General features: G+C 41.2%; 1 long non-coding RNA gene across 1 annotated transcript; it reads right to left on the minus strand.

The window, feature by feature from the left end:
* Positions 1-4937: 4937 nt before the first annotated feature.
* On the minus strand, positions 4938-7483 carry LOC142826925 (uncharacterized). The gene is made up of 2 exons (XR_012901201.2): positions 6358-7483; positions 4938-5567 (listed from the first exon to the last, which is right to left on the minus strand). It is a non-coding gene; the product is annotated as an uncharacterized LOC142826925 (long non-coding RNA).
* Between the last annotated feature and the right edge of the window lie 64606 nt (positions 7484-72089).

Genomic DNA, 72089 nt, shown 5'->3' on the forward strand with positions numbered 1-72089 from the left:
AGATTAGCAAAGGGACTGTGTCAGAGGAAACAACTCTTGGAGAAACAGCAAGGTTGAGGGTTGGACTTGATTCAGTTTTATTGTCCAGAACCCAAGGCAAGATCTTATGAGGGACAGTGGAAGCTTCCTTTGGGTTCCAAGGGATCATGGGCGGCAATACCATTAAGCCCTGGTGAGGCAGCATTTATTGGTTTTGTTGCATAGCTAAATCCACTCACCTGCAAGAGAAACTGAAGCTGAAACAGCATTACCACAATGGGAAGGTAAATACAAAAATGCATCAGTTCAAATATATTTTTTAAAAAGAGATATTTCAGCCATAGCTTCCTCTTTATTCCAGAGCTACCCTCATTCTTTCTTTATCCATTGCATACCCTAAGAGTGGTAGCGATCTTTGTCATATTGTATATTTGTCTCTATTTACCTAGCTTGAATTTATCATACAGATAATATGGGATCAATATAAATTTTAAAATGGGAAGGATTCAAAGAAAAAAAATAACAAGGATAGCCACCATTACATTTCAGGGTATAAGTTGATAGCTCAGGTCACAAGGAAATTCCATCTCAGGAATTTTGTAGATGGATTATTTGGGTTTTTTACCTTCTTCTAAGTCATCCTATATAACAATAGAGGATCCTGTGGCAGACCAATCACTGGCTGTTTCCAATTGACAATCCCTGTGTTCCTTTTGCTAACTATTCTAAAAAGGAAATCTTCTCTATTGCAGTTAACATGCGAAATAATAAGCTGCTCTAATTCTTGTAAAAGATAGAAATCTGGGTCTGTGACAGGGTGGAGCAACCCCGCCACCAGCTGCGGGCAGAAGGACTGTCCGTGGCTGCAGGAGCCACCAAGTTTGCAGCGGCAGCCCCGGGGAACCCACCTCTGGACTGCCCCCAAGACGGGCGGGGGCCGGGGAAGACTGCAACTGGCCGGCCCGAGGGCGGGAAAGACGGCGTGCAGCAGCGCTCAGAGATGATGTCAGCTGACGTCACCGACGTGACGGGCAAAATGGCTGCCGGGAACCCGGAAATGGGGAAAAATGGCCAAGGGGAGGATAAAAGGGGCCGGATGGGCCAGCGAGAGGGAGGAGGGAAGCAGGAGGGGAACGGAGGAGTAGGTACCGGGGCTGGGGAGGAACCAGCAGGCTGGGAGCCCGAGTTGCTTACGCCAGGGTGGAGCAGGGAGAGTTGAGTCTGCCGCCGGCGAGGTCGTGAGGCCCAGGGAGGGTCACGAAGCCCGTGAGCAGGCGAATTTAGGGGCAAGCCCCCACCTGCTTCCACTGGGAGTCAAGCTCCTAGTGTTAGGGCCCTGGGCCAGGATTCGGGAGTGATGGAGGGCCCTGACCCCACCCCACCGGCAGCGGCCGATGCATTACCCCAAAGCCTTCCTTGTTTTGTTTTTGTTCACAATACGGTCGGGACCAGAGGGTGGACCGTGACACGGCCTTTATCCAAATCCTATTCCATTTCTTTGGTATTCCTGTGACCTCTTACTAGATATCCTGTTCACAAGGTCAGTGATGCTGGCAGTATTTGTTTCCTTTTTAAAAAACAGAATTACAATAAAATGTAATAATACTAACATATACTATGGCTATTTCTACATTGCAGAGCTAAATAATGCAATTCAAGATAAATGAAGAACAAGTGCTTAGAATGAAAAAACAAATGCAAAAAAATAAAATATGAAGTAACTGATGAGATGATAATATTGCTGAAAAAGATCTAGGGAATTATAATGGAGCAAAAAATGCATATGAGTCATCAATGTGATACAGCTGCAAAAAAAGACTAATATGATTCCTGGGCATATTAAAATGAGTATTGTATGTAAGAAACAGAAGATAATTGTCCCTCTTTATCTGGCACTAGTGAGGCCCCAGATGGAGTACATGTTCGATTCTGGGCACCCCAAATTGGGAAATGTGGACAAAAAGCTCTGCATGGTAAGTCATGGAATCCTCAACATTAGAATCTTTTAAAAATAAGTTGAACAAATAACTGTCAGGTATAGTCTGGCTTTAGTTGGCCTGCCACGGTACAAGGGGCTGGATGTGGTGACTTCTTAAGGTCCCTTTCATCCCTATATTTTTATGATTCTGTGAAGTTATTCTGTTGTTAGCTGTTTGGAAACAAATAAGAAGTACCAAATCTTCCAAAAACAAGCTGTTTAAAACCATCATAGAAGGTATGTCTACACTGTGAGGGTATGTATAGACTACAGGCTTTTGTCGACAGAAGTTTTGTTGACAGATACTGTCAACAAAGCTTCTATTGACAAAGAACATCTAGACTACATCCAGTTCTGTCAACAAAGCAAAGGACAGTGTAGATGCAATAACACCTTCTGTCTAAAGAACTCTGTTGACAAAAGGCGTTATTCCTCATAGAATGAGGATTACAGCCGTCGACAAAACTGCTGAGTTCTGTCGACGTTATGTCGACAGAACTCAGCGGTAGTGTAGACACAGATATAGTTTTGTTGACAAAAGTCCACTTTTGTCGACAAAACCCTGTAGTTTAGACACACCCTGGCTACGTCTACACTGGCCCCTTTTCCGAAAGGGGCATGCTAATTTTCAACTTCAGAATAGGGAAATCCGCGGGGGATTTAAATATCCCCCACGGGATTTAAATAAAGATGTCCGCCGCTTTTTTCCGGCTTGGGGAAAAGACGGAAAAAAGCGTCTAGACTGGCCCGATCCTCCGGAATAAAGCCCTATTCCAGAGGATCTCTTATTCCTACTTCAAAGGGCTTTATTCCGGAGGATCGGGCCAGTCTAGACGCTTTTTCCGGCTTTTCCCCAAGCCGGAAAAAAGCGGCGGACATCTTTATTTAAATCTCGCGGGGGATATTTAAATCACCCGCGGATTTCGCTATTCTGAAGTTGAAAATTAGCATGCCCCTTTCGGAAAAGGGGCCAGTGTAGACGTAGCCCCTGGGTTAAAATCGAGTTAAGATACACAACTTCAGCTATGTTAATTGTGTAGCTTAAGTCGAAGTAGCTTAACTCGGCTTTTGGTGCTGTCTACACAGCTGGAAGTCGAAGAAAGAACATTCTTCCTACAACGTACCTTACTCCTCATGAAATGAAGGTTACAGAAGCCAGATAAGAAGCCTGTTATTTTGAAAAAATTTCAAAATAATGGGTTAGCTGTGTAGATGTGCACTCTATTATTTCGAAATAACATGAGTTATTTCAAAATAAGTGTGCAGTATAGACACAGCCTGACAGACTCTGATGCTTACTCAGTGAGTGAGACAAGAATGGAACTCAGTGCATTACTACAGAAAAATATGAAGAATTCAGGAGATATGGACTTTCTCACAAACATTCGCTTAATAAACTTTGTCATTCTGTTATTTAGGAATAATAAATGAAGCATCTCCTTGTTTTCTGTTAAAGGCTATAATTTTCAATGGGTACCTGCCACTAGAGAAGGCAGAGACACACATTTAATCAGATGGGTTTCACATCTATTAATCAGAGAGCAAAAAATATTGAGACTCAGGATTTATGGGTTCTGTTCCAGGTTTGAGGAAGGGGCAGAGTGTGTTACTGTCCCCCTCTGTACTTCTCACCTCCACCATCTTCCCTGATATCGGTCCCAGCCTTTCTTGTTTCTCTCCTCCACCCAGCTTCTACTCCTGCTTCTCATTTACCCCACCTGACTCCTGGCTACTATTCTTCCTGCCCACTTATTCTAGATCTCCCCATCATCTTCTGCTTCCCTTCATTCCCTTCCAATTCCTGGTACTAATCCCAGTTCCTCACTGCAGGATCCTATCCCACTACACCCCTCGCATTGCATCTCTTCCCTGCTGCCCCCTTTCCTCATCCCTTTGAATCCAAGTCAGGTGCCTCCACATTCTCCAACTGATATTGGGAGCACCGAGAGCACAGGAGAGGCAGTCTGTCTGCTCTCAGTTCCAGTACCAGAGTGGCCCTCTGGTAGTTTTGAGGAGCAATAGCCGAGAAGATCCTATTCAGTCCATGTAGCCGAAATTTCAAGACCCTGCAACAAAGCATGAACATTCTGTAGCTTCTCAATTAAATTATTGTAAGATATTTTAACGTGGGCATGATGAAGTATTTTTATTCAACTTGTGCTGAAAAATAGCTCAACTGATTTAGCTAAAACTTTCCCCAAACAACTCAACCTGAGATATAAAAATTTCATCCCAATCATCTTTGGCCAAGTTACAAGCAATTTGAAAACATTATCTTATAGTGGAAAGTGTCAGGCAACCTTCATGACAAATATCAATACCCTGCGCTGCTTATAATTCACAAAGAATTAATAATAATGATAATAAGATTCTAAGTATATACCTTTTACTGCCTACTATACAACATCTCCTAGATCTGGCCATTTCCTCTATGACCACACAGGATATTAGGTGTTTTGATACAATGGATTTATTGAAAAGAGCTGACTTTTCTTACCTAGCAACTCTGTAATTTCTATCATGGCCAGGCAGAGCCATTTACAAAGAGGTACTCCCTCAATATGATTAAAACATTAAAATATGTTCTTAAAACATAGTCTGGTCCCAATTGTGTATTAAACATCTTTCATCCTGAATCTTTCAACAGACTTCAAGTCAAGTCCAAACTTAAAACAAAGCGTGATCCCATTTGTACTGCAAGACAGATTATGTGTTTCAACAGTGTCAGGCAACTTTTTTGCTGAAAGAAGATCCTTCAGCATGATAGTTTTGACAAACATACAGTATCTTAGCTACCTGGAAACAAGAAGTAAATTTTGAAAATGTGAATGAAGTTGTACCCAAAAACATTATATAAGTGTGCAAGTGTAATTTATCATATTTTTCATTATTTTAATTCTACTTTTATTTCTGGAGGAATCTATAGCATCGGAGCTTTAAGACAGCTATTTAGGAACAAAAACAGACTTTTAAAAATAAGTAACTTACACAAACCTCATGTTTTCCTTTATTTATAACACAAAATTAGGATTGAAAAAATGGGGATGAAGATATATATCTAACAAAGGCTGATAGTTGTTCTCATGTCTTGTCCTCCCCATGTTCTTTCCATTGTGTGTTGGCTTCCGTCTGCACTGAGCTATATAGACACACTGAGCCAGTAGCTAGAGTTTGATCCCTGAGCTCATATTCTGATGCAAATCTCTGCCAGGGTAGGCAGAAAATCAGTGACATCTGCCAATTCAATGCAGTTTCTCCTCCTTTTTTTAATTGCTCTGACATGTTCAGAATCACTGTGTGCCAAAATATGTATTGCATAAAGTAACAATTCCCAGTTCCATATGCGTTGGCATGTCTCCATCAAGAAATGAACACCTATTATACTACAGCTAGATGGTCCAAATGGACAGGTTTGAACTCAATTTGAAATTGGAACCACTCATGGAAAGTTCAGTGCTTCCAGTCCAGGCAGAAAGCACTTTTCTCTTATGACCTAAGTAACAGTAGTTCATCTTGCTTCACAGCATTTTACCTTACAGAATGAATAGCACAAATTCACTTTCAAAATCTTCTAGATTTCACATCAAATGGCTTCTTTTCACTGGTGTATCTGTCAATAAAAGATTAGATTTATAAAAACTAGAAAAAAAGAAAGTCATTTTTACCATAATAGACCTTCTTTATTCCAAATTTCTTAAGCATTAATTAATAACATAATAATAATAGGTTATAATAATAAATTAGATTTTTGGCTGAGTACTTAAAACCTGATTTAAAAATATATGGGTTCCATGCTGCTGCAGGGAGAGAGAAAGGTATAGCCATGACTTGCTTATATAGCGGACTCAACATCAATTTTTCTCTTGTCACATTCATATGTTGAGTCTGCAATGAATGTTCACATTTGCCTGTGAATATGCAAGTTTGTGCACAAATATCTGTATTTCCACAAATAATAACTCTTCCCCAAACCATGATGTAAGCAAACAAAACCAAACAGAAGCCCAAACCACAAAGCATACCTGCATACATATAGATAAGTGAACCAAAGACAACAGGAACCTATGGGAGGGCATAATGAGTATAATATAGACATCATGCTTGCCAATGAATGCGTTCCTGTTGTGTGCCTAGCTACAATGCCCTCTATATGTCCTTTATCTATGAATTGTCTTGTAAAGGAGTTTATTGGCAGGCGTGTTTGCAAAGAGTAAATTTCAGTTTTGTAACTTTGACCACTCATATGCAAAACCTAGCTTTGAAAAGTTACTTTCCTACAACCAGAGAATAGAAACAATATCATGATCTGGATACTCGATCCTGCTTTGTGGCTATTTTGTATTGCTCTGGTGATGGCAAAGTGTTGGAAAATTAATAGATCTGGTGCTCAGCCATTTTACCTCATAGAGGAAAATCCTTGTCTGACACATGAGCTTAGGTGGCATCTATCTCACTCCCTCCTTCTCCTCACTTTGGCCTAGTGAGCGTGGTCAAAATTTTCTTATATCCCAGCAATCCCTGGGTGCCAGAAGATCCTCTTGTTTGAGCAGTTGAGAGATAATTAGAGAAGCCCTTAGGCTGTGGAAAGTGGTCTAATCCCCATTCAGCTTCATGATGCAGTGGAGAAGGGGGAATTAAAAGGGAAGCTTAGATGCAATTTTGATTTCTTTCTCTCCTCAGTCAAGAAAAATGCAGCTGTACAGGGGAGTCTAGCTCTGATCCCCGCTATGCAATCAGCAGTAGCACTCTTCAGATTGTGAATTTGTGAGCAATTTCCAGCTCAAGAATTATTTGCAGAAAAGATTCAGGAAATTGTCTCAAAGAACAAACTAGAGAAAACAGTTAACTGATTGCAGGTGATTCAAACAGATGAAGAGTCAAAACATGTCAAACTATTCACTCTGTTCTTTAACCCAGTTTAACTGTTTCCTCCTAAAACTACAGCATTAAAGCATTTTAATCATACAGAGGTAGCATCTTTCCTGAGACCTTAGAAGTCATATTTCAGCTAGGAGTGACTTTCCACATCTGAGTTATAAATCCTACTAAATAGGGGATTTAAAAAGGAAATGCTGACAGACTCTTATCTATATGCAGCATGAGCAGTTTCCATGGTAAGATAATGCTTTTCTTTTTTTAGTCATTTCCTGCAGTTATCCCTAATTTTAATCCATTCTCTGTTACTTTTAACTCTTTCCATTTGTGCCAAAGCAGTTCTTATGGCAGTGAGTCTTCTTAGATGGCCATATGTCTCCTGTTCCACAGCTGCAGGAGATACTCATGTGCAGAGCAGTATTTAAAATGCCACCCAGCTCCAGGATATGAAGGAGAGGCATGCAGGTGTCCTCTTTCCCTCCTTTTAGGAACAATTGGGTTAGGGTTTTTTCTTTGCTTTAAGTTGGAAAAAAAAAAGTTGCTTTTTTTCCTTTCACCTTGTTGGAGCTATAAAGAGATTTCTGCCTCTGAAAACCCCAGTATGGGAGGAGAGAGGGTCAGCTTACATATATGGCTGCTTGGGGTGGAGCAGCTCATTTATATCAATTTCCTACCCCTGAGCAGTATCCCAAAGCACAGGATGGTTGCAGCTCTTTTCCTGACTAATCCCTCTTATTCACTGACACAATCTTCCCTAGAATAGGCAACCAGATTTATGTGGCTCTCTTGTTACATGCTCATTCAGCTATGTAAATTGAGAGCAGCATTAGACCCATTCTTTGTATGCCTGATTAGAGAGGTAAGAACCAAAAAGCCACATACAATATAACAAATAAAGGTGTGCATATAAAAATCACATAATAGAAAAATCTCAAGGCCTTTGAACAAAATATTTCAGTATGATTAGCAGAGGTACTTTTTAAAAAATCCTGTGGTTAGCATACTGTATTACTAGAGATGTCTCCAGTAGAGATGGGATGAAGACACCTGAGTTTATTTTAGCAGAACCACTTTAGCTTTGATTAAGGTTTCACAACCCATGTCATGGTGGTCTGATCATAGGTTTCTTTTAACTGAACTGTCAAAGGCTAAGAAGTAGGTGTTAGGATCCAACTCTGGCCCATATTTTGCCCAGTTTGATTTTTTTAAAATTTTTATAAGGAGCTATCTTCAAACCTGCAAGCAGCATGATAACTTCTTAGTTGATTGAGTCAGGCTACATTTATTATCAGTCTCAGTTATCAGTTCACAGCAGGAACATCTCAGTGGATTCTGGCTGAAACATATGCGATGTGAGAAGGGTTTTTTTTTTCTTCCTCTCTCGCTCAAAGGAAATCAAGCTTTAACTCCTCTTTGCATGCTCCTCTTTAAATTAATAGCAGATTTTACTGCATTTTTGTCCACCCACAGTTACAGAAGAAGTTGAAGGTGGCAGCTCTCACAGCAACCATTAAACTAAGGTCCCCTGACCACTTAAGAACAATTAAGATATTGTGTTTTTACTTTTGTTCTCTTGCAAAGATGTGGGTAATGAACCTCTGTCTTGGTTAAACTCTAATTTGGGTAATTTAACCTACATAAATCCCTCCCATAGATTTGAAAATGGATAAAGTACTCCTTTTTACTTCCTGTCCTAAACTATTATGTGTTTCTGCAGATCTCAGTCCAGCAATACACACAAGCATTAGAATGGTCACACTGAATTCAACACAAGCTCAAAAACCTTGCTGAATCAGGACCATAGATAATAAAGGCAAATTCTATTCTCAGGAAGACTTTTGTGTTTAGCCACTACAATCAGCAAATCACCTTCTGTGAGCAGGGCTGCACAACATCAAATGCAATTCCCCTATTTCTCAGCAGTGATGTCAGAGATATCTGTATGCACACTTCAGAAATGCATTATCCACATTTTTAACCAATAGCTAGGCCCGTTTGATCACACAGGCAGGTTTTATTCATTCAAGGTACTGCGTTCTGGTTGTCAAACACAGAAAAAGGTTTCTTTTCTAATTTCTGTGAATGAAATGATTATGGTCAAATAATCTGAAAGGTTATTTTAACATCTTTAGTGTTTCCAAAAATGGCATATATGAATTATTATCTTTGCATGTCTAAGAAACGGTAGTACCTAAAGTACATTTAATCGATGTTTCAAGTACTTCTGTTGAGGTATTCTCTTCTTCTCCCTCATAATCTGAAGTTCTTTATTTATGTGGTTGTAGTTGATTTGTTCCAAGAGTATGTAGCTGCAGCTGCATTGCAAATCAATTCTTTGAGAAATGCCTGTTAAGAAATGAATCTTCTTGCAAGAAGATTGCATGACTTACACAACACCTGATACCAGATGGTAAGCAAATCCCATAGCTAAATTCACTCTCAAGGGGACACCTTGGTGCTGGCCAGTTGAAGCTGAACCTGGGCTGTGTGTTCATCTTCATATTCCTTGGGAAAACATCTACTAGTGAAAGGACAGAGAGAAAGATTTCTTTGAGAGAATTTAATACTAGCTTATTTAGGGATTTGACAAGAAGGATCAGGATTTTGGAACTGTACCTTGGATTGAACTGGTAGTCACTGTGCTGTTGTCAGTTCATTCTGGTTAGAAAACATGGCTGCTATGTGTAGCTCTCTCTAGTCTGTGAGAGGCCTTCTGGGTCAGGCCAAAGTATAGCATGTTGCTGTAGTCCAGCCTCAGGAAGGCACATATCTGGATCATTGTAATTAGATCCACATTTGAGAGGCAGAAGTGTATATTTTTTTGGACAATTTAAGGCAGAAGGCCTCTGACCTGTATTGGTATTTGAGAATCCAAAAATGATGAGTCTATAGTTATGTCTACACTGCAGCAGGGAGCATGACCCTGCTACCTGGAGGATAGATATGTGTGAGCTGGGCTTGAGCTAATGTTCTAAAAATAGAAGTGTGGGGCATGGGCCATGGTATAGGTTAGTCACCTGAGGGCAGAACAAGTAGATGCCCCAAACAGAGGTATCATTTAAGGTCACATAAATGTCCATTTTGGGCATTTAATCCAAATATACTTATTGCTATCAAAAGTTTAGAAGGAAAACTGTAAGAATTGCAGTATTTTGTGGCAAATATTTTACCAAAGTAAAAGCATTTCAGGTGCTTGCTTTTTGGCTGAGGTTTGCCCCCCAATTTGGCCATAGTTCCTAATTGAAAATAAGCTTTTTGATATACTTTTCACTTTAATTGTATGCATGCCACAGGCCATAATATGCTGTAACCCCCTTTGAGACAATGTTCTGAATAAGCACTTACTATTTGTTTTGTTCTGTCACACATGGTTTTTATGATCTGTGTGAAAAGAACCTTTCCCCTATTAGTCCTTCCCCAATGACTGTCTGTTTCCAAGTAGAGATCTAATTATTGTTCTGATAGGAGTCAGATGTCATACATGTTCTGGGTTGCTTATTGCATTCTCAGATACCAGTGAATGCTGGTCTGAAGTATATGGACACATTTTCCCTTTTAGCATGACACAAATACAGGATATGGAATATACACAACACAAGCTTAAGAAATTTCTCTTTTTATGGAACGCAATTAAGTGACTGTCCAAGAACTACATGTATGAGTTGGTTGTAGGTCTTTACAGTGAGACATTTAAATTGGCTAACATTCCTAGGAAAACATCTGGTTAGCCAAGTCCCATAAGAAAAGGGTGTGGGGGAGTGAGTTATGTCCTCCAAGGAGCAGAATACAGTGAGCTTCTGAAATAAACTTCAGGAGAGAGAGTACAAATTGCAAGTGTGCTTCTTAGTGCTAGAAGCGCACACGGTTGTGGCCAAATCATGCCTTCTACCGCAGCTCTGCCCTCAGGAACATAGGTAACATACGGCTGTGGAAATAAGCATATTAGGCATAATGCTAACAGAGCATTATTGGGCATTTCAGCCAAAAAAAAATTCTCATATCATATCTTTAGATCATAGCAGTAATGCACTTCTGAGCAATTATTACATGGCTAGGTGTAAAGGAGTTGAGTACAAAACATCTTGAAGCCATCCTGTTAATATAAAGTCCTTTCTCTCTAAGGGTACATTTACACTACGTGTTTATTTCGAAATAAGCTATTTTGGAATAATAACTCCCCAAATAGCTATTTCAAAATAGCGTGTCCACGCTACAAATGCCCAACTAATTAGTGCAGAGCTATATTGAAATAGCGCATCCACATTGATTGAAGACTGAATTGCATTTAAGGCTCTCTGGAACAGGCAGAGCATCAGGACAGTAGCCACTCCTGTAGCTGCTGCCTGAGGCTATCTGAGGCTCGTGTTTAAAGGGGCTCCCCTCTACAGCCATGTCTCAGGCTCTTCACCTTTGACTACCTCCTCAGGGGACGGCAAATTCATCTCACTGTGTGCTCTGGTTGCCCTTGCAGACACTGTAGCACTCCAGCCATAAGCCAGACCTGCTGGAAAGCAGTTACCAGCTCTTAGACCTGCTGCCACACCTTCTGCTGCAGTTACTGCAGGCTGCCCATGTGGCACTGCAGAACACGATCTGCAGCTCCCTGTGGGGCACCTCCTCACCTCTCTCCACATGTTGCTCATGCAGCACAATCCCTCCTGCCTTCCCCTGCACACTGTACACTGTTGCCTCTGGTGCCAGGACACCTGTTCTGATTGGTGGGACCAGATCATCATGGAGTGGTGGGATGACCAGCAATGGCTCCAGAACTTCTGCATGCAGAAGGACTCCTTCCTGGAACTGTGCGAGTGTATTGCCCCTGCCCTCTGGAGATGGGACACTCACATGAGACTGGCCACCCCCTTCCAGAAGTGGGTCACCATTGCACTTTGGAAGCTCACCACATCAGACTGCTACCGCTCTGTGGGGAACCAGTTCAGAATGGGGAGATCGACTGTCGGAGCCATGCTCATGCAGGTATGGTGTTTTCATGCTATTGTCCCTAGAAGCTGGTGAACTACTGGAATAGGATTCCCTAGGGAAGGGGAAAGATGGACTCTCCCTTCCTGGAATTTTTGCAATCCCACCTTCACAAAGCCATGCTGGGGATGGGGTAAGTTGGGGTTACTCCTGCTGTGTGAATAACCCCACAATTCTCTGTTTATATCCTTATACAGGTGATGAGGGCCATCAACACCAGCGTGCGGAGCAGGGTCATCATCCTGGGTGACATGGACCCTATCATCGCCAGCTTTTCCACCATTGGCTTCCTCAACCATGGGGGAGAGCTATTGACAGTACCCATAGCCCCATCTGGGTCCCTGACCACTGGGCCTCTGATTATATCAACCAGAAAGGGTACTTTTCAATTATGCTGCAGGCCCTCTTGACCACCAAGGCCGGTTTTCACTAATATCAATGTCAGGTGGTTGGGGAAAGCACACAACATCCACATCTTCAGGAACTCCAGCTTGTCCCAGAAGCTGCACACTGGCATTTTTTCCCCAACCACACCATCAGGATCAGGGACGTGGAATTGCTGAAGTGCATCATTGGGAATGCAGCCTACCCTTTGCTCCTGTGGCTGTTGAAGCCCTACATGGGACACCTGGACTCCACCCAGGAACATTTCAATGGCAGGCACATCACAGTGGAGGACATCTTCGGCAGTTCGAAAGGAGGTTCCACTGTCTCCTCACCCACCTGGACCTCCGCAAGTGGAACATCCCCCCAGGTGGTGGCAGCCTGCTGTGTCCTGCACAACCTGTGCAAGAACAAGGAGGAGATGTTCCTGCCAGGGTGGGAAGCAGAGACCAAGCTTCTGGGCAGGGCCTTTGAGCAGCTGCGTATACTGCCATCTGGCAGGCCCATCAGGGAGCTGTGTGCATCTTGGAGGCTCTGAGGGAGCGTTTCAGCCAAGGACACGTGTGACTCTCCCATGGGCCTCCTCACAAGAGGCTTCTGCATGGCCCCTCTGTGCCTTTCCTCCCCCACCCCTACCTTCCCCTTCCCTCCCGTCGCACCTTCCTGTCTTACTACCCTCCCTTGCAGATACAATAAACCAGACTTTTTGTTTTCAAACAATCAACTGGTTTTTTTTATTTCAGTTAAATATAATGGGGGAGAAACTGGGGAAAAGAATCTGGGAGGGGGAAGGAAGAGGAGGAAGGAGAAAGTGTGGCTCAGAGATAGGGTGGGATCATGTGGCGGGCCCTTGGTGGCCATGGGGTGGGGCTAAGAGGAGAAGCAGTTGCAGGGGGGTGGCTGCTGGCCACTCAATGCTGACGACCAAGCGGTTGATGGCAGCGGTGTATGCCAGGCACATGCTCCAGGCCTGCTGTGAAGTGTGGGGGTATGCCATTGCACCATAAACTGATTTTGTTACCTGGCACAGGGCTGGCAGGGCCTCCATCTGTTACGAGGAATTTCTCCTGTGGCTGCAGATTTAAATCCTGCAGGGGAAGGGGAACTATAGAGTTCTGATAGGTATGGACAGAGTCGCCACCAGGACAGCCATGAGAAGCCCTGAAGGCCAATTATTTTGAAATAACCTGCACCGTCTACACACACCCTATTTTGAAATAACTATTTCAAAGTAGGCATTATTCATCGAGAAATGAGGGTTTATCATTCTGGAATATGAAACCTGTTACTTTGAAAATATTTCAAAATAATGGGCTTGCTATGTAGATGCTCACCTTTTTATTTCAAAATAACATTAGTTATTTCAAAATAATGCTGTAGTGTAGATGTGCCCTAAGAAAATAGATGAGTGATTCAGGGGACCAATCCTAGAAAAAGCAACAAAGCTATTAAATACTGAAATTTGAAAACACAGCATACTTACAAAACAACCTCTAAATAGTTTGTAGTTTGGTAGTAATTGATTCTTTCAGCAACCTGATCATGATAAAAAGTGCTCTGTGAAACTCTGGCCCTTTATTGAGTAATATTTCTCCACAAAAATCCCTTTCACATAATCTTATGACATCATTTTAAAACTTAGTTGCCCAGTATTAAAATCTTAAATAAATATAGTATGATTTTTAAAAGTGCTGAGAGCTTATAGTACCCACTAACTTCAATGAAAAATTCTCTAAACTTCTGAATTAACTTAAGTGTTGTTCAGGATGCTGAGTATTAATTTAGATGTCACGTAGGGTTTAGCCTTATTACCTGATTCCAATTGTGCAGCTTTCTAGTTAAGACTACATTGCCCAGGATCCCTTTTGACTTAGCTTTACTTAGTCACATGCAAACTAAGTCCTCCAACAAAACCACAGAACCACTCTAAGGGGCTGCTTGCCCTAATATGAAGGAAAGCTATAATGGAAGGATCCTTAATAAATAGGTAAATCTTTCAGACAGGTGAGGATATTCAGATGTGGAAATCAGGAAGAGCATTACATAAACCATTTCCCACCGAAACTGCTTTTAGCAGAGAGGACTTTTCATATTAATCTAATCATTAAATCAGAATTGGAAAGGGCCTCAAGAGGTTATCTAGTCCAGTCCCCTATATTCATAGCAGGACTAAGTAGTAGGTAGACCTTTCTCTAGCCTGCTCTTAAAAATCTCCAATGATGAAGATTCCACAACAATAAATGTATTCCAGTCCTTAACCACCCTAGAAAAGTAGCACCTTAAAGACTAACAAAACATGTAGATGGTATTATAAGCTTTCGTGAGCACAGCCCACTTCTTCAGATGACAGGAGTGTTAGAAGTCCAGATTCAAGAATAAATAAGGAAAGGGGGAGGAGGAAGAAGGAAAAAAAGAGAAAAAAAAACGAGGGAAAAAAGGCGGGGAGGAAGAAAAAAGAGAGACAGGGAATAGATAAGCTTCAGAGGGGTAGCCAAGTTAGTCAGTAACAAGAAAAACTTAAAAAACAACAAATAATCTAGTAGTACTTTAAAGACTAAATAGTTACAAGAAGCTGATAAGAACCATTAGCACCTCCATTGTTCGGTTGGTAGGTTAAGTCACAGGATGTGGAAAGTAGGGTGCAAGCCAACCGATGTCTTTGTTCATATCATTTGCATGAATGATAAGAATTAAACTTGTAAATGAAGTTAAGTTCCAATCCTTCTCTGTGTATTTGGTTTGTGGAATTTGACTGAAACAAAAAGGTGACCTGGAGATCCATTAATGAGTGTCCAGGCAGATTAAAGTGTTCTCCAACAGGTTTTTGTGTGTAGCCTTTTCGGATATCTGATTTGTTTCCATTAATTCTTTCTCATAGAGACTGTCCAGTTTGGCCAATATACATGGCAGTGGGGCATTGTTGGCATAGATCACATTAGTGGATGTGCAGTTAAATGAGCCTCTGATTTGGTGGCTGATGTGATTGGGTCCAAATTAAACCCCTCCAACGCATTATTAACAATCTGCAACTGAGGAAAATGACTGCTCACTCTCAAAGGCTTTGGGGGGAAAAGCCAGTCCTTGCTTGCAGACAATCCCCTAACCTTAAACAAATTCTTTCCAGTAACCATGCAACACACTGCCATCATAATCATCCAGGAACCCACCCCTACAATCAGCTCCAGTGTCATCTCTGCCCATATATCTACATCAGTGATTTCATCACTGGACCCAGCCACATCAGCCACCAAATCAGAAGCTCATTTAACTGCACATTCATGTTTTGTTAGTCTTTAAGGTGCTTCTGGCCAATTGTTGTTTTTTAAGTTTTTCTTGTTACAGACTAACGCACTACCCCTCTGAAGCTTCTTAATCACCCTAACATGAAGTTTTTCCTAATATTCAACTTAAACCTCTTTTGCAGCAAATTTAAGCCCATTGCTTCATCTCCGATCCTCAGAGGATATGAACATAATAATGGCCACATTGGGTCAGATCAAAGATCCATCTAATCCAGTATTTCTATCTTCTAAAGGAGGACAGTGCCAGGCTCCCCAAAGGGAACAGAACAGGTGATTCATCCTCTGTCACGCTTCTCAGCTTCTGACAAAAAGAGCCTAGGGTCACCATCCATGCCTATTCTGGCTAGTAATCATTGATGGGCCTATCCTCATTGAATTTATCTAGGGTTGCTTTTTATTTACCTTGTTAGAGACTTGGCCTTCATAACATCTTCTGGCAAGTAGTTCCACAGGTTGAAATGTACTGCCTGACATTTTTTTTTGCCAGTAAACAACAGAAAATAATGAAAACAAATTTAAAAAAATCAGACTCATGCATGTATCTCTCAGGTACTGAACCAAAGTAATTAATTGCCAAACAGTATGCTCCATTTTTCTAGAGTTCTGAAATATTTCTCTTTAAAAATATACTTCAGTCCTCTAAACTTCTTTTAAATATTCCTTTTTTACATAGTCCTGGTATTTATATTCCCAATGGCCTAACTATTATTTCCTGAAATGTCAGGCTTTCAGTGTCTTCAATAAGGATACTTCAATTTGGAATCTACTAGATTCTGCAAAAAAAATAAAATAATACTGTTGCTTATTACAACACTATTTCTTCTTAGAAATAAAAGTACTCCACCATTGAGGATAAACTTGGAATGAAGCAAAGATTCTGAGAAAAAGGACTGTGTGTTTTAAGTTTTTAAATTTAGTGTTACCTTTTTAAATTGCTTGTTACACATTTCCCCAAATGTATTTTAAGTTTTATAATGAAGCTCTGATTTTTGTCTCTTCATACTCTACCACAATGGTTTAGGTTTCTGTATATGTAAGGGCTAGTGACCCCAGGTGTGAATAATGGGGCTTAATTAGAAAGACTAGCCCCAGCTGTGGTAGTGAAGTAGGGAAACACTGCCTCACTTGAGCTGGAAATTGAACAGAAGGGGAAAGGGCTTGAAGAGGCAATAAGGGGAGGGATTCTCTGGGAAAATCCTGAAGAAGTCAGACTAAGTCACTCATGTGGGAGTAGGGTAGTCACTGGGGGATCCCTGAATTAGGGCCTGCAACAGGAGAAAGACAGCTATAGAGAACAGAGTAGGCTGCTGGTGGGTGTACAGGGGGAGGAAGACAAATGTGCTTCTAAAAGGAGCAGGGAGACCCTCACAATAAACTGCTGAAGGGAAATAGTAGAGAAATGCTACGGGGGAAGAAGCAAAACAGGAAACACTCTGTAGAGGCCAGAAAAAAGTGATTGGGCAACAAAATGGCAAATGAAATTTAATGTTGATAAATGCAAAGTAATGAACATTAGAAAAAATAATCCCAACTATACATGTAGTATGATGGGGACTAATTTGGCTACAACTACTCAAAAGAGAGATCTTGGACTCACTGTGGATTGTTCTCTGTGTAGCAGCAGTCAAAAAAGCAAATAGAATGTGAGGAATCATTAAAAAGGGGATAGAGAATAAGACAGAGAACATCTTATTGTCTCTATATAAAACCATGGGACACCCCACATATTGAATATTGCATACAGATGTGGTCGCTTCATCTCAGAAAAGATATATTGGCATTGGAAAAGGTTCAGAAAAGGGCAACAAAAATGATTAGGGGTTTGGAATGGGTCCCATATGGAGAGAGATTAAAAAGACTTGGACTTTTCAGCTTAGAAAAGAGGAGACTAAGGGGGGATATGATTGAGGTCTATAAAATCATGACTGGTGTGGAAAAAGAGAAAATAAGGAAAAGTTATTTACATATTCCCACAATATAAGAACTAGGGGTCATCAAATGAAATTAATAGGCAGGAGGTTTAAAAAAAAATTTTTCTTCAGTCTGTGCCTAGTCAGCCTGTGGAACTCCTTGCCATAGGATGTGGTGAAGACTAGGAATTTAACAGGGTTAAAAAAGGGCTAGATAGATTCATGGAAGTTAGGTCCATCAATGGCTATTAGGCAGGATGGGTAGGAATGGTGTCCATAGCCTTGTTTGTCTGGAAATGGGTGACAGGAGAGAGATCATGTGAGGGTTACAAGTTGTTCCCTCCCTCTGGGGCATCTGGGATTGGCCACTGTTGGCAGATAGGGTACTGGGCTAGATGGACCTTTGGTCTCACCCAGTATGGCCATTCTTATGTTATAAAAGGGTCAAGTATCAAAGCATTTCTGTAGAGACTGTGAGGAAGATTAGTTGGAGTATTTGATTTGGTCTTTAGCTTTGATCTTCCATTACCACAGAAGGGGACTGGGAGAAGATGTTGGCTGACACTATCCATTGCTGGTCCAAGGAAATGGCTACCAAAAGGAGGATGCAAGAAGAAAAGTCTCTCAAGCACTATATCCAGGCACAATGGCTAATGTGAGATCATACCCTTATATGTACAAGCTACAGAATGTAGAGGGGCAACTAGTGGTGTCCCCCAAGGGTCAGTCCTGGCACCAATCCTTTTCAACTTATTCATAAATGATCTGGAGAAAGGGGTAAGCAGTGAGGTGGTAAAGTTTGCAGATGATACCAAACTGTTTAAGATAGTCAAGACAGAAGCAGACTGTGAGGGACTCCAAGAAGATCTCACCAAACTGAGTGATTGGTCAACAAAATGGCAAATGAAATTTAATGTGGATAAGTGTAAAGTAATGCACATTGGGAAAAATAACCCCAACTATACGTACAGTATGATGGGGGCTAATTTGGCTACGACAAATCAGGAAAGAGATCTTGGAGTTATCGTGGACAGTTCTCTGAAAACTTCCACACAGTGTGCAGCGGTGGTCAAAAAGGCAAATAGGATGCTAGGAATTATTAAGAAAGGGATAGAAAATAAGACCCAGAATATCTTACTGTCCCCGTATAAAACTATGGTACACCCACATCTTGAATACTGTGTACAGATGTGGTCTCCTCACCTCAAAAAAGATATTTTGGCCTTGGAAAGGGTTCAGAAAAGGGCAACTACAATGATTAGGGGTTTGGAATGGGTCCCATATGAGGAGAGGTTAAAGCGACTGGGACTTTTCAGTTTAGAAAAGAGGAGACTGAGGGGGGATATGATAGAGGTATATAAAATCATGAGTGGTGTGGAGAGGGCTGATAAAGAAAAGTTATTTATTAGTTCCCTAAATAGAAGAACTAGAGGACACCAAATGAAATTAATGGGTAGCAGGTTTAAAACTAATAAAAGAAAGTTCTTCTTCACACACCGTGCAGTCAACCTGTGGAACTCCTTGCCAGAGGAGGCTGTGAAGGCTAGGACTATAATAGAATTTAAAGAGAAGCTAGATAATTTCATGGAGGTTAGGTCCATAAAAGACTATTAGCCAGGGGATAAAATGGTGTCCTTGGCCTCTGTTTGTCAGAGGCTGGAGAGGGATGGCAGGAGACAAATCACTTGATCATTGTCTTCGGTCCACCCTCTCTGGGGCACCTGGTGCTGGCCACTGTTGGCAGACAGGATACTGGGCTAGATGGACCTTTGGTCTGACCCAGTACGGCCATTCTTATGTTCTTATAAGCTGCTGTACTTCAACAGAATGAGATTTTTTTCAGGGGATGACTGCTTAGAATTTTCTGAAAATAAGGCCCCTTTCAGAGGTCTCTGTTTAGGCACTCAAAATCACTAGTCATACTTGAAAAATTATATATACTGTCAGGGCTATGAAGAGATTTTCCAGGCCCCTTGGCAAGGTAAGAGAGGGACAATTTGTGTGTCTGGAAGAGGTGGGGCCTCAGGCACAAAGAGGACTTGGGGCCTAGCCTCCCCCAGCTTGCCCTTCTGTGCAACTCAAACTGTGCTGCTCGGGGCTCCAACAGTCATTTAAAGGGCCCACGGCTCTGGCTTCTCCCATAACAATGGCCAGGAGCCCCGAGCCCCTTTAAATCACCAGGTTCTGAGGTGTCCCGGTGTACTGTAATGTACACCAGATAAGCTTTGACTGAGCTACTGGAAATTCTTTCCCAGATAACAGTTGCTTGGATAATGGATTTTGTTCTATCTGGAATTTGTCAATAGGAGGTTTACATATGTAAACCCTTACTTTCTTGGTATAAAATATCCTAGCAAAATACTTGGGCCAAAATTCTTTAAAGCAGCAGTCCATGCTGGGTACCTTGATTGGAGAACCTAACAATGAAGCACCCAAAATCAACACCTGCTTTTGAGAATTTTGGTCTCAGTGTTTCGTGATTCTGTTTATGGAAACATTAAACATAACTGTGCAGGGAAGTAGGAATTGTCTCCCCTCCCTTGAGATTTCCACATGTGGGGTGGCTTTAATTCCTGAATCCAATAGGTACAGGTGTCTATTGCACTTCCAGCAATCTTGGATATCTTCTTTCTGTCCTACACTTCCTCTTTTCTGCCTCTCTGACCTTTTATAGCTTACACTGCATAAAAGAGGCATAAAGTGTGTTGCGCTTCCAAAACTACATCTTTGGTGTAATTTAATGAATTGGAACCCCTAAATTCTGGATGTTATAGCAACCTTTTTACTACAATTCCTTTGAGGCTTTGTAACAGACTTAGATGAGTTACATAACACAACATCTGATTTTTATTATTCATGGATGACTGGGCAAGTGATCAGAAACACTCACACATTAAAAGAATCAAGCTTGATAAGTGTAACTTGGCTGATATCAATTATTTGGTTCAACAGGTCAGGACTGCCTAGTGTTCAGAGAGATAGGCCTATCAAGAAACTAACACACTGGCACACACTAGGTTGGAACAGGATCTAATAAAGCATGAGAACATTTGCTGGCATGGTGCATCTGTGGATGATCCAAACTGATTGAGAACTACCCTTTGGAAAGGCTATGGTTACTATGATAACATAAAAAGTTCCTGAACAGAACTAGGGAGTCCACTGTAATAGGCACCGTACAAAAAGCACATAAGAAGATTCATTTTTCTTTAAAAGTATAAATTGAAAGCCAGGTGCAAATTTTTAACAGTGAGAGTGATTAACTCTGAGAACAAAATATTAAGGGGAATGGTGGATTTTTCATCATTTCAGATTAGGACAGGAGCCTTTTTTTGGAAGATATTCTTGAGTCTAACATAAATTATTTTGGCTTAAGCTTCATAATTAGCTTAATTTGAATTTGGGTGCATCTGCACAGCACTTATTTCAAAATAGAACACTTTTCCCTCTGAATTCCCTTAATCCTTTAAAATGAGGTTTACAAGAGTCAGAGTAAGAAGTCCTCCAGCTGGAAATTTTTTTGACATTATGTCAAAATTACTTCTTGTGTGTAGATGCACACTTTGTTATTTTGAAATATCGTCAGTTATTCAAAATAACGGTGCTGTGTAGACATACCCTATGTGAAATTCTGTGGCCTTTGACATAAGGAAGTTCAGACTAGATACTCTAATGCTCCCAGGGGATCTTAAATGCTATGAATTTATGAGAAAAGACCACTGAAGTCAATGCAAAGTCTCTCATTGACTTTGGTGGTCTTTGACACAAGTCCCAATGAATGTAACAAATGAAGGGCGGAAGGTGAGTAAACGCAAACGCAATAAGATCTCATGGTTACAAAGGCACAAAATATGCAAAGCTAAACATTTTAATGTACTTCAAATTCTCCAGTTACGTTTTCTGTGGTCCCTTAATACTTGGTGCATCCCATCACTCCTGAGAGTCCTTTTCCTGTTCCTGTCCCTGCAGCCCCTCCCGGCAGGGAAAGGAGTAGAACTCCCAGCCCCACTCCTGGCCCCTCCACAGAGCTAGTGCATCTCCATACAGGGCTGGGGGTATAAGACAGACTTTTGCTTCTTTCCCTGCTGGGAGGGGCTGCAGGAAAAGGAACAGAACACCAGGAGCTCCTCTGCCTTCAGTAGTGCACCTACCTTCCTCTTCTCCTCTCCTTTCCCAATAATGTATAATGGGTGTATTGCCAAGGGGCAATGGTTCTTTCCCTAAGGGATTCAGAGGCAATAAGCACACAAATTGGGTGAAGGCTTAAAGATTTTACCAAGCAAATATTAGGGTAAAATATTAGGGTAAAATTCTATATTTTATTTGAATATGCTTAATATTAGAATAAAATACAATGAAGTAAATTTTACAATAAAATACAATACTCGTTAAGCCTAAGCAAATCTCAAAATAAAATGCAATACTTACTAAAACAATACAATATTTATTAAGCCTAAGCAAACCTTAGAATAAAATGTAATACTTATTAAGAAAGGACAATACTTATTAAGCCTAAGCAGATCTCAGAATAAAATGCAATGCCTACATCCCTTCTGCTGCTAGGAACCCCCTAGAGAAGGACAGCGGATGGACCCCAGTGGCCAGTGTGTAGCACCTTCTGCAGCTTTGTTCTATGCCAAAGTTCCAATGTTAGGAATATCCCCGACACTTATATACTGTTGGATCTACAGTAATCACCCCTGTTGTTTTGAGAACCTGACAAGATTATTGATACATTGCATATTTGCCCACATCCAATAATTAGCTTGTTGATACTTTGCATATTTTCCCAGGCCAAATAAGCATTATCAGGTGGGAAACATTCAGCAAAGATAGCTATGTGATCTTCCCAAGCCCTCCTGCACTACCATGCCAGGTGCATGGCCTTGGAACCTGTCCCAGAACTTGCTGAAAGTCAACAGTGCATTCCTACACTGTACCATCTTGAGCAAACAGCTCACTCTTTGAGAATAACAAAAGAATAATAAGAAGCAAAAAGCACAAATGGCTGCCTAGAGCATCCAAGAAACCTGTAGAAAATGCGGGCACAAAAGGAACGATTGTGGTACACCACCTAATTTCCTTGACCTCACAACTGTCTTCTGCATTTCCACTACATGGGGAGGGAAGAAGAAAACTGTGGAGGGTCCAGGAGTCGGGGTAGGGTAGAGTCACATTCCTCCTTCCTCCCACACTAGCTTGTTTTCTTGCACTACTGTGTAGGTCGGACGATTCCCCTTATTCTGTTGTGGCTGCATGCCCCCAAACTTTTTGGTTCAATGGGCACTAAGGGGAATCAACCTCCTGCCTTGTTCCTTGGTGCTGTAAGTAGTGATTGCTGTTCCTTCCTGGCAGTTGCTGGAGCTCTCTCAAATGGCAATTCCATGGAGGGCTCCAGCCCGCAAGATACTGGAGTGAGGTTGTGAGGCTAGAGCCATATATCTCCAAAAGACCAACTTGTGACATAAAAAGAAGGTAAGTGGTGGGAGATTTCAGGCAGCACCCTGCTACACTGGTATTGGCTGATGCTGCTGAATCTCTTTATAGAAGATTCTGGGCTTTTTCCACAGCATTTTTATCTGATTCGGAAATGAAAGAGAGATTGTCTTGGCATGGTCATGCTCCCAGCATTATCACTGGCAAGGGTGATGATAAAACAGCAATACAGCCAAACCAGATCCAGAGAGATGTTTTGCCTGCAGCCTAGCGGTACAGGAATGAAAAAGGAGGGAATGGAGAACTCGGTACAATATAACAGCATATTGTCAATTTCTGCACCATGCCATGCTGTTTCCAAAAGAGCAGTGCATTCTAAGTTTGTTTAGATTGCCACTGTAATATATTTGAAATTCTCTCCTTGTACATAAAATGTAAAGAAAGCAAATTCAATCCAGCTGACACTGCCTTAATTATCACATTGGGCATTCTTTATTGTAACCACCAAATAATGTAGAGATCTTGGAAAATTATTAGATGAATGGTATCTCTTACTTTTTTTCCCTGCTATTTTCCCAGTTTCCACTTTTTCCTGTTGATGTTAGCATATTTAATTTCCTTTATCGTTTAAAAGTTGCTTTTATAAATATTTGCTTGCTCTGATGTTGTGCATCTGAGCATTTAATAGCCTCAAATTGTTTAATGGGCTCCTATCATTTTAAAACATCTCCCCAGATGTAATTGACTCTATTAGATATATTACAGTCTTGAGACTTTGTGAGGACATATAATACTGAGGAATTGGTTTGCATTAATTGTCTCCAAGCTTAGGCACCACTGAGGTGAATTGATTTTTTTTTTCCACCCAGAGAGCTGAATTGTTGATGAATGTTGGAGGAATAGTGAGAGGCAGAATTGTCCCATTTCAAAATGGGCCTTTAATGGTCCAGATTCTCATATGCAATCCATTTCATTTGTGCTGGTCAAGTAGCACAATGGGACTAGATTTCCCAACATAACTGCTAGCTGTGAATTCTCTCCCTAGGGGAAACTCCTCAGCTTTATGATATCAATCCTCCCCTGATTGTACAAGTGATCTAATAGAGTACGTCTACACTTGTCCCCTAGTTTGAACTAGGGAGGCAAATGAAGCATACGGAAGTTGCAAACCAAGCGCGGGATTTAAATATCCCACGCTTGATTAGCATAATCGCGTCCGGTTGCCATTTTAAAATGCCGGTCCCCCGATTTAACTTGCCATGTGTAGACTACCACATCTACACGTCCCTTTGGGGTACTCTGCTCTAATAGAATAGAGGAAGAATACGTCTCATGCTTCCTAGACAGCACAGAGTCCACATTTCAGTCTGGCCTATATGTGGGCTGTACAAGAGAAAGGGAAATTTTCTTATGTGTAATAAGGCCAGGTAGAAACAAGCTCTCGTACTTAACACAGACAAATCCCTGTTGTATCTTGTGGGAAGCAGGCAATCTATGCAATCCGTGTCCCTCTGCCCATGGTCCCGGAGACATGACTGGTAGTGTCATAGGAAGCAAACATTCTCAACAAAACATTTCAATTATATTTCTTAGCACCAGAAAATATGGAGGATATCCACATAAAAGCTATGTGTACTCTACAGGTTTTTTTTTTGTGGAAAAACAGCTGTTTTTCTGAAAAAACTTCACTTATGTCCACACTGCAGTCATGTTCTTTCAAAAAAAATCAAAAGAACAGAGGGGTTTTTCCGACATTGGTAAACCTCTTTCTACAAGGAAAAAGCCTCTTTCCAAAAGAGCTCTTTCAGAAAAAGGTGTGTGTGGACAGGAAAGAGGGAGTTATTTCGGAAGAAGAGGAAAGAGGACAAAAGGAAAGAGGAGAAAAGGAAAGCACAGGTGCCCTGGTAAACACTCCATCCATAGTAATCACAGCTGATATGCAAGATAGCATCCATTCAGTGTGGATGCTATCTTTTAAAAAAGTAGATTGCTTTTCCAATGCACTTTTGCAGTGTGGACACTCTCTTTTGGAAGAAGTTTTTTCCAAAGATCTCTTCCAGAAAAGCTTCTTCAGAAAAAAGTCAACAGTCTAGACATAGCCAGACAGATGTCAGAAAACGAGTATATCTGTGTTCTATTTTTACCTGAGATACAGAGTTTGGAATTAGATCCAAATGTTTCCAAAGTTTGGTGTGGGAGGAAAGTCAGGGCTGAATATCTGTAATCCATTTCTCTCTGATTCACACATGATGTGCACTTAATATTCAAACAGTTGTTGGGTCATGGAGAGAATAAATTCAGTCTACCTGGCTATGTCCATTATAAGAAAATCCAACTATGACTTTAAAAACCTTTGAACTCTTTAGGAAAAAGCTTCATCGATATTTTGTTATATTTGCTCACATTTAAGCAAAATCCTTCTCTTATTTTGATATGGAAGTAATATCACCACAAACACTGCAGATTTACACTGAGATAATGGACTGAAGGATTTGGGTCAACATATGAAGTTAGGGACTGAGATCGTTTACAGTTTCCACTTTGATACATTACAAAGCTTATTTGAAACCAAAGTCCCTAATCTCTTGCTTCCCCACCCATGCCTTACATGCTCTAAACAGTGATCTAAAAATAAAAAAATAGATTTTATAATAAACAGTACAAAAATGTATCTGATAGCTCTCTATTCTGTGAATTCCAGTATGTGACTGATTAGCACATACAGTACAAATTAGCTCATCAATGGTAATAATAGTTTTCAGCATTGTGCCAGAACTAAAAGAGCTAGACTTGGGATTACCATATTTCTCATCATTTAATAAGGTTTCTAAGCCTGCTAAACATCCATCACAGTCCAAGTTAATTTAACATTGAATAGCCCTGTGCTAATAGGCTCAGAGACTTGGTATTTAAAATGATATACATTTGTTAACTTTTAACAGACCAAAGGTTTCTGCATATTAAATGGTATGCTAAAGTCTTAAAAGAATCTCTACAACAGGTGGTTTTGGGGACAAATATTTTCTACTTGAAGTACAATTAAGAGGGAGAGATTAGAACAATAATTAGATGTCAAAAATATTAACAGATGATATTGCAGTTTCACTTTTTAGCTTGTAGATAGGTACTTTAAAATTTGCACTCTAAGGTCCTAATTCAGGAAATGGCATAAACATGCTTAACTCCTTTAGATCAGCAGAACTTAACCACCCACTTAAAGTGAAGCATGTTCATAAGTACTTCTCTCAATTGCTGCCTGAATACTGAATTTCTGGATTCTTTGGAATTTAAAATACACGAAAAAAAGTATTGCAATATAAATTAGCTTTTCATATACTAAATATTTACATGGTGATGTAAATTTGAAGCCAAGAAAACTTTTTTCTCATTGGATGACTGATTCAAACAACAGCTTCCAAAATTATATATGTCACTCCCATACCATTTGTAATCAAATTTTTAAAACTTTTGTGCCTAAACTTTGGAGCCTAAAGCTGTATACAAGTAGTTATATCAAAGTGGACTTTCAGAGTGGCTTTGAATATGCAGCTCCCATGAATTTCAGTGTGATATGTGGTTCCTCAGCTCTTTTGAATCGGGCCATTCATATTTGTGTGTCTGTGTATAAATTTAGATGCAAAGTGTATAAATTTAGGCACTCATATTTGAAAATGTTGGTTTGTATTATTATTTGGATTCATCATACAATCAAAACACACACAAGGATTTCTGTTTGTGCAGACTGATTGTTGTGAACTTAGCACTACAGGTTGAACCTCTGTGGTCCTGGATTCTCTGATTCAGAAACATCCATAGTCTGGCAGGACCACAGGTGTTGCAGGAACAGAGAGCCACAGGAAGAGTACCCTGGAGCCCAGTGCTGGGGCTGGTAGTGGATCTAGCCTGGGGACAGGACACTGTCAGTGTGGCATCCAGTGGCTGGGGCCAGACCTGGCAGTGGAGCCCATCCAGGTGTGCACAGCTGGCCTGGCAGCCGGGGCTGGGACCGACCGTGCAGGGCATCTAGCAGCCAGGCTGGTAGCCAGGACAGGAAGCATACCGGCCAGCAGAGGAGCCAGGTGGGGGAATGGAGCCCAGAGGAGAGCCCATCTATCTGTTGATGGGTCCTGGGAGAGCCCAGAGTCCATCAGCAAAGAGGCTGGACTTGACCTCCCCTGGTCCAGGGGAGGTTCAAAGGGTGCCAGACCAGGAAGGTCCAACCTGTAGTAAAAACCTGCTAGACTTCCAGCAAAAGTGTAAACAAGTTTGGTAAACATCATTAAAAATATTCCCCCAGAACAAAATAATATCAAACAGTTACATTAGGAAAACATCTAATTAAGGCTGCCTCTTCCAGCATGGGACTGTTCCCTACAGCAAGTAGGAAGGGTAACTTTATTGCTGCACTTCGTGTCTAGAGAGCTACATTCTATTCTTGGTTCTCCCATTAATCTCTTGTGTCTCCGTGGTTAAGTCATATGTTAATCAATATGCTTCCATTTCCCCTCTGTAAAACGGAGATGATAATGCTTTCTTACATTCGAGAATAGCTTTTCTGTATTACAGGGCTTTATAAAGTACTATATATATAATATAGTACATAGAGATATTCAATAATATTTTACTTTAGTATATTATATCAGTGCATCATCACTACACTTGAATTAAAACACAAAATGGCTTTCAGCCCAGTCTCCTGCTATTCACATTGTTGAGAGCTGGAAGTATTGCAGGCAGAACATTCAGCTCTTGCAGAGAGAGAGAGCGAGCGTGTATAGCTCAACAACATTTTTCTTACCCATTTGGGAAATGGTAGTGATAAGATCTTTAGCTATTCAGGATTTTCAGGAAGCAACAAGTACAGGGTATGTGCTGGTAAAATGTGGGAAAATGGGAACAATGAAGACTTTTTCTCCTAATTCAGATGATGATATAATGGGTCAGGTTAGCTGGTGTAAATTGACGTAGCTCAGTTAGCTTCAAAGGAGTTATACCCATTTATATCAAACTAGAAGATTTACCCAGTATTGCTCAGGTCCTTATTTCAATCTGTGTGTTTTTGGGAAATAAAATAAAAATGTACCTGCTTCATTTGAATCACTGCTCTGGGGTGGGACTGAGGATGAGGGGCCCGGTATGCAGGCTGCCTCCAGGGAGAGAGGAATATCCCAGCCCTCTCTCATTGTGTAGCAGGTTGGGGTCAAGTATGAAGCTCCTTTCCCCCAGCTGTGCCTGATGGAGCTGCAGCAGCCACAAAGGAGTACAAGTTTTTTGGCAGGGGCAGGTCCAGATTCATCTAGTCTCTGTATCCCCACCCCAGAGTGAGGAATGTAGCAAACTGTGCACTTTCCCCTCAGTCTCTGATGAAGAGGAACAAACAGCAATGTGTCCGTATGAATGGGGGTGGTGGTGCTTCATTCCCTCCATACACCCTAAAGGGTGCCTGGAGGGTGAATTGCGATAAGAGGGAGCGATAATTTGGTGGTCCTAGCTCCTACTGTTTAGGAGCAGTTCTTGAACAAATACAGACAAACTCTCAAATATATACAGATTGAAACTCTCTAGTCTGTCGCTTCCATCTGATCCAGCAACATTGGTGGTCTGGCATGATTTCAGTTAGCTCTGTCTGAGCACTGAATCAGGCATGGAATTACATATGATGAGGTAATTAAAGACTGTCATAATACACATGCACAAGGTGTCAGAATTAATGTTGTAGATGCACTCTTTTAATTCTGATATTTTCTTAACTTTTGAGTGCTTCATTTTTGGAACTTAAGCAACATTGTTTTGATTTGCAATGTAATTTTATTCATGTTCCTAAAATCCTACCAGTGCTCTCTTCTCACACATATGCCACAAATCACTCCCTTCCCTTCTGTTCTAGTGACTCCATGCTTATAGCAAAATGCAGGACTATGTAGCACTTTAAAGACTAACAAGATGGTTTATTAGATGATGAGCTTTCATGGGCCAGACCCACTTCCTCAGATCAGATTTTGATCTGAGGAAGTGGGTCTGGCCCACGAAAGCTCATCATCTAATAAACCATCTTGTTAGTCTTTAAAGTGCTACATAGTCCTGCATTTTGCTTCAGCTACCCCAGACTAACACGGCTACATTTCTATCTCCATGCTTATAGTGACTTGTGGATACACTTTTGTATACTGAAGAGTTTTTATGTCTTTAAGACAACTGTGTAATTTATTATATATTAGTTATAATTTACAAAGAGGTGAGAAAAACTTTAATGCATTAAATGAATATGATACTCTCAAATATGTATTATATAGATACAGAACAGAAAAGCTAACTATTGGATGGGTTTGCACACCTCACGTTTGGCAACATCTGTGGTCCAGCATGATTTTAATTAGCCAAATATCCACTTATTGTGGGTGTAGCCAAGTTTACTGTGGTCCCATAAAGTTTGTTTAGTTACCAGACCTGTCTTTAATTGTTCCTCTAATTTACCCCATATGTCTTTTAAGACAGTGGAAGTGTTGGTAATGCTACTCAACAATATTGACCTCCCATGGTCCAGCAAATTCTCTGATTTGGTCCCGAGGGTGCCAAACTAGAGAGGTTCAACCTGTACCGTGGCTTATAAATTTGGTGGTAACACTGAAGTCAAAGCCACGAAATTCCACTGATAGGAGACAAGTAGTCAATCTCTCAGTATATCTTATAGGATATCCTGGAAAAGTCAGGGAATGAGAACTTAGTATTTATTTAGGGGGCATTTCAGTGGGAGTTAAGTGTACTGGGCATTTTTAAGGACTATCCTTGATATCAGAGTACCAGGATAAACAGAAATAGGTTTTCCTTATTTAATATGTAGAAATATTTTTGAACCAGCTTTTATAAATACAAAAGCTGATCCTGTTCCCACTGAAGACAATTGAAGTTTTTCTTTTAGTTATGATGGGGAAAGGACTGTGCCCACTGCAAATAAATATGTCACTATCCTTCTATACATTCACTTTATATTTAAATGGATGGCTATAATCTTGTACTAGCTAGACATTAGTATACACGTTAACATACCCAGTTTCAGTTCTCCAGGTTGTATCCCCTTGCATAGTTTTATTCATTTAATTAGTTCTCCACTCATTCTCGTTTTCATGTGGGGTTTTAAATGATAAAGTAAGAATTCTCTGCTCCATGCCTAGGCTAGTTTACCTTCCCTGTTAAGAGTGAGATTAAACCTTTATTTTGTGTCTTCTGTGAATTAGATTGTTGTTGCCATACAAGGTGAAAAAGAACATAAATAAACAATATAATTTGTGCTTCATTATTAATATTGTACCTGAGCTATGATTTGTCACTCCCTTTGTTGCTGTTCAGTGCAGTGCAGCATCTAATTAGTGGTCATGCTTTCTGATTTCTGTTTTAAAATCTGTTTCTTATTTCTTGGCTTCCAGTTTTTGCTTTAGAGGTATTTTAATGTATGGTATTGTCATTCTGACTCCTGTTTGCTGTGTGAGATGATGCCCTGAGTATGTTTCCAAGAGCCCTCTGTTCTCCACATTCATGCAATTTTGTAAGGACTCCCAAGTTCATATTACTTTGAATAATATCACTGATGTGGGTACATCTTTTTGTTTCTGTAGGCAGTGTTAAGCATCATTAGTAAAGATATACAGCGTCTAATTTGTGACTTTTTAAAGGGTTGTGTTTTAAAGGTAATTTTAGACATTCTGGCTTTTTGCATTCATGAGCGATTAAACAGCTGTACACGCTTTGAGAATATTCTGAGGACACCCCTTCTGTACAGAAAAACATTGCAGAGTGGGGGGTCAGCACCACTATGGCTGGGAAGCTGAAAAACAAGCACAGGGTAGAGCTACAGGATGTCGGCACTGCTCTGGACAAAGGAGAAGAGGTGGTGACATTACATAAAATTAGTATTTCAAGACCTTAAACAAAACAGCTTTTTTTTCCAGCTTCTTTCTAACTTCATACTATGATTTACTATAAACCAAGTTTGACTTCTATCACAGGAAAATCTCAGTACTGCCAGGTCCTTGTGATGGTCTTCATTTGTGGGGAGTATTGCCTAGTGGTCATAGGCTTAGGCCCTTTGACCCGAAGAGGGTTATTTTGGTAGGGGAGCCTGGACCTTTCCTCTCTACTGGGATCTACCTATTGGGGCAACAATAGGGCCCGACACCCAGCATTGCCTTAAGGCTGCCCTCCCGGGCCACTTTGTACCACCCTGATGTCCATGATTTATCACCTATACAGGAAAACATGAAGTTGTGTCAGACCACTGCTTGGCACTACTTTGTGGCAATGTAACTCTCTCTCTCCTTTGCCTTGGATCTGCAGCCATCTTCATAGAATCATAGAATCATAGGACTGGAAGGGACCTCGAGAGGTCATCGAGTCCAGCCCCCCGCCCTCAAGGCAGGACCAAGCTCCATCTACACCATCTCTGACAGATGTCTATCTAACCTGTTCTTAAATATCTCCAGAGAGGGAGATTCCACAACCTCCCTTGGCAATTTATTCCAATATTTGACCACCCTGACAGTTCGGAATTTTTTCCTAATGTCCAATCTAAACATCCCTTGCTGCACTTTAAGCCCATTACTCCTTGTCCTGTCCTCAGAAACCAAGAGGAACAAATTTTCTCCTTCCTCCCTGTGATACCCTTTTAGATATTTGAAAACCGCTATCATGTCCCCCCTTAATCTTCTTTTTTCCAAACTAAACAAGCCTAGTTCATGAAGCCTGGCTTCATAGGTTATGTTCTCTAGACCTTTAATCATTCTTGTCGCTCTTCTCTGTACCCTTTCCAATTTCTCCACATCTTTCTTGAAATGTAGCGCCCAGAACTTGACACAGTACTCCAGCTGAGGCCTAACTAGTGCAGAGTAGAGCGCAAGAATGACTTCACGAGTTTTGCTTACAACACACCTGTTGATACAACCTAGAATCATATTTGCTTTTTTTGCAACAGCATCACACTGTTGACTCATATTCAACTTGTGGTCCACTATAACCCCTAGATCCCTTTCCGCCATGCTCCTTCCTAGACAGTCGCTTCCCATCTTGTATGTATGGAACTGATTGTTCCTTCCTAAGTGGAGCACTTTGCATTTCTCTTTATTAAACTTCATCCTGTTTACCTCTGACCATTTCTCTAACTTGCTAAGGTCATTTTGAATTATGTCCCTATCCTCCAAAGAAGTCGCAACCCCACCCAGTTTGGTATCATCTGCAAACTTAATAAGCGTACTCTCTATCCCAATATCTACATCATTGATGAAGATATTGAACAGTACGGGTCCCAAAACAGACCCTTGCGGAACTCCACTTGTTATCCCTTTCCAGCAGGATTTAGCGCCGTTAACAACAACTCTCTGACTACGGTTATCCAGCCAATTATGCACCCACCTTATCGTGGCCCTATCTAAGTTATATTTGCCTAGTTTATCAATAAGAATATCATGCGAGTCGTATCAAATTCCTTACTAAAGTCTAGGTATATGACATCCACTGCTTCTCCCTTATCCACAAGGCTCGTTATCCTATCAAAGAAAGCTATCAGATTAGTTTGGCATGACTTGTTCTTCACAAACCCATGCTGGCTATTCCCTATCACTTTATTACCTTCCAAGTGTTTGCATATAATTTCCTTAATTACCTGCTCCATTATCTTCCCTGGGACAGACGTTAAACTGACCGGTCTGTAGTTCCCTGGGTTGTTCTTATTCCCCTTTTTATAGATGGGCACAATATTTGCCCTTTTCCAGTCTTCTGGAATCTCCACTGACTTCCATGATTTTTCAAACTTTCCTAAGTGATTTTTAACTTGTTCTTTGTGTATCTTCTAAACTTACCCTCTCTCTGCTTATATTCACTACATTAGGCACACCTCCAGACTTCCCGGTGAAGACCGAAACAAAGAAGTCATTGAGCATCTCCGCCATTTCCAAGTTTCCTGTTACTGCTTCTCCCTCCTCACTGAGCAGTGGGCCTACTCTGTCCTTGGTCTTCCTCTTGCTTCTAATGGATTTATAAAAGGTCTTCTTGTTTCCCTTTATGCCGGTAGCTAGTTTGATCTCATTTTGTGTCTTTGCCTTTCTAATCTTGCCCCTGCATTCCCGTATTGCTTGCCTATATTCATCCTTTGTTATTTGTCCTAGTTTCCATTTTTTATAGGACTCCTTTTTTATTTTGAGATCATGCAAGATCTCCTTGTTAAGCCAATCTGGTCTTTTGCCATATTTTCTATCTTTCCTACACAGTGGAATTGTTTGCTTTTGGGCCCTTAACAACGTCCCTTTGAAATACTTCCAACTCTCCTCAGTTGTTTTTCCCTTCAGTCTTGCTTCCCATGGGACCTTACCTACAAGTTCTCTGAGCTTATCAAAATCTGCCTTCCTGAAATCCTTTACCTCAATTGTGCTGGTCTCCCTTCTACCTTTCCTTAAGATCATGAACTCTATTATTTCATGATCACTGTCCCCCATACTGTCTTCCACTTTCAAGTTCTCAACTAGTTCCTCCCTATTTGTTAAAATCAAATCCAGAACAGCTTCTCCGCTGGTAGCTTTTTCAACCTTCTGAAACAGAAAGTTGTCTCCAATGCAGTCCAGAAACTTATTGGATAGCCTGTGCCCCGCTGTGTTAGTTTCCCAACATATGTCTGGATAGTTGAAGTCCCCCATCACCACCAAATCTTGGGGTATGGATAGTTTTGTTAATTGTTTAAAAAAGGCCTCATCCACCTCTTCCACCTGGCTAGGTGGCCTGTAGTAGACTCCTAGCATGACATCACCCTCATTTTTTACCCCTTTTAGCTTAACCCAGAGACTCTCTACACAGCTATCTCCTACGTTCATCTCCACTTAATTCCAAATCTCTTCCCTTAAGGGGGTGGTCCATAATTCAAACACAGGGAATAAACACAAATAAACTGGGTTAGTAGGGAAGTCTCTCTCTGAGACCCAGGTTGCTGAGGGAGAGATTCTGTCTTCCTTCAGCTCTTTCCTCAGGAGCTGCAAGATAAAAGTCCTTTCTCTTCCCTGGCCTACTCACTAGCAAGCTGTTCTGGATTCTTTTAACTTCAGCTCCAGCCTCCTCCATTTCTTGCAATAGAGAGGCAGGGCTGGCTGAGCCCAGATCATCTCCTTAACTACTTGTTGCCCACTATGCAGTTTGTACTCACAGTTCCCAAAAATCATGAGATTGTTTTAATTATTATAAGAATCCTTAAAATAATAAATATTCAGCTCTGTTTTTTTATCTCCTTGTTTTTCAATATTTACGGTGTACATTTTCAAGGCTATTTTTTCTATCACTACAAGGGCTATTTTTTAAAAAATTGTTAATATTGTAATTCCAAGAGCTGGAGATTTTTAAAAAGCATAATGTGATACTTGTGGTAAAATACTGAAGTTGGCAGTGCTACCATATTTTTGTTCTTCCTTGTTTTAATGGCTCATTTTTAGAAGGCTGCTTTATGAAAGCCCTGTATTCTATTGGCAGGTATAAAGTGCATAATTTAATGGGCATCTGCCAAAAATATTGTACTTAGTGTATGTCAGTTGCCAGAGAACTCACAGGATTCACATCCTGTAACTGTCTCTTTAAAGAAGAGACAATGTCACTTGGGCAGGTCAGGTAGCTGCTGTGATTGTAGTGACACGGAAATCCCCAGTTTCTTTGGTGCATAGACTGAAGGGGTAAGTATTTACACCAATTTTTAATTGACTGCCTAGAAATAAGCACCTGTATCCATATTTAGTCATTTAAATTAATGTGTCTTTATGGTCAGAGATAGTGTGCATCTACAATTCCCAATGGCAGTTGTCCCTGCTCAAAAGCATGGATATTCCAGAGCTTCTGAAAGAAAAAGGACCGAGGATATTTTCACATGGGCAAAACAACATTTTACACTATCTACGTTCTTAGAAATGGCGAACATTATTTTTAATGTTGGGGGGGGGGGTGAGGGGAAATCAATAATCAACCTGAGGCAAACACCTGGTGTGGGAAATTTCATCCCAAATGGTAAAAGTTTGGCCAAGTTATTAACCACTGAAAAGAGAGTCTTATGAGAAGTGTCAAATAATCATAATAGGAATGCTACCAGCTCTGCCTTTGACTCAGGATATGGTTATACTGCCAAATTTTGTCAACAAAACTTATTTTGACACCCAAAAATTGACAAAAGAAAAATCGCCAGAGAGTGTTCACACTTGCTTCCTCTGTTGAAGAATCATGTCCACACTGGAGGCACCATCATGACCATGTGAGCAATGCTTTTGGGGTATGAATCCCACAGTGCCATGTTGTGGGAAGGCAGAGCTGATCCCTGTGTATCTTGGGATTCCTGCTCTGTGCTCCCACAGGCTCTTCAGCTGCTGGGAGAGGCATCATGAGAAGATCTGTGAAGTCTCACATGTCAAAGCAGCACAGTTTCTTCCTCTCCTGACTTCCTGCAGCAGCAGTCTGCCTGTTCCTGTGTTCCTAGTACAAGGCAGAACCAGATCAGACCAATTGCTTGCTCTTTATTTGTTCCCCAAATGGAGCATCTCACACAGCTGACAGACACTTTCTTGAGCTTTGAAAGGGAAGGGGTGCATGCCTGTATGGCAGCAGAAATCAAAGCTGAGCAGAGCCATCATGGCAGGCATTGTGAAATAATGGCAGAAGCCAGATCTATGGACAAAAAAACCCCCAAAAAACCAGCAGACTCTACACTGGTTCTTTGTGGACAATAAAAGGAGGAGGAAAGAAAAAAGTCTCTCCTGGGGGGGATGTTTGTTACTGAAACTGGGCATTTTTCCTGACAAAAGTCCCATTGCAAAGTTTATGCTCTCACTGTTTTGTCGCCAAAAGGCAGGTTTTGACAACAAAATTTCACAGTGTAGACTACAGCTAATTTTCCGTCCACCGGATTCATAGATTCCAAGGCTGGAAGAAACCCGTGTGATCAGACTGACATCTATGGCAAAGGCTATAGAACTCCCCTTCCACCCTCCAAAAAAAATCCTTAGTAAACATCCAATCTTGATCTAAAAAATTGTCAGTGATGGAAAATCCACCCCTGGTAAATTGTTTCAGTAGTTATTTATCCTTACAGATAATATCTCTGAAAATTAGACAGAACTTGCCTCTCCCACTGACTTTAACTGGAGTCGTGGATGTTGAGCACCACTAAAAATCAGGAGCTTTTGAGTTTCCTTATCTTCTAATCATAACTCCGGTCATCTGAAGAAGTGGGCTGTGTCCACGAAAGCTCATGATACCATCTACATGTTTTGTTAGTCCCTAAAGTGCTACCAAACCATTTACAAAAATCAGAGCTGTGATACATCATAAAACGGTAAGATCATACAAGAGATTCCTATCTGATTTCCCATTGAAGTTTGTTGGTCTCTGCATGGAAAGGTATGTATCCTTTTGCAAGGGTTAGTGATAGTAAATCAGAAGACAAAATTAGACTCCAAACTTACTTGTAATTAATTATCTCTTCAGCACAATTTTGTCTCCTGTAGACTGAAAAAAAATCAATTATTAAATTTGTCCATGGTCACTTTGAATCCATAACTTCATTCTAATACATGAGTATTTGAATAATCCATTTAGTCACTGTTGTTACATATTAATTCACTATTTTGTCAGACCTTAGGCAGCTACCACATTAGAGACATTTTAAACACTGTTTTCATTAATGATTATTCTGTGTCATCCTGCAGTGTATGTAAATGAAGGTTAGTATGAATTTGTCAGAATTATCTTAACTATTCCATTTGTCAGGCATAGCGGGTTCTTATCTGGCTCATTGTTTTGAGAAAGCCTTTCTACACTTGTCTCTTTAATTTCATTTTGCATGGAAGTCTAGTGGCTTCTGCACTAAGGCCTGAATTTCCTACATAGGGTTTTCTTTACTTTCAAACTGGTATCTGCTTATAAAACTGCATTTTAAGACATGGGAGTGTATCACATTATATGCCATTATATCTGACCTATATCTCAGTATGATGCTACTGAGACACTGTAAGTGCATAAAACAATTTGCTATGACCATTTTTTAAAAAAGTATAAATGCATTGGTCAGCTTTATGGACACATTTTCTTTCTTGACAGTTTGTGCAAAAAGCAGAGTTAATTATAAGGGTGTCCAGCTCTGAGGGCTGCTTTACTCTGGCTTATATGGCTACAAGATAGAAAAATATTACTTATGACAGAATGGCTGATGCTTGCATCTACATCAAAATGCTGAAAGGTGTTATACAATAAAACACAAGATCATGTTTAAAAGCAGCTGACTTGAACTGAACATAGAAAACATTACATAACAATATTCAGTCTGTGGAGCTTGAACTGCATGTGGCTCTTCAATCTAATCCCTGAAAAGAGCAAGAAGCCGTACTGAAGTGATAATTTTTTCATTTGCAAACCCCTTAAAAATTCGCAAATGGAGGTGCAAACATCTTTGTAAATTGTAGACATGGTCTGCAGACTGCTGGTTATAAAGCACTATTCTATGGTAAGAACAACCTTTCATGGACCCCTTACACCAGGAGTGGGCAAGACCACCTCCATGGGCCAGATCCAGCCTGCCAAGCCAGTTGATCCAGCCCTGAGCTTCCCTGCTGCTCTCTTGCCCCCAGGCCAATTAAGACCTGGGGACAGGGGAGCATGTGAAGTCCCTTCCTGTGGCCACGGGCGCACGGCCACAGGAACCACCAGCTGTTCAAAACATTTGGCAGTTCTCTCTAGGTGCCTCGGGGTGAGAGGAAAAGACTTCACATGCTCCCCCACCCCCAAGCCAATCAGGGTCTGTGGGTGAGGCAGCATGGGAAGTCTTCTGGCCCCGCCTCTTTTGCCCAAGGCCCCGCTGCCTGTGAACACTTCAGAAATTTGTGACATGTCCCACTTTCAAAAATTATTGCCCATCCTTGCCTCAGACATAGTGTGCAATCCTCTTAAATTACAGGCTGAAAACTACTAAATTAAAGCATTGCATTGTATCCTCTTATGAGGCAGGTAGATAACTGTGGGTGATAATGACATTGATAGGTTAGACTTCTTGCAACTGGATGCCAGAATTCAAATACCCCAGCTTTTCTTTCATACTTTTACACCTTTACAACTCTATTAACTTAAATGAAGTTGCTTTTCTTTACACTAATGTTAAGGGTACATCCATACAGCAGTTGGGACGCATCAAAGAGGCACACACACTAGCTTTGATGGAGTAAGTACAGTAAAACTAGAAGTGTAGCCAAAGAGGTGTTAATGGTGTAAGGAGCTAGCCATATAAGTCAATACCTGATTCCCATGCAGAATAGCTGGCTACTCCTTCTGCTTGTCTGTTGCCACACTGCTGGTTTTAGTGCACTAGCTAGATCAAAGCTAGCATCTATGACCACTGGAACTGGCAATTCCATCTTCCAGTTGCAGGGTAGATATACTCTCAGTGAGCCGAACTAATCCCCTCTCTGTATTCTTCAATGGAAAGCAGGAGATAGCAAAAAGAAGACTATAGAAAACCAGAGGTAAGCAACAAAAGCTGTAAGAAGAGCAGTGTCTGTGTACGTAACCTCCCACAGCTTGTTCAGTTCTTGTCCTGTCTGATGAGACAACCGGTAAAAGTGGTGATTTGTGATGGCAATCAGTGGCTGCCTAGAATGTTTTAGTCATCACCAACCTGGACAAGCTCCACTCAATCAAGCCATAGTGACAGAGTCTATATTTGATTATCATTCCCATAAACTAGCCTGTCCCTACTGAAACTGTACCTTCAAACTGCAGGATAGTTGTGCAGGATAATTTTAACAAAAGCTACTTTGTGACTCCACTTAGCTTGACATAATGGATTTATAGCTGTTATTAGTGGAATTAACAAGACAAAACCTCACTTTTCTATGTGTGTGTGTTAAGACAATCAAAGCGTTGAGTTAATACTAATGGATTAGTTCAAAGAGAAGCTTTATGGATTGGGTCAAAACCAAAGTGCCTCTAGTGTACTGTTCCATTAAGGGACTCTTTCCCTAACCCTAGAACATCATGTATAAAGATAATTACTAGCAAAAAAACACCACAGATTTTCTTTCTTCAATACTACTTGCTTTCTGGCTAATCTCAAAATTATATGGACTCCAAAGAAATGACTTCACTGTAGAGCAGCTACTTAAGGTGTTGAAGGTAATGCTTCTGCATTTCAAAAATAAAGCTAAACATACCTTTTTGATTTACCTGTAGTGGGAGGTTTCCAAAATCCCTTTAGCTATGCTAAAAACAACCCACCAACTATAGCCCTCCCAGATATGTGTTAGTGATAATACAGGTCAATGCTAGTTGTGCTACAAACACAAGGGGATCCATTGTTTCACTTAGAGGCATAACACAAATACACAATACATATAATAAATGTAATGCTCTTATAACAGGGCATTTCCCCTTCTCCTGTCGTCTTCTGTGCACATTGTTCACAAGGAGATTGCTTGTAAACATCAAGTGTGGTCTATTTACAGCATTTCTCCATCACCTCCAGAATTGTTCAGCATCTTAACTACCATAACATATAATTCCTCAGCCCCTTTTACAAAGGAGAGGATAAGCAAGAGATTTCTCTTGCCAACAGCTTTCTTGGCTTTGGCTTTGCCTCTGGCTCTGCCTTTTCTTGCCTTCCCTTTGCCTCCTTCCCAGTTCATTCTTGTATTGTTATTTTCCAGTCCCTAAGATAATGGGCAAATTAGCACTTTAACTCTCTCTCCAGGCCATACTAGTATGTCACTTAGGCACAACTTTGCCTGTCAGATTGACTCTAAGACAATTTAATTGGTGATAAAGTGATCAGAGTGCTGATGTAGCTGAGATCAGAATCACACTCTGCAATTAGGCTCCAACTTATAAGAGGCAAAAGAGGCAAAGTGTGGTTAGGTGTGATGGTTTTTTTTGTTTTGTTTTGTTTTGTTTTTTAAGGATCAGGCCTGGAAAGGCAGAACTGTACTTTTGTAAAGGTATTGTCTTTTTTTGGTCAGATGGGACACTACTTAGATTTACAGGAAAACAATTAAATGAAGCAGTATATAAGGGGGAAAGTGAAAACAAAAAAGGAATACAGGTTGACCTCTAAAATCCAGAACTCTCTGGTCCGGCAGGACCAGGGATATTGCTGGACCAGAGAGCCCCGGCTGGCCAGATATAGAAGCGTAGCCCAGGTGGAAATGGCGGTGGGGAGTTCAAGTGCGGTGAGCAGCACAGCTCCAGATAGGGCTGACTGTGGGGAGCACACCTCCAGACATAGTGGAGTCAATAGGATCAGCGCCTGGCCACGCAGCCTGGGCCAGTGTTGTGGGGGATGTAGCTGGGGCTGGAGGCAGTGGGATGGCCCCTGTCTGGGGCTAGTGCAGTTGGGGAGGGGGAGCCCTAGATGCAACAGGGCTGGCAGTATGGAGCAGAACCCTATAGCCAGGAAGGGAACCTTGACTTCCCCTTGTCCAGTAAATTCTGTGGTTTGGGACCACTCAGGTCACAAGGGTGCCGGACAAGGAAGGTTCAACCTATACAATTATTAGAAATTGGCACCAACATGACTTGAAAAATGTATCTCTATTTTATAACTTCAGTAAAGTAAGATTTTTCCTCCTAATGCCAATTCATCCATATCAAAATAATTATTAACATCTGGATTTTGTCTTTTCACAAGAGAATGCTTGTGCATCCAGACATTTGTTGCTTTAATAATCCTTAGTTTACTGAATATAAAATAGCCTTCTGCTTTAATGTTGCAAAAATCAGATTTTTGCTCTGGCAATCTGTTGATAATGTGCTTAAGTTCATTTGGCTAAACTGTAAAGCAAATGTTTCCTCTTTCTCTTAACAAGGGTTGCTTGGATTATTTGTAATTTGGTGGTCAGCCACAGAACTTTAAAAACATGGTTTGTTTAAAAAGTAAGTATGTTATTATTTCCCTTCTGACTGGGACATATTTTTGTATGCGTGTAGGGTATTTTTTATTAAGAGTGCATTGGGGTGGAGGGGAGTTACAAAAGCACAAATAGTAGAGAAGTATCTAACTTCCACTGACACTCAAAGAGGGTTGGGCACAACTCTTTGATAATCCTCAAAACAAGTTTCCTTCTTGATTTAAAGGGCAGCTTTTGTCTAGAATTCAAGGTATCAACAAGAATATAGCAATGCAATAAAACCTGCACATCAAAATCACCTCCAAAGTCCTCTTCTGATTTCACCCATCTCTTAGCCCCCTACTATCCAAGGAGAAAAAATGGTCCAACCAATTGTGTGCTGAAAGTTAACCAGAGCTGGGTTCCAGAAGAGGTAAGGTCTCAGGCAGAAGTGATGAGGCTAGCAGCAGGCAGCCCTCAACACTACCTGGACTACACCACATAGGGTTCCAGAAGTAATTTTTTATTTTCATTGCAACAAGCAAGGTGAAAATTTGGTTAGACAAAATAACCATCTTGGCTTTGGGGTTTTACTATATTTCCATGGATCTTTTCCCTTTTTACCATGATTCATGATATATATATTAAAAAAAAGACTTTTCCCCAGAATTGCCAAGACAACTTTTCAGCCCTGCTAATTGGATAGAGCTGGATGATTGACACTACTGCTTCTGCTGTGTCACTTTTCTCTTTCTGAGGGATCCAGCCCCTATGCAGGAAAATCTCTTTAACACATTGGCAGAACATAGGTTCTGCTTACATTCTTTCCTGATATTTTCCTTCTGCTTCCCTGCTCTTTCTATTGCTGTGACATTTTCACTTCCAAAGAAAGAGAAACTTCCAAAAGTCAAGCAGGCTACAAGTATACTGAATGCAAACAAAAGAGGGAGAGCTCTAAAAGTTACTCTTCTCCATAGCACTATGACAAGAATTAAAAAGTGCATTTAAAGTGATTATAATGGCTCTTATCTAAAGTCCCAATCCAGCTAACTCTTATGCCCATGCTTAACTTTACTTAAAATATTGTAGCAGTAGTAAAAAGGAAGCATAAGTGTTTGCAGGAGCAGGGCCTAAACATTTCCTTTTGATTTCACATCAACCAGCAGACCCTGGGTCTACGTCTACACTGGCATGATTTTCCGAAAATGCTTTTAACGGAAAACTTTTCCGTTAAAAGCATTTTTGGAAAAGTGCGTCGAGATTGGCAGGATGCTTTTCCGCAAAAGCGCTTTTTGCGGAAAAGCGTCCGTGGCCAATCTAGATGCGGTTTTCCGCAAAAAAGCCCCAATCGCCATTTTCGCGATCGGGGCTTTTTTGCGGAAAACAGTACTGTGCTGTCTACAGTGGCCCTTTTGTGCAAAAGTCTTTCAGAAAAAGACTTTTGCCCGAACGGGAGCAGCATAGTATTTCCGGAAAAGCACTGACGATCTTACATGAGATCGTCAGTGCTTTTCCGGAAATTCAAGCGGCCAGTGTAGACAGCTGGCAAGTTTTTCTGCAAAAGCAGTTGATTTTGTGGAAAAACTTGCCAGTCTAGACACATCCTGGGAGTAAATCTGTCTTCTTTAAACCAACAATAGAACGCCACTTGTCATCACCTATAGCCCCTCCAACTTAAACCCCTCCTCAAATTATCAATAACCTACAACCTATACTGGAACAGCATACTACACTCCAAAAGGCTCTGGGGACAGACCCATAGTCTCCTATACACAACCACCTAACCTCAGGAAGATTCTTACCAACAATCACAGGACATACCACATTAATACCAACTGTGGAACTTTCCCTTGCAACAAACCCCGTTGCCAACTTTGTCCACATATTTACACTGGTGACACCATCACTGGACCTAACCATGTCAGTTATATGATCAAGAACGCATATTCCTGTTCACCCAGAAATATAATTTATGCCATCATGTGCCAACAGTGTCCTTCTGCTATGTATATTGGACAGATGTCTCAGACACTTCGCCAAAGAGTTAATACCCACAAATCAGACATCAGACATCTTCACAAGGAAAAACCAGTTGTTTTTCATTTCAGCCTACCTGGACATAGTCTTAACGACCTTCCTACATGCATCTTACTTCAAAAAGACTTTAACATCAGATTACAGAGGGAAACTTCAGAACTTTCTTTCATGCTTAAATTTGACACTTTACGAATGGGCCTTAACAAAGATGCTAATTACCTTAACCATTACAAAGATAGCTTCCCACTTATCACGCCTGATTAGCCATTCATTGACTCAAATAGCTATTCCGTCCCTCCCTTCCTCCCCCTCCCCCTACCTTCTGTAATAAATCCGATTTGTCAGTTTAATAAAAATGTGTTCACTTTTTTCATTGTATTCCTTTGGTATATATGGTCATGCCAATTCTCTTCCAGAATATGATCTGAGGAAGTGGGTCTGGTCCTTGAAAGCTCATCACCTATTAAACCATTTTGTTAGACTTTAAAATGCTACATCGTTTTTCCTTTTGTTTTAGCAAAATCAGACTAACACAGCTACCTCTCTATTACTGTCACCTTTGATGACATCCCAAAAGTGCATTGTCATTCTGCAAAGTACTCAAATACTTTTTCATTTTATTTTAAAAAGATAGCTTGTGCAAGCAGCGCGTGCTATAGTTATAAATAAATTTCAGCTTCCATTCCAAGATAGGATTGAGAAAGTTATAAGCAACTGAAGACTATTTTCTTAGACTGAAACTTTCCATGCAAAGTTTTAGCCAAACGGAGTCAGTCATTTCCGACAGTATTTTCCCCACATTTGCTCCGACTAGAAATTTTGAACTCATATAATTTAAAAACTGCTAGAGTGTTAAAACTTGGTTTCATTTCTACCTGGGATTCCAATCTAAATTGTTTTAGTTATGAGGACTTAAAATGAACTGACTTCATACATGTTCAGTTGAATTTCTTTCTTCTTTCTCTGTGACACTGCATTTGCTAAATTTAAATATTCAGAACTTAAAGTTACTGATTTGTTTTCAAATATAAATCAGAGGGTTTTTTTTCAGTTTGAGATTTACTAACCTATGTATAATATAAAGTTTCAAAACAACAAATGGTAGCACTTTATAGATCTTGTTTTGTTAGTCTATAAAGTGCTATCAGACCATTTGTTGTTTTTTAAGTTTATCCTGTACAGACTAACTCAGCTACCCCCTGAAGCTTCTATATATAGGATATATATAATAATTTTAAACTGTTCAGAAATGTATAGGGTTGCATAGCTCATACATTTAACCTATGAGTATTCTACAAATTTTGTCTGTATAATTTCTGTGCCTCGCGAGTGTGAAAAATTCACACATTTGAGCAACATAAGTTACACCTACCTAAGCACCAGTGTAGACAGTGCTATGTTGGCAAGAGAGCTTCTCCTATCAACAAAGCTATCACTTCTCCTGGAAGCAGGAGTTATTAAGCTGACTGACACACTTTTTTCCGGCCACTTTGCAGCGTCTTCAGCAGAAGCTCTACAGCAGCTCAGTTACATGAGTGCAATTGTATAGATATAGCCTACATTAGAACAAGAAGTGGTTAACAACAGACTTCAAAGGTAGCAACATAAAAAGTGCCTAGCCTTCCCCAGAGCCTGCAATCTGGAAGAAAGGATCCCCATTTGATATTTTAGGATAAATATATAAACACTAACCAATTAGCCCATCATAAGATGGGATTTTCAGGTCTCTCCTCCACGTTGGTCTTCTCTTCTGAGCCTCTGGTCTTTCACTCCGTCTCTCTCTCTCCCCTCCTACTGCCTCCCCCTTCTCTCTCTCTCTCAGCTCTCCTCCACTTCCTGCCTCTCTCTCTATTTCTCTCTCTTCTCCTCCCCCTCCTGCCTTTCACTTGGTGGACTGTGGAGCCCAAATGGCCAGTTGGGCTTCACGTGCTGCATGGGGAGCATGGAGCCCAAACAGTCACTTGTGCCACTTGCTCCCATGCGGCTGAGCAGCACAGAAGTCAGCCAAGTGCCACAGTGGGAGGCGAAGGGGGGCAGGGTGGTGATGTTCACGGCCAGGGGGCAGGGCCCAGAGCCACTTTAATGCCGCAATGCACTGCCCCGCCCTCCTTCGCCTCCCGACATGGCACTCGGCTGACTTCTGCACTGCTCAGCCAGGCCACTGCGTGGTAGCAAGCAGTGCAAACAGCCATTTGGGCTCCCCCGTGGCGGCCCAGCTGAGCGGCACAGAATTCAGCTGAGTGACACAACGGGAGGCAAAGGGGGGCGGGGCAGGCAGTGATGTTCACAGTTGGGCCCCACCCCTTGGCTGTGTACATCACCACCCGCCCCCCTTTGCCGAGCACCACGGCGGGAGGCAAAAGACGTGACTCAGGCTAGAGTGCCACCAAGAGGAAACAGCCATCATTTCAGCGTTACAGACTCTCAGACATTGGGCTACTACTTTTATAAACATGAAGGGGCAGTATTGTAGAATTTGAGCAAAGAAGGAAGGACTTTTTTGGTTGTTTTGTTGATTTTTATTATACAAAAGTAATACAGATAAGAGAGTCTCAATCCAATACAGATAAGAGAGTCTGACTAGAAAGCATGAAGAATCTGCAAAGTAGACTGCATTGTTGACCTTGTCTTCATGACAGAAGAAAAGGGTTGTGCTCTTAAGTTCATTAAGATTTCACCCTAAGGGTATGTCTACACTACCCCCCTAGTTCGAACTGGGGGGGGGGGTAATGTAGTCATACGGAGTTGCAAATGAAGCCCGGGATTTGAATTTCCCGGGCTTCATTTGCATAAAGCCGGCCGGCGCCATTTTTAAATGCCGGCTAGTTGGGACTGCGTGCCGCGCGGCTATACGCGGCACGAACTAGCTAGTTCGGATTGGGCTTCCTAATCTGAACTAGCTGTACACCTCGTTCCACGTGTAGCTGCGCGGCACGCAGTCCGAACTAGCCGGCATTTAAAAATGACGCCGGCCGGCTTTATGCAAATGAAGCCCGGGAAATTCAAATCCCGGGCTTCATTTGCAACTCCGTATGACTACATTACCCCCCCTAGTTTGAACTAGGGGGGTAGTGTAGACATACCCTAAGTTAGTTAAGACAAGACAGTTTTATGGTTTTTACATGAGTTAGCTGGTTATGTTTAAAGACTGATCTCCCACAAACTAATTGCTTAGTGTTTGAAGATTGAATACTTTCCTACAGACTTTTTAAAAAGGGAGAAACCCTTTTCTATGGACATTCATTACTGTATTTATAATCTTCATAGAAATGAATTATCCTTCTCAGATGTCAGATACTTGCAAATAAGCACTAACTTCTCTTACATTACCACACCAAGCATTCATTTGCTATTTAATCGATGTTCTTTACATTAGGAATTTTCCACTCTAGGAAGCAAGTCTGCATTTGTATCTTCTGTGTTCTAATGCAGTTTTATCACAACAGTACATTTCTCTAAAATTTTCCTTTCTTACTGTTTATGATTATTCTAGCAACGTTGATGCAATTATCGTAAACTGTTCATATTTTTGAACTCACCTTCTAACAATGCCTAGGCTGCATGGCCTTTTGATGTGAACAGATTTGGGGCTATTTAAGTACATAAAAATAATCTATGTTGATGGAAAATGCACAGTGAAAGAGCAATTTTCAAATTTTATATAGGCACAGTGTGTAATAGTACAGGGATGTATAACTTTCATTAAGAAGTAATTTTATTATTATACAGTGTAAGCAGAGAAAGTTTTTAAGCAAATTACTACCTCAATCCTTTCTGGTCTATTGATTTTACTGTAGTAGTAGCTTAAATAAGTTTTGCTTTTTTCTAGAGTGAAGTTTAATCTACTAAAACTGGACCCAGAATGAGACTCATAATAGCTAAAGATCTAAGTCATTTAGATCTGGGATTGTGTAACGAACTAAATCACAAAGGGGTCATTTGTAAAATTTGGATCCATTATTAATCCCCTTTTCCTTTGCCCAAAACGCAGACAGTTTTCTTAGTGAGTTAAAAATGAACTGAATTCCTTCAATTGTCTCATAGGCCTCAGATATTACTACAGCCATAAGTTACAGTGTTCTAGGAAATATAATTAATGTACAGTAGATTATAAGAAAAGCATTGAGAAACATTATTAAGGACATTTAGATCTGCCTGACTTCTCTTCACTATATAATATCTCTATGCACAATTGCCTTGCACCATTGCTCCCTAAGCATTGGTTATGCACCTCCCCTTAAAATTAGAGCCATTCAGAACCATTTAGATCTTTCTGACAATCAGATTATTTTTAATGCTCCTGCTTGCTCTGTTGGGCCTATTGCATCCTATGCCACACAGTGTCTGGCTGTTCTTATAGCTGCCCAGAAAAGTATTTAATACAATTCCAGGTTCCAGCTCCAATCAGTTTTGGTGTGATACAGAGGAAACATTCCCTAACAATTGCTGAGTATTGTAATAAATGCCACCCCGAGGGAAAAATCAATATACAAAGCTTAGCCTTGTGATCAAAAATGCAAAGTACAACTCTGGGAAAGGTTACATAAAATCATAAATACAAAAGTCTGCTTTAAAAATCTCTATGTATCTATCATCCTATTTGCATAACAATCGTTCTTTAAAAAGCTTCCATTAGTAATCAGTATTTTGTTGCACTTGTTCATTGTGATGTCTACACAAACATGACCATGTTCTGCCCTTTTGCGTGGATCCAGTGCAGGATTCTCACAATTTCCCAGACATTCACTCTGAAGAACAACTTTCCCCCCAGTCTTCCTACTTAGATGAAAACAACCTATGCTTTATGAGATCTGTGAGTAGGTTTCTTTCTGCCCATGATCATCATGCCACAAAATCCCCCACTCCACCCTATAGCCTAGGGATGTCTATGAGATGCACTTGAGCAAAGACTTGAGATCACCGGTCTCCTTTTTGCAGTGCACACAGGACTAACCACATCCCTCGTAAATCCATTGGAGTTATCTCATCAGCTATAATGATATTAGATGTTTGCCTGAAATCCCCAGCTGCTGGACACAAGTGATTACATGAAAGTCTTAGTCTTGGTTTTGGCTTTAAGTATAGTAGCCCTCATGACTGCAGAGAATAGCTTGAAGATGTGATCCAAGTATACCCTGGAAGATCAAGAAAGAAAGAGAACCCCCAAATCATTATATTTAAATATAGTTTTTAAGTGTAATTTTTAAGATGCTCTTTTGCAGTTTTAGGCCTGACTCCTGATTTTTTAATGTTTGGGGTGGGTAATGCTCCATCAGGAATTATTTTCATTGCTAAATTTACTGCATTCAGGGTGAATTGCAGCCTGGGGTGGAAGTTTGGTTCTAGGGTCTTCACATCCCTTACACACTTGTGTTGGGTGTGACAATGAGACTTTTGAGGAAGACCTCATTTCTGACTGGACAAAAAGGTGAATATTTCCAGAATATGTAGATAAGGAAAAATGATATCTGTCCAGATGTGGTACAAGAAATTCAGAACTGGAAAGGACAAAACTCTAGTTTCTGAAGATTTTTTTTTTCAAAAACTGTTCAGAGATCTTTGCAAACATTCCACAGCATGCCGTTTTTTAAAAATCTATGTTGGGTGATTGAGGTGGAGGAAAAGCAAGGCAATTCCAAGCAGTTAACAGATGTGGAGTTTTAAAGAAGCAAATATTTTAAACGCTGGCCGGAGGAAAATAAAGCAATAGTAGTCTTTTTTGGAGTAGATATCAACAATGTCCAGTCCTTCAGTTAGTCACTAAGGGTATGTCTACACTACAAAGTTAATTCAAACTAACAGCCATTAGTTTGAATTAACTTTAATAGGGGCTACACATACAAACTGCTAGCTTAAATTTAAATCGAACTAGGGGAGCGATAATACGAACTAGGTAAACCTCATTCTATGAGGAGTAACGCCTAGTTCAAATTAAGTAGTTCGAATTAAGGGCTGTGTAGCCACTTAATTTGAACTAGTTGGAGGCTAGCCCTTCCCAGCTTGCCCTGGTGGCCACTCTGGGCCAAACCAGGGAAACTTTTCTGCTCCCCTCCCAGCCCTGGAGACCTTAAAGGGGCACGGTCTGGCTACAGTGCCTGTGCCAGGTGCAAGCCTGCCAGCACCCAGTCAGCAGACCCTGCACTTGGCATAGCATGAGCCAGCCACCCGCTGCCACCCAGCCCTCCGCCTCTTCCCAGGACCAGGCGGGCGGCTCACAAGAGCCTGCCTGGGACTGCAAGAGGCGGGCGCTCGCCTGGTCTAGTGAGGAGATCATGGACCTCCTCGAAATTTTGGGGGAGGCCTCCAACATCCACAATCTCCGCACTAAGCACAGGAAAGTGGCTGTCTAGGGCAGGATAGAAGCCAGCCTGGCCACCAAAGGCCACATGCAAACCCAGGAGCAGGTTTGCAAGAAAATCAAGTTGGTCCAGTAAGACCCCCGACCATGAGCCCTGAGCTTAGAACATAAGAACGGCCGTACTGGATCAGACCAAAGGTCCATCTAGCCCAGTAGCCTGTCTGCTGACAGCGGCCAACCCTAGGGAGGGGATGGACCAAATACAATGACCAAGCGATTTGTCTCGTGCCATCCATCTCCAGCCTTCCACAAATAGAGGCCAGGGACACCATTCCTATGCCCTGGCTAATAGCACTCCATGGACCCAACCTCCATGAATGTATCTAACTTCTCTTTAAACTCTGTTATAGTTCTAGCCTTCACAGCCTCCTGTGGCAAGGAGTTCCCCAGGTTGACTATGCGCTGCGTGAAGAACTTTCTTTTATTAGTTTTAAGCCTGCTACCCATTCATTTCATTTGGTGTCCTCTAGTCCTTCTATTATGGGAACTAATGAAGAAATTTTCTTTATTCACCCTTTCCACACCACTCATGATTTTATAGACCTCTATCATATCCCACCTCAGTCCCCTCTTTTCTAAGATGAAAAGTCCCAGTCTCCTTAGCCTCTCTTCATATGGGACCTGTTCCAAATCCCTAATCATTGTAGTTGCCCTTTTCTGAACCCTTTCCAAGGCCAAAATATCTTTGAGGTGAGGAGACCACATCTGTACATACTACTGAAGATATGGCGAATCATAGTTTTATAGTTCCCCTACTCCTTCTTCTCCTGGCTTCCCCCTTCCAGCTCTCTCCTCCCTGGTTTCCCCCTCCCCTCTTCCACCCTCTCTCTTCCCCTCTCCCACCTCCGTTTCCCAGTTGCCCCAGAGGTTAATCCTCCCCCAGTTTTGTTAAAGAAAGAGATTTTCTATTTTTGAACACGTGTCCTTTATTTTTTACATCAGGAAGGGGGGCTAGGGAGGGGTAAGTGGAAGGAGGTGAGGGAGAAATGGGGCATGAGCCCCCGATGGGGAGGACTGGGGTGGGTGTGTGGGCTCCTCGAGATGGAAGCTCTCCTGCAGGGTATCCTGGATCCTGACAGCCCTCCGATTGACACCCCCTTCCCCGGGATGGCAGCCTGCGGCAAGTGCAGCCGGGCTGATGGCCGAGTGCTGTGATGTGCCGAGTGCAGGCACCCAGGGGACTCCAAGACAGGACTGCTTTTTTGTCCCTCACCAAGTTAGACAAGCAAGCGGGGAACCCTGAGAACTGTCTGTCCGGGGTGGGGGTCAGGTCCCTTTAAGCACAGCCCTCGGCTAGCCTGAGGCAGCAGCTCCACACTCCTGCTGGCACTGGTTCTGGCCAGCCTTAACTTCAGTTCAGGGTCCACTCAATGTGGACATGCTATTTTGAATTAGCAAAACACTAATTTGAATTAGTTTTTAGTTCTAGATACACTAATTCGAATTAGCTTATTTTGAATTAACTAATTCGAATTAAGTTAGTTCGAATTAGTGCTGTAGGGTAGACATACCCTAGATGAAAATACAGTGGATGTTCATATAATTCATTTGGCTCTGATGTCATTTCATTACAGCTTACTAATTTATGATATCTGACTATTTGGCTCAGGGTCTTATTTCTATTGGGTTGTGAATACTTTGGAAAATATGACAAATTTTGAACTAATTTCCCCAAAACACGTTTTACAAAACTCAAAATAAGTTTTTAAAATGAAGGCTTCTGAATTTGCTATATCAGCCTCAGTAGTGTAAGCACCAACTTCCTTTGAGGAGTAACAACTTTCCATAGAACTGTTGTGCTACACATACTACACATTGTTTGAAAAAGATAATGCACTCTTTAAAATATGCTCAACTGGCTTTTCTGCATTTTTATTTTAGAGGAGCTAAAGCAAATAAAAAGAAGGGTGAGAGAAAGAAGAGAGCAAAGTTAGCAGGTGCTTGGATTTCTCATGAATTAAGGAAATTTAGAGATGCTGGCTATTAGCTTTTAGACAGACTTGCAGGTAACTCATTTTTGAGCTAATTGCAATAATAAAAAAGGGTAACAATTTGACCAAATTTGCAAGAGAGGGGAAACTTCTATGTTCATTTTTATGGTTAGGTCTAGTCCAACAGGCCTGCTCTACAATCTTACACAGTAAAAACCTGGTGAATATTTGATAGGTTCTTGTACTGAGAGAAATAATTGAAAAACACTGCTCAAGAGATGGAAAAGTTACTGAAATCAAGCAAGGAGTTGAATCCAAACTGTGCCAATTTTTCAGGATGTTCAGTTTCAGCCAGTTATTAGCATCCAGCAAGGAACAGGGAATGGTAAGAGGGGGAGGAAGAGAGATATCTGATCCAGTATTCTGTTACCACCTGATCTCCATTGAACTAAAACTTTATTACTATAATCCCAGAGCCAAAAAAACTTAGGTCATTATTTCTCATTCTAAGTAGCTTTTCTATCCTCTATCCCAAGAATGATCTTTTGCACATCGATTGCTGGAAGGACCAGGCTATATTTTTACTATACTTAAACATACTCTATGTATTTTATGTTTCTTTTGTGTGTGTCATACCAGCCATGTTAGAGACTGGACGCATGATATATCTGGGTGCATGCTAAGTACCTGCCCCCTTTTTGTTTTAAATTATTGTTCTGTATATTTTCCCATGACACTAATATCAAATTATTTTAGGATACTCAGTGATGTTTCAGTTGATCAGTTTTTTAACAAAAAATCCAAAAAGCTTGAAAATACATATACTAATTGGAGAAGAAAACAATAATGGAAAAGTTATCTTTCATAGACCTTCTCTACACTAAGGGGTGTGTCTACACAGCACCCTAAACTCAAAATATCTTACCTAGACTACATGGAACAGTCGAAAGAGAAACTTGACAGGAATTTGCATGTCTTCTTCCAATCACACTTTCAAAAGCAGAGCTTTCGAAAGTGAAAGTGGTTTAGACACAGCTTTTTCAGCGAACCTCATTGAGGTTTACGTGGCTTTTCAACAAAAGGAGGGGGTCACTGAAAAAGCCACATCTAAACTACTTTCTCTTTTGAAAGCTCTGCTTTCGAAAGTGCAATTGGAAGAAGATAGGCAAATTCCCGCAGAATTTGCATATCCTCTTTCAACTGTTCCGCGTAATCTAGATAAGCCCTTATTTTGAAATTTGGTGCATCTACACAGCATTAAATTTCAAAATAATGTGCTATTTTGAGTCATCCCTTATTCCTCATGCAACGAGGTTTACCCGGATGGCAAAATAGCGCGCCTGTTATTTCGAAAAATATTTCAAAATAATGGGCAGCTTGTGTAGACTCTGGGTAGCTATTTTGGGATACCTCTGGTATCCCAAAATAGCTGTGCAGTGTAGACGGACCCCAGGTTACTTAGGTAAAACGTATGCCTTTCACCTGTGTGAATAATCGATGCTCCTGTACAACATAAATTATACTAACCTATGTTCCAGGGCAAACAGCACTATGTCAATGGGGGCGTTTATGTATCGATATATGTATTGACTCTCGTGGCACCAGGAGTTAGGCTGATAGGAGAGCTCTCTTCCTTCATCTTAGAGGTCTCCTCATCACAAGCTTTATAGTACCACAGATGCATCAGAGCAGTTGTGCTGCTGTAAGTGCTGTAGTATAGATGTAGCCTTAGTTACCAAGTGACAAATTGGAATATAAATGACACACCTATGTTCAATTTATATCAACTCTCTTAGAAGGTAACTTTAAGGGGGCTTACTCGCCCATACAGACTTTATAGAAAATCCTCCTGGACCAGAATTATTCCATTTCTAGGTCTCCATTTTTTAAAAAGTAACAGCAGGGAGGAATTGGTCTCTGGAAGGTAGCCGGGGGTCTAAAATGTTAACCTATTCTAAAGGCCAAACACTGGAACCATTGAGGTTAGAGCATGTAGGGACAAAGTGAGAAGGACTAAAAGTCAGGTAGAGTTGGACCTTGCAAAGGGAATTAAAACCAATAGTAAACGGTTTTATAGTCATATACATAGGGAAAAAAAACAAAAAAAGAAGACGTAGGACCGCTAATTACTAAGGATGGAGTGGAGGTTAAGGATAATCTAGGAATGGCCCAATATCTAAACAAATACTTTGCTTCAGTCTTTAATGAGGCTAATGAAGAGCTTAGGGATAATGGTAACATAACAAATGGGACTTAAGGATGTGGAGGTAGATATCATCATATCCGAGGCAGAAGCCAAACTTGAACAGCTTAATGGGAGTAAATCGGGGGGACCAGATAATCTTCATCCAAGAATATTAAAGGAACTGGCACATGAACTTGCAAGTCCATTAGCAAAAATTGTTAATAAATCTCTAAACTCAGGGGTTGTACCATTGGACTGGAGAATTGCTAATATAGTTCCTATTTTTAAGAAAGGGGAAAAAAGTGACCTGGGTAACTATAGGCCTGTTAGTTTGACATCTGTAGTATGCAGGATCTTGGAAAAAATTTTGAAGGAGAAAGTAGTTAGAGACATTGAGGATAATGGCAATTGGGACCAATTACAACATGGTTTTACAAAAGGTAAATAGTGCCAAACCAACCTGATCTCCTTTTTTGAGAAAGTAACAGATTTTTTAGATAAAGGAAATGCAGTGGATCTAATCTACCTCGACTTTAGTAAGGCATTTGATACAGTACCACATGGGGAATTATTGGTTAAATTGGAAAAGATAGGGATTAATATGAAAGTTGAGAGGTGGATAAGCAACTGGTTAAAGGGTAGACTATAGCGGGTAATATTGAAAGGTGAACTGTCAGGATGGAGGAAGGTACTAGCGGAGTTCCTCAGGGATCAGTTTTGGTGCCAATTTTATTTAATCTTTTTATTGCTGACCTTGGCACCAAAAGTGGAAGTGTCCTGATAAAATTTGCGGATGACACAAAGTTGGGAGCTATTGCCAATTCAGAAAAGTATCAGGATATCATACAGGAAGATCTGGATGATCTTGTAAATTAGAGTGATAGCAATAGGATTAAATTTAATAGTGAGAAGTGTAAGGTTATGCATTTAGGGATTAATACCAAGAATTTTAGTTATAAGCTGGGGACACATCAGTTGGAAGTAACGGAGAAGGAGAAGGACCTCGGAGTCCTGGTTGATTATAGGATGACTATGAGCCGCCATTGTGACATGGCCATGAAAAAGGATAATAAGGTCTTGGGATGTATTAGGCGAGGTATTTCCAGTAGGAATAAGGAGGTGTTAGTGGCATTATACAAGGCATTGGTGAGACCCCATTTGGAATACTGTGTGCAGTTCTGGTCTCCCATGTTTAAGAAGGATGAATTCAAACTGGAACAGGTACAAAGAAGGGCCACTAGGATGATCCGAGGAATGGAAAACCTGTCTTATGAAAGGAGACTCAAGGAGCTTGGCTTGTTCACCTTAACTAAAAGAAGGCTGAGGGGGGACATGATTGCACTCTTTACATATATTAGGGGGATAAATACCGGGGAGGGAGAGGAATTATTTAAGCTTAATACCAATGTGGACACAAGAACAAATGGATATAAGCTGGCTAGTAGGAAGTTTAGATTTGAGATTAGACGAAGGTTTCTAACCATTAGAGGAGTGAAGTTCTGGAACGGCCTTCCAAGGGAAGTAGTGGGGGCAAAAGATCTATCTGGTTTCAAGATTAAACTAGATGGGTTTATGAAGGGGATGGTTTGATGAGATAACATGATCTTGGTAACTAATTGTCCATTCATTATCAGTGGGAATAGGTCAATGGAGGGATGATAGGAGTTACTATAGAGAACTTTCTGGGTGTCTGGCTGATGAGTCTTGCCCACATGCTCAGGGTTTAGCTGATCGCCATATTTGGGGTCGGGAAGGAATTTTCCTCCAGGGTAGATTGGCAGAGGCCCTGGAGGTTTTTCAGCTTCCTCTGTAGCATGGGGTACAGATCACAGCTGGAGGATTCTCTGCATCATGGGGTCTTCAAAGTATTTGAAGGCTTCAATATCTGAGATATAGGTGAGAGGATTATTCTGGGAGGGGTGGGTGAGATTCTGTGGCCTGCACTGTGCAGGGGGTCAGACTAGATGTTCATAATGGTCCCTTCTGACCTTAAAGTCTATGAGTCTATGTTGTTATCAAAAGAGACTGAAAATATCAAAAGGTAATATTTCTTGGGCCAATATTGCAATGTCAAAAAATCCAGGCTGATACTATATTCTCGGTCCTTGGAGAACATTGTGGTGGCTTCATAAGACAGTTTCCTAAAGACATTAGTGGACTACTGTTACAGAAGTTTACTGTTTATTATGAATTCATTCTAAGTACTTTGTGTTCTTGTTTGTAGAAAGTTTTCCCTTCTTTTTAAAGTTATCTATGAACCTGACAAACAAAGTAGACCTCAGTGGTGAGGGACAAATCTTGTTCAAGGTAATACCCAGCTGGATTATCCACTGGGTACAAAGTAGCAGGATTTCTGGCAGCAACATGGCAGCCAGGGGCTGGGACAAGACAAGCTGAGAAATGAGGGCCCATTTAAACGAGGCTTTTCCCCAGCTAGAGAGAAACCAGGAAGGAGGCAGGCTCTGCAGAATCTCTCCTGAAAGTTCTCAGCCCAGTGAACTTACCATGTTTAGTTTTGCTTTTTTAATGGCTTTGAGGCAAAACACTGAGGAGGATTTGAACCAATTTCTCTGGATGTATTCTGGGGCTACCTTTTTGACAAGATGAACTTAAGTATTTGTCAGAGTGAGGTTATAATATATATGTGAAAAAATGGAGGAAAGTCCAAACTGATTGGATCTATTTTGTTGAATTCAAGGAAGTAGTTCTGATAAAACAAACAGCTGTTCATTAACTTAGCAGAAAAATTAGAAATGGAAAAAAAATCTTAGATTTTTTTAGTCCAGTGCTCCACCCCTGCCAAGGAGGATTGCTCTCTGGTGTAAATTCTCCAGTCCTTTGTCCAGACGATATTGTACGTAACACAAATAATGGCATTTCCATTACTTCCCTAGGGAGAAGTTTCCATCACATCTTATAGATCTCACCAATAGGAAATATTACAGACTGTTCTTTCATTCAGTTTAATCCCATTATGAATGTGTGCCCTATTGAACCACTCTAAACATATACGCTCTTCTGTTGGAGCTTCCAGTTTCCAAATACTTGTGGACAGTTACAACGGCACTTGCTATCCTCACATAATCATCATTTGGCCAAGTTATTGTTCGTTTTATTTTTTTCATTAGTCACTCTCTCCAATCATTTTTATTGCTTTTTTCTGAACTGATGTCAATGTGTTGATGTTCCCTTGTTGGAGTCTAGTCAGATTGTACAGCACACGTTTCTATTTTCTTTCCCACTGTGTGTGTCTGTCTCATTTTGCCTTAATGGAAAGAGGATCAGACTTCAATGACAACTACCTCTCCAGATCATCTGAATTTAACTTGTTCACTTTCACTAAAAACAACAGTTATGAAGCTCTTTAATACCATTCTACAACCTCTAAAGCTGAGGTTTCCCTTTCAAAAGACTTTGTACATCTTAAGGGGATAAAATATATTGTTACAATGAAAACTATATTTAATATTTGGCATTTCAAATGTTTTTGCCTATTTAATGTTGTAACAGCAAACAATGGTCTTGCTAATACTTTATTTCTTGCTGGGATTGTCTATTACTCAAGATCCATAAACCTGGAAATTCTGGATAGCCCATCATCTCAGGCACTGGCACTACTACAGCAAGACTGTCTGGCTATTTAGAAGCTCTCCTCAGGCCCTATGCTACCAACACACACAGCTATCTTCGAGAAACCACTGACTTCCTGAGGAAACGAAAATCCATTGGTGATTGTCTAGAGACTACCATCCAAGGCACTATAGATGTAGAAGCTCTCTACACCAACATTCCACACAAAGGGTGTGTCTAGACTACCTAGTTTTGTCGACAAAAGTCCACTTTTGTCGACAAAACTATACCAGCGTCTACACTACCGCTGAGTTCTGTCGACATAACGTCGACAGAACTCAGCAGTTTTGTCGACGCTGGTATACCTCATTTTACGAGGCATAACACCTTCTGTCGACAGAACTCTGTCGACAGAAGGTGTTATTGCCTGTAACACTGCGTCCAGACTACAGAGTTCTGTCGACAAAGCAGCTTGCTTTGTCGACAGAACTCAATGTGTCTGGACGCTCTTTGTCGACGGAAGTTTTGTCGACAGTATCTGTCGACAAAACTTCCGTCGACAAAACGCGGTAGTCTAGACGTACCCAAAGACAGACTACAAATTGTCAGGAACTATATCCCTGATAATGTCATGGCACAGCTGGTTCCTGAGATTTATAACTTTGTTCTCATCCACAACTGTTTCAGATTTTGAAATGATTTATGCTGTCAAGTCAGCAGCATTGCTACGTATACTCACAGTATACCAAGATGTTATGGCTGACTTGGAACAATGCTTCCTCAGCTCTTGCCCTCAAGTGCCCCTCCTCTATTTGTGCTACACTGATATTTTCATATGGACCCACAGGAAGGTAATCCTTTGTTTGAAATCCCAGCAGAATTCTTCATTTCCACCTCACTGACTATCTCAGACTGCACTAGTCCACACAAGAGATCTAGACACTACAGCACAAATAAGTGATGGTCACATAAACACCGCCCTCTATCAAAAAACTACTGATGCTGTTCTTATTTACATGACTCTATCACACATGATACACACATCAGATGATCCACTGTCAACATCCAAGACCTAAGATACAATTGCATTTGCTCCAATTTAGACAGAGACAAATACGTAAAGAATCTCTATCAAGCATTCTTAAAACTACAATATCCATCTAGGGAAGTCAAGAAACAGATTGACAAAACCAGTTGGATACCCAGAAGTCACCTACTACTAGACAAACCCAACAAAGAAAAAGCAACAGAACTTCACTGGACATTAACGTCAGCCCCCAGCTAAAACCTCTCCAACACATTACAGACCTACAGCCTATCCTAGCTGATGATCCCTTGCTCTCACAGAACTTAGGAGGCAGGCTAGTCCTCACTTACAGAAAGCCTGCCAACATGAAAAGCATACTCATCAGCAACCACACATCTCACAACAGAAGCACTAACCCAGGAATCATTTCTCAACATTGACTTCCACCTGCCTTTGTGTTGCCCAAACACCCAGTTTTGTGAGATCCCTTTGTAAGTCTTTGCAGTCAGCTTTCGACTTACTACAAAATTACTCAAAATAGTTATCTGCAAATTTTGCCACCTCACCATTTACCCCCTTTTCAAGAGCATTTAAAAGTTTAACAGTACTGGTCCAAATGTAAATCCCAGCAGCACAACACTCATTGCTACTCATCCCCACCACTATCTTTTAAATAACTTGCAATGTTTTCATGAAAAAAACAAATGGTCTGGTAGCACTTTATAGACTAACAAAACATGTAGATGGTATCATGAGCTTTCATGGGCACAGCCTACTTCTTCAGATGACCAGAGTTATGAGTTTCATGATCATCTAATGATCCCTTAATTACTTGAATGACCACTCCTTTGTTATTCCTAATCACATGCCTCCCTGCTTTTATAACTAACTCCGTTCCCCAAAGGCAAAGCTGCAAGCCTCTCAAACTCTATTGCAGTGAAGAGCTGCCTTTGGAGCCAGGGCATACAGCTTTAAGCAGACCTCAAGTATGAAATCCAGGGGTTCAAACTCAGGAGGGGAGGCTCCTGCCTCCCTCCAACCTCTCATCAATGGTGCCCATGCCCTTGACACACAGGGGATGTCTAGACTGACATAGTCAATGAAGCGGGGATTTAAATATCCCCCGCTTCATTAGAATAAAAATGGCCACCGCGTTGTGCCAGCTCAGCTGTTTTTGGCATGAAGCGGCAGTCAAGACGGGGATCAGTCAGCAAAGGCTTTCCTTGCCGACTGATCCCCGTCTTGACTGCCACATTGTGCCGACAAACAGCTGAGCCAGCACAACGCGGCAGCCATTTTTATTCTAATGAAGCGGGGGATATTTAAATCGACGCTTCATTTACTATGTCAGTCTAGACATCCCCTGTGTGTCAAGGGCATGGGCACCATTGATGAGAGGTTGGAGGGAGGCAGGAGCATGTAGTCTAGACATACACACTTGAAAGTTGCCATCCTCAAGCAAAAAGTCTTCAAAAACAAGCTGCAATGTGAAACTGCTGAGCTGGAGTTCACATGCAAATTTGACATCATGAGAAGGGTTTTGAATAGGTCCTGGGAATGTCTGTCTGTCTCTGTCTGTCTCTCATCACAGTAAGTAATTTTCCACTTTATGTATTCTCATCTTCTTATCCACATCCACTCTGACTGAATTAGCTCTGATGTAACACTCCCATCTTGGTATCCCTACTATCTGTTTCTTTTTCTTTCATTTCATGCATCTGATGAAGTGAGTTGCAAAATTCCTGTGCAGTTTAGGCTTACCCTTAATCATTACTTAGAATGGCTATATTGAGTAGAAAAATAGCTCATTTAGTCTTTCTTCATAAATTAATCCTTCTACTTGTGTTCAAGACGGAATTGGACCTTCATATATAGATAATAAATTTGTCTCTTCTGTGTCTGAACTGTATCTTGCACTGGACTGATTCTTGGGCAGAGACTTTCTCCTCGTTTCTACAGTGTATATTGTTGATACTTAATGTAGAGCCTAAACCTGTAATCAGACCTGCATTACTGGACCCATTACCGGTAAATCCACAGAGAGACTTATTGACTTCAAGGATGCAGCCATATGGACCTAATTGCAGAATTAGAGCCTTAATGTGTACATTTTTAGGGCAGTGGCCTTGTCTTTTATTTATCTGTAAAGTGTTATGCATTGTATGAACAACAGTAAAGTCTTGCAAATCCCAGGTGAGAACTATTAATCACAGCACTTTTTTTATTCATATGGAAATTCTGAGACACTTTCTGAGAATGCTAACTTCAATAACATTGTATGGGGGTTGTACCAGGAGTGAAACAATTTAGAATTTTGGCTCTCTGTGCTGATTTTGGTCTAGAATAAATCAACTTTAGTGTTTGAGTTTTTACAATAGAACAGTTGTTCAGATATTGGCAAACTCACGGTCATAAATATTACAAACTGCAAAGAAATACTAGTGACACATAAGTAGTTTTTTACAGCTGTCTGTTTCAAAAGCCGCATCACTGACAAAGCTGCTAAGGATATGTTGAGAGAATAAGTGAAAAAACAGTTCTTTGTCTCATAATGTCTGACAAGGTACTTGGCTAAGCAGGGAGGAAAGATGGATCCATTTCAATAATTATTGTTGTTTGTCACTTTTACAGACCCCCAAGCAGATGAAAGTCCCGTTTTGTTAAAATACATAAGAAGAAACCACTATGCTCCAATTAAAGACCTGACTCGGTCAGTGGGGGCATGTCTACACTGCAGGGCTAAAGTCAAATTAAGCCCCACAATTTCAGCTACATCAATTGTGTAGCTGAAGTCAAAATAGCTTAATTTGGCTTTTGGTGCTGTCTACACAGCATGAAGTCAAAGGAAGACTACTCTTCCTCCGACTTCCTTTACTCCTCATGAAATAAGGGTTACCATGAGCTGGAGTAAGAAATCCTCTAGCTTGACATTATTTTAATATAAAGGCTTGTAGTATAGATGTGCACTATGTTATTTTGGAATAATGTCAGTTATTCTGAAATAACACTGTTGTGTAGACGTACCCTGAGTGAAATAAACAGCAGGTAAAAACTAGGGGACTAGCAATACATAGGCAAATGAGTGTGCACAATTTGATTATTATGAATAATTTAAATTCAACATTTACCAATAAAATCTTCTAGAATATAACCCCCTGGACTTTCTTAGCTTTTGCCTCTACCGCTTTCTTTATCCATGGAAAAAGTAATGGTGGCCCCTCTACCTAATTTTATGCATGAGAAGGAATGTCTACACAATAGCTGTTATAGCACCAGAACTACAGAGATGTAACTATGCCACAGTGGGGCTGTAGCATACGTGCTTCCTTTTGCAATAGAAAGCTTTCCTGTACGCACCTCTCCTCCCCTCTGCTCCTCCCCCTCCCATTGATGCAGGTAATCCAACTCTCCAAAAGTCGATTGCTGGTTATGTTGAAAGGAGTATTCCAATCTAACTAAGGTGTTCACAGTACAAAATTTTTCACATCCTTCAGAGATGTCACAAGGTTAACCTAAGTTTTAGATGGAGACCAGACCTTAGTATGTTTTGTTTCTCTCATCTCTAGGTATTGTCCTCAGCTGGCATGTGTACATGTTATGCGATCATGACAGAGAAGCACCTGAAAAACTAGTCTTTATTGCTGCCCCTAGTCAGCTGACTTAAAGTGCAACTGCCATCCCAAGACATTTCACAAAGTGCTTTAGCCCATCTGATGCTCCATGCAAGAGACCTATTGATCAGATATACATCCCCTAATATGCGTTAGTGTGTGGTTAGAACATACTTGTCTGTTGGGTGGGGAGAGTGATCTTTGGATCTGAAAGTTGGTGAATTTGCTAGCTTGTTGATCACTTATGAATGAAAAAAATTAGTCAGTTTATTTTACGTTACTGTAGAAAGAAATAAGGTTTTAATTTCAATCTCATTCTCTCTAGGCCACAATGAAAAGAGATTCTTACCTGATTTCTAAAGTTTTTAAAATTGCTTCTCATCTATTTGAGGTTTTTGGTTTTAGCATTAGGCTGAGATCACAATTACAATCACAAATCAGCTCCCTACAACTCACCTCATCCTTCAGATACACAGGCACAGCTCCCAGGCAAGTCAATGGGAGTAACACTTGCACGTCCAAGGAGAGATCTGGGCCTTTTGGTCTTAACAGTAAGGAAGACGTTATAAATTATTTTAAATCAATAATAACTAAGACATTTCATTTCCCTAATGTGAGCCATTCTATTTGTTCTGTGCCAACCACTTATTTTTTCAATAAACATTTCTAAATAAAGCCACATCTGGTGGCTGATTAGTTGAGTTATATGAAAGATAACTGACTTGGAGTTAGGTAGCAGAGACAAAAATGCCTTTAGGAATTCAATGATATGTATGCTTTTTTATGTGAAGTGCAATTTAGTTTTAAATTTGTGGTACTTGCAACAAACACTTAAATTTTCAAAGACAACTTTGTTTAGCAAGAGTTTGAAAACTGGGCTAATCTATTTCTCCCCATATTTCCAAAAATTACATCCTTTCTTGCTCGTATTACCTGGACTCAGTGACCTTTGGATGAACCTTCCCAAGCAACTAATGACCTGGTACTGCACAAAAATAACAGTTCATTGTGCACACAACTCAGCAGTCAGTTGCCCAAGTGCCTGAATGAATCTTTTGTAGATGTAATTACAGATATTGCATTTAATTTGTCTGCAACTGTTGTTACCTAGGAAAATGTGGTATTGTGCTTCATTCTAATAGAAATCATTAATTTTATCATTCTCTATTCATAGCTAACTTAAAGCTATAAAAATAATCTTGTGTTTACATTTGATTCTGATCCCACAGCATTCTGACTTCCTTGGTGACCAGGATTTACACTGCTGTTACTGTGAGCAAAATCAGGCCCTATTTATCCTTCTTGATTTTTAAAACCATGAGAGACAGCTTTACACAAAAATAAATCTTTGGATAAGCCAATATTTTAGCAGCCCAGAATATTATTTTGGTACATAACACTTTTTGCCTCTCCCTTGTACATCTTGCACCTTTCTGCATATTAGACTCCGACCATATTGCATGAAATTCTGCACTTAGATGCTAACAAAGTATTTTATGTGTTAATACCCCGCTCTTAGACTGTCTAGTATGCTCATGATCACTTTCTCTCCAGAGCCAAGGCAATAGCAGCTCATTGTCTTAGAGACTCTGTAGTCTCACACATTGATGACAAATCATGAAGCAGATATTAAACTAACCACATTGTAGCTTCTTCTTGCTTTGCTGATGACTTCTAGGAGGTGGAAATGGTTTCTATTGGAAACATAGAACTGATTGCATTTCCGAAGATCCATTCAAAGTAGTACAAGTGACTCTTATTTTCCTAAAATAGATATAACGTATGCCTTGTAAATCTAGTTACATTTGAAACATTGGTTTCATCTGACATGATTGCACTGGAAATGCCATGTAAATAGCCACTTCCTTGATACTGCAGCACAATTAAATGAGACACAAATTTCCACTACCCTATACCAGAAACCTACCGACCCCTACACTTACCTTCATGTCTCTAGCTTCCATTCCAGACACATTTCTCTATCTATTGTATACAGCCAAGCCCTACGATACAACTGGATTTGCTCCATTCCCACAGACAGAGACAAACACCTACAGGATCTATATAGAGCATTCTTAAAACCTAACTACTCATCTGAACAAGTGAAAAAACAGATTGACAGAGCCAAACGCATTATCAACAAACTACAATCTATCCTGGAAAATGATCCCTCACTCTCAGAGGCCTTGGGGGAAAGGCCAGTTCTCACTGACAGACAACCCCCTAACCTCAAACAAATTAATTCCAGTAACCACTCAACTCACTTCCATCATAATCATCCAGGAACCCATCCCTGCAATCAGCCCTGGTGCCAACTCTGCCCACACATCTACATGAGCGATTTCATCACTAGGCCCAACCAGATCAGCCACCAAATCAGAGGCTCATTTAACTGCACATCCACTAATGTGATCTATGCCATCAAAGCCAACAACGCCCCACTGCCATGTATATTGGCCAAACTCTATGGGAAAGAATTAATGGATACAAATCAGATATCCAGAAAGGCAATAAACAAAATCCTGTTAGAGAACACTTTAATCTGCCTGATCAATAATGGATCTCCAAGTCACCATTTTGTTTCAGGCCAATTCCACATGCCAAATACACAAAGAAGGGTTGGAACTTAACTTCATTCACAAGTTTAATTCTTATACAAATAGTATGAACCAGGATATCCGCTGGCTCACACACCATCTTCCACATCCTAATGACTTAACCAACCAAACAAACATTGGATGTGCCAATTGTTCTTATCAGCCTCTTGTAACTGTTTGAACTATCTACTCACTGTCTCTCTTTTCCCCCCTCCTTTTTTCTCTTTTTCCTTCTCTCTCCCTCTCTGTTCCCTTATTTATTCTTGGATCTGGACTTCTAATACTCCTGTCATCTGAAGAAGTGGGTTGTGTCCACGAAAGCTCATAATAGCATCTACATGTTTTGTTAGTCTGTAGGTGCTACTAGACTATATGTTGGTTTTTAAGCTTTTCTTGTTACAGACTAACTCGATTTCTCCTTTGAAGCTTTTGAACATGTAAATATTGTTTATACTGCTGCCTTCATCCATGTAGTGTCCCATATGATTGAGCTTTTTGTGCCTAAAGTTACATTGATTTGTCTCTGAATTCGATCCTGTTTTACTTTTTTTTAATAGATCATTCAATGTGTATAAAAGGTCCTAGACTGAAAGACCTAGAAATCAGAATCCAAAGAAGCTATAGCATGGGTAATAACTGGATGAGCTTCCCCTACCAACCTGCCTCTGCAATGACCTGTAAACATAGTACTTTCAGGTGAGACGGTAGTTTGCATTCTTAATTTTGACTCCTGATTTCTATTTCTGACTGTGCAATTGACAAGTGATGCATCTGATGACAACAACAGAGAATCACATATAAAGAATTACTTTCTTCTAACAATGAAAAAAGAAATGGGGAAAACCTACTTTGTGTGTGCCTCTGTCTTCTGTCTTACTACAATATACACTGTAGTAACCCTGTCGTAACCCTGGCTGGGCCCTGCAGATTCAGTGTGGGACTGCCTTGCCCCATCACACTGTGTAACTTTAATATATGAAAATATTAAGAATCTCATTTACTTAAAAGACCACAACACTCTGGCTTTGCAGCAAAGGAGCACAGGGAGATAGTGGCAGCAAGTGACTCTAAACAGAGCCCACCTAAGAAATGTGCATCCATGACCTTTCCATTGGTGCTCTGTAAGGGTGTGTCTACATAGCGACACTATTTCAGTATAACATCCATTATCCCTAAATAGCGTTCTGTGCTGTCTACAGAAGAAGCCCATTATTTCTAAATACATTTGAAATAACGTGTTCTTATTCCGGCGTCCTGTAAACCTCATTGCATGAAGATTAAGGAAGACTCCGGAATAGCACTTTATTTCAAAATTAAGTGCTGTGTAGATAGCACCAAATTTTGAAATAAGCTATTTTGAAATAAGCTACACAATTTGCATAGCTCAAATTGTGTAGCTTATTTCAAGATACACATTATTGTACCTTTAGTAATCAAAGTACAAGGCCTGAAAGCATTGACAATAAAGCAAGCACATCATTGTTTAACTCTGTGAAAGACTGGAAGAGTGAGGGGTAAATGGAGTGACTGGAAAGATCCAACAGAGGGAGACGGATTTGAAAAAAACAGGTAGCATCCTCAGGTATCTACATACTTCCCCTAAAACTATGTGGAGATTTGTACTGCTTCTAATGCACGGCCTACTGCTAAATAATGTTGGAACAGCTTTTAGCTTGTTTAGTAAATTTGATCTGATTAAGTCCCTTTATTCAGATTCACCTCCCTCTCCTGCTTTTCTTTCTTCTAAGGAATTGTTGAGGGTTATGGCTATCCATAGTTGGTACAACATGAGATAAAAAAGAATAGCCCTTAAGCCCTAAGACAATGGAGAGTAATAAAGAATTGTGGGAGAGTAATGTAAATAATGCAAATCAACCTGGGTTTATGGAAAATTGATCCTTTTAAACTAACCTGATTTTTTTTTTGAGATTATGAATTTGGTTGATAAAGATAATAGTTTTTCTGTAATACACTTAGACTTCTGAAAGGCATTTTACTTGGTTCCATCTGACTTTTATTTAAAAAACTAGAGCAATACAAAATTAATATAGCACCGTATTAAATGAATTAAAAATTGCTTAATTAATGGTTGTAGAGCAATAGCAGCAAGTGACTCTAGATAGAGCCCAACTAAGAAATGTGCATCCATGAACTTGCCATTGGTTCTCTGTTAGGGTACGTTTACACAGCGGTGCTATTTCAGGATAACATCCATTATCCCAAAATAGTGTTCTGTGCTGTCTACACAAGAAGCCTATTGTTTTGAAATACATTTGAAATAATGGGCTTCTTATTCCACCTTCCTGTAAATCTTGTTGCAACTATAAATGTGGACTTATCTTCAAATGGGTCTTTTTCCTTGGGGGTCCTCCAGGGATCAGTTCTTATCTTTATGCAATGTAATTTTTTTAATCAAACACCTTGAAGAAAAAAATGTATACCTCTAGAACAAAAAAAAATGTAGCCATATTTACAAGACAGTGATTCTGAAAAAGATTTAGGATTGTGATGGTTACTCAACTAACTATGAGCACTCAGTTTGACATTGTGTCCAAAAGAGCTAATGCCAGCCTGGGATGCATAAATAGGGGCATGTAGTGTAAGATTACAGAGGTTATTTTACCTCAGGATTTGGCACCACTGCTAGAATATGGTACCCAGTCCTAATTCCCACCATTCAAGAAGGTTGTTGATTAACTAAAGAAGATTAAGAGAAGTGCCATAAAAATGGTGAAAGGATTGGAAAACCTATCATATCATAATAGACACACATATCTCAGTGTTTTAGTTTAACAACGAGAAGGTGAAAGGGTGATTTGATTGTAGTCAATAAGTATCTTCATGGGGAATAAATATTAAATAATGAGCATTTTCATATAGTAGAGATAGGTATAACACACAGGTTTGACTGGAAGTTGAAAGTGGACCAGATGGAAATAAGGTATATTTTTGTTTAACTGTGAGAGTAATTAATCATTGGAACAATTTATCAAACAATTAATGCAGATTCTCTATCACTGGCAATATGTAAAGCAAGGTTAGTTGTCTTTCAAAAAGATCTTCTCTAGAGAGTATTTTGGGGAAGTTCTATGGCCTGTGTTGTACACGTAGCCAGGTTATATTATCACAGTGATCCCTTCTGGCATTAGAATCTATGCAACAGAGACAGGCAAAAAGAGTAGAGTACATGGAGGAGCCACAATAGGAATTAATTTAGGGTACGTCTACACTGTGTGGTTATTTTGGGATACTGGAAGTATCCCAAAATAACTACCCCACGTCTTAACAAGCTGCCCATTATTTTGAAATATTTTTTTAAATAATGGGTGCACTGTTTTTGCATCCCTGTAACCCTTGTTCCATGAGGGTTAAGGGATATCTTGGAATATTCCGTTATTTTGAAATCTGGTGCTGTGTAGAGACACCAAATTTCAAAATAAGCTATTTCAAAATAGAATCAAAATAAGATACATGATTTGTGTAGCACAAATTGTATATCTTATTTCGAATTTAGGGTGCTGTGTAGACGCACCATTAGACAGAAAGCACCTATAGTTTACCCGTGGTGACAGACCCAGACCAGCCATCTGCTGCCCACTAATGGAGGGAAGACATGCTGGTGTTTGGGTGAACAGCTTTCTCTTCCCCAAGTAAAAAAAGGCCAAGCCTACGTGCAGCATAATCAGGCAGGTACCTGGGGTCAATTGGAACTTCCTAAAAACTACAGGCTAATTAGACACCTGCAGCCAGTTAAGGCCTGTGGTGCTGCTTTAAAAGGTCTCCCCACACCGTAGCAAGGAAGGGGGAAGGAAAAGAGCAAAGAGGAGGAAGGAGGAAATGAGGTGCAAAAGAGCTGTAAGGGTATGAGCTGAGAACTGATGAGCAGGCACCAAAGGAAAGGTGTTGGGAGGGATCATTTGGGGAAGTGGCCCAGGGAGAAGCTACCAGATAGATAGTGGCACTAACACAGCCAGTTGCCACTGTCTTAGTATCCCTGGACTAGAACCTGGAGTAGTGGGTAGGCCTGGGTTCTCCCCAAACCTTCTCACAACATTACAAAGATCTGCTTCCGAGAAGGGAGATCAGGACTCCCAGAGGGGATTTTACCCCAAACGTATGAACTAGCCTATGATGAGTATGGCTCAATAGGCTGTGGCTTCTGCCTCTAGTATAGAGAAAGAGGCCATGTGGAGGGCCACAGCGAGCCTTTGAGGCTAACACTATCTGCCGGTAGCATGATATCCATGAGGAACAGCTACACTGCCCACACAATTTCTGGATGCTAACTAGAGTTCTGTCCATTACCTTGGATTCTGTCAACTCTCATTAGGACTTGTCCTGCTTCTGAGATTGTGTATACTTCCTTTTACAATGACTGGGTAAGAAATACAGAAAGCTTTAGGTCTTATTTTAGCTATCAGAAACATGACAGATAGAAATTCTACAGGTTTCTGAATGGCTGCCTGGAGGATTTTGCTGTAAGGTATTTGAAAAGGCTCAAGTTATTTAGGGTATGTCTACACAGCAAAGTTATTTCAAAATAACAGCTGTTATTTCGAAATAACTTTACCAGCGTCTACACAGCCAAACTGCTATTTCAAAATTAAATTGAAATAGCGGAGGGCTTATTTTGAAATTGGTAAACCTCATTCCACAAGGAATAGCGCCTATTTCGAAATTGCTATTTCAAAATAAGCGCTGTGTAGATGCTTATTTCAAAATAGGAGGCCTTCAGCCCTTCCCAGGATGCCCTGGTGGCCACTCTGGGCACAACCAAGAAAACTCCTCTCCTTCCCCTCCTCCCCGGAGCCCTTAAAAGGATAGACTCTGGCCTGCCAGCCAAGAGCCAACAGTCTCTGCACCTAACCTAGTGGCCCCAGCATGAGCCAGACAGCCAGTGCCTGCCAGCCAGCCCTCCACCACTCCCCAGGATCAGTCTGCCAGGTCCTAGAAGCCTGCCAGGGGCCGAGAAAGGCGGGCGCCTTCCTGGTCCAGTGCGGAGATCAGGGACCTAATTCAGGTTTGGAGGGATGCCTCCAACATCCATGATCTCCGCACTAAACGGAGGAACACAACCGTCTACAGGTGGATGGTTGCCAGCCTGGCCACCAAAGGCTACAAGCGAACCCAGGAGCAGGTTCACATGAAAATAAAGGCAGGCGTATGTCAGGGCCACAGGAGCAGCTTCCAACCAGGGGCAGACCCAGACCCCTGCCCCTATTTTTATACCATGGACTGCATTCTACAAGCAGGGAAACCTTAGAACTGGCTTTCTGGAGGGAGGCGGGGTGACCCTTTAAGCACAGGTCTCAGATACCTTGTGTGGCTGCTGCCTGAGGCTAACTCCTCACCTGATGCCCTGCCAGAACCGGTTCCGGCCAGCCTTAAATGCGATTCAGTGTCCTATCAGTGTGGACACGCTATTTCAAAATAGTGCTATTTTGAAATGCATTTTGTGTCTAGATGCGTTATTTCGAAATAAGCTATTTCAAAATAACTATTTCAAAATAAGATACTTCGAAATAACGCTGTTGTGTAGACATACCCTTAGTGACCCATCAAGTTTGCTCTATACTGACTATAATAGCAAGCCTTGTGCTCAGGCTAACAATGCATTGTAATTTAATATCAGTAGTTTTATCATGCTATACATTTTCAGGGAGGAAAAACATTGTAGATTGACTACTGCATAAGACTTCAGAATATTAAGATGTTGCAACTTAATAAGGACTTGGATTTTCCTTGCAAATCACAGTACACACTGAACTTTATTTTTACAAGTGGTGATTATAAACAAAGAATAGTAAATCGAATAGAATGGTCAGATTTGTGATGGCTGTCCTTTCTGACAAGGTATACCCATAACTGTATTACCCAAAACTCACAAGATTATAACACAGCAAGAGACTCAGAGGCCTTGTTTGTGAATTTGATCTTTATTAATCTGACTGAGTTTCCATAAAATCAGGCTAAACTCAGTAATTATTTTTCTAAAGCCATGGTCCAATCAAATAACTTTCTGGTTAGGAAGACTCTGGTTAGGAAGCCAGTTTCTAGACTGTTCATTCCAGTCTACTTTGTATACATTGTTTAGTTAATGGACTGTAAATTACACATGGATAAGTAAAGTTGTTGTTTGACTGAAGTAGCAATCCAGTTTTTGCTTATGTGCCACATGACTCTCAGACAATTATCTTCAAGGACATGATCCACCAGTGGATACTCTTGGCTAAGATTTCCAAACATGGAGGGACTTGGGGAGGTGAGATTCTCAAAATTGCTCAGTGATGGCTTGACATTTAGTCCTATTGAGTTCAATGAACATTTTACCATTGACTTCTATGGGATTAGAGTTAAACCACTGAGTACAGGCAGTCCCTGGGTTACGTACAAGATAGGGACTGTAGGTTTGTTCCTAAGTTGAATCTGTATGTAAGTCTGAACTGGCATCAGCCGCTGCTGAAACTGATCAGTTTCAACCGCGGCTGAATCTGGACGCCAGTTCTGACTTACATACAGATTCAACTTAAGAAACCCAGGCGTCCCCAAGTCAGCTGCTGCTGAAACTGATCAGCGGCTGATTCCAGGAAGCCTGGGGCAGAGCAACTCTGCCTCGGGCTTTCTGGAGTCAGCCGCTGGTCAGTTTCAGCAGCGGCTGACTTGGGGACACCCGGGGAAGAGCAGCTGGGGTGCTGCTGGGTTGATCTAGTAGTGTGGCTCCTCGGCGCTACTGGAGCAACCCAGCAGCACCCCAGCTGCTCTGCCCCAGGCGTCCTGATTCAGCCACTGCTGAAATTGACCAGCAGCAGCTGAATCAGGGCACCTGGGGCAGAGCAGCTGGGGTGCTGCCGGGTTGGTCCGGAGCAGCGCTGCGGGACCAACCCGGCAGCCCCCAGCTGCTCTACCCCAGGGGTAGGCAAGAAAAGACTGGTCTGCTGGGGGGGGCACTAGCTCCACCCCCCCCCCCAGCAGACCAGGGAGACGGAGGTGGCGGGACCGCCCAAGTCCTCCACGGCTTTGCTCCGTCTCCCTGGTCTGCTGACCTGGGAGACGCAGAGCAAAGCCGCAGAGCACGCGGGCAGCGCGACAGTCCAGGCGCGCCGCGGCTGTCCCACTGCTGGCGTGCTCCGAAGCTTTGCTCCCCGTCTCCCTGGTCTGCTGGTCAGACCAGGAAGATGGGGAGCAAATCCGCGGAACACGCCCACAGCGGGACAGCCCGGGCGCGCTTGAGCTGTCCCCCTGTGGGCGTGCTCCGCGGCTTTGCTCCCCATCTCCCTGGTCTGCAGGAAGACAGGGAGCAAAGCCTTGGAGCACGCCCGCAGCAGAACAGCCCAGGCGCGCTTGAGCTGTCCCACTATGGGCGTGCTCCGCGGCTTTGCTCCCCGTCTCCCTGGTCTGCAGGGAGACGGGGAGAAAAGCCTTGGAGCACACCTGCAGCAGGACAGCCCAGGCGTGCCGCGGCTGTCCCACTGTGGGCGTGCTCCAAGGCTTTGCTCCCCATCTCCCTGGTCTGCTGGTTGGGAGACGGGGAGCAAAGCCACGGAACACACCCGCAGGGGGACAGTTCAAGTGCGCCCGGGCTGTCCCGCTGCGGGCGTGCTCCAAGGCTTTGCTCCCTGTCTCCCTGCAGACCAGGGAGACGGGGAGCAGCTTTTCTCGCCCCGGAGGACGGGGGCAGCGGACCGCGGTGCATCTGGGCGTCCCGCTGCTCTCGTCCTCCGGAGCGAGAAAAGCCCCGTTCATAACTGCGGATCCGACGTAAGTCAGATCCGCGTAACTCAGGGACTGCCTGTACTTTAGGCACCCAGGATAGGCTCCTAAAAACTATATTTAGAAACATAAACTAACCCTCCCACAACATCACAAAAGTGGCCATATTTGCAAAAATTCCACACACCAAGAAGCAGTCATAGACTTCAGTGAGCTTTGGATCAGGCCTATATAGAGAACGCTTGGTTCTGAAACTGTCAGTCAAGTGCCTTTCCTGAGTACAAAGGAACCCTTTTGTGACATGAGTTAGAGATGGGCCATTATAAATACTGCATTCCAAACA

The sequence above is a fragment of the Pelodiscus sinensis genome, chromosome 1, assembly GCF_052426305.1.
Source record: "Pelodiscus sinensis isolate ZL-2025 chromosome 1, ASM5242630v1, whole genome shotgun sequence".
Taxonomy (NCBI): domain Eukaryota; kingdom Metazoa; phylum Chordata; order Testudines; family Trionychidae; genus Pelodiscus; species Pelodiscus sinensis.